The 72,089-nt window shown below is 45.2% G+C and overlaps 1 long non-coding RNA gene across 1 annotated transcript; it reads right to left on the reverse strand.

The window, feature by feature from the left end:
* Positions 1-356: 356 nt before the first annotated feature.
* On the reverse strand, positions 357-10,093 carry LOC135410757 (uncharacterized). Its single transcript, XR_010428857.1, has 2 exons — positions 9,597-10,093; positions 357-776 (listed from the first exon to the last, which is right to left on the reverse strand). It is a non-coding gene; the product is annotated as an uncharacterized LOC135410757 (long non-coding RNA).
* Positions 10,094-72,089: the final 61,996 nt, after the last annotated feature.

Below are 72,089 nucleotides of genomic sequence, written 5' to 3' on the forward strand. Positions count from 1 at the left end.
CACCACTGTTGTATATGTAATCCCCCAACACATTAAGGATACCAAAATACCACTACTGGCCCCAAAATTCTCTTGCTGTCAGTCACTCCTCAGCAGGAATGAGCTGCCATCCCCTTCTCTGGGGCTCATCCAACTGTCCCAGGAATCAGCCTGATTTCCTTTTCTATTAAGGATGTCATAAAAGCAACCTGGTCCCTCACATGAGCTGTGTTTTGGTCCACTGTATAATGGAGTCACTTGGGTCAGGAAAAGGGATTATTCCCCTCTGGAGCAGCTCTGTTGTTTTGACCTTGGTAGATGAAATTATTTATTTTAAAACGAAAGCTAAACAAATAAATAAAAGGCAATGCAAGACCCAAGAACTTGCTCTCGTTTGTTTGTTTGTTCTTGAGGGTCCAAGGCTTTCATTTTTTTGGGTGGGTGGGGGGAGGAAAAGGGTGAATGAACATTTTTTTTTTTTTTAATGGAAACATCTCCTTTGTCAGAAAGCTGAATTTCCTTAAAAGAACTTCTGGAGGAAAAAATTACAGATTATCTGCTTATGCAGCTCTTGCCACCAGAATTCAGCATTTGTTCAGTTCAGAGTAGATTTTATCTCGAGTCAGGACTCCTTGGCAAACATGAGTGAATGCAGCAGCATTCCAGCTTTTCCCACTGTCTGTACTGGCCTTGCCACTTCGGACCAAAATTTCTTCAAACACTCCAAACTGGTATTCCTGTGATCTACTGCTTAGAAGCTGCTCCAAATTTGATTTCCTCCCTGAGGATTCTGACCCCTGTCAAAATCAAACATGGATTTTTCTCTTTAAAAACAACCAATACAATTATTTCTGGGGTTCCCATTTCCTTCCTTACCCTCTTCTGCAGCAAAGCAGGAGGAGATTCAGACCTGAGTGAAAAGATGCTCAGCAGACAGACAGACCCAGCTCTGCACCTGGTCAGGTGAAGGAGCAGCTTTAAGACTCTCTGTTTCATAACAGCCAACTTTATACAACCTTCTTTTGTTCAGAAAAGGGTTGTGACAGCAAAGCCACAGCCCCAACGTGATTAGTTAAGCTGCAGAGTTCCTCTAATAGAACCAACCACCAGGAAAAAAAAGCAAAAGCCACCATCATTAAAAAGAACCTGTTTCTGCCTCCCCACTTATTAACTTAGACCTTTCTCCCCAGAACGCTGTTATTTATTTTCTCAGCTTGTTATATAAAAGCTGTTCCTCTTGGGGAGCACTGCACACACACACACAGATAATCACTAATAAATTGCAAAGCTCTGGATTTCACAAATTAATTCTGGCTTAATCTTGCCAATCATAATCTGCCAACAAGTTCTCAGGTCTAGCCACCACATTTTTGGTCCCACTAAAAGCAGGAATTTTAATACTTATATTGCAATTCCATATAATGAAGACTGATGTTTAAAAAATATTGTCATTGTTAAAAAAATATTTAAAGCAGGCTCAAAAGCTTTTACTTGTAGTATTTCTAAAGGAAATGATTGCTGTTTTTCTTGGGAAATTCAGTTTGCACACCTACCTAGTACATAATTTGTTTTCTATTTTCTTAATACCTATAAATTGTGTTTGACATGTCTTCCTTTATTAAGCTCCTAAATTTGTCCTCGAGTAAATGTGTGCTTGTTTAAAGTAGTTTAACACTGGTTCAAAACCACTGGGGCTGCCAGGGCACAGTTTTGAACTTTATGCTCCCAAGAAATGTGTGGCCTTGACCTTGCCAAAAAACCCTGTTTTATGTTTAAATGGTCACAGATTTAATAATGGGCTGCAAGAAAGACTTGCCATTAACTACCTCCTTTACTTTCCTCCTAGTTAACAAAACACTTATGTGTGCAGTGGCTGCTGTAAGAATTGAATTAGTTATCTAGGATAATCTGCCCACATTAGCAAATGGTGTCCCACTAGGTCAATACAGAAATTAATTGTGGGATTCTTGTCAGATCCACATTGTTTCCTGGCGCAGTTGCGAGCCACTCAATTAGACACCTTTCAAGGCCTTTTGCTGGGCTAAATGTAGCTAATTGCTCCAGTTCTGGACGGGGATGATTCATCTCCCAGATGTCTCGGCCCCCTCGGCAGCGCTGCTCGGCTCATACCGACACACGGACCCGGCCGACAGGACGTTCCTGTGAACAGGATATTTTTGCTCACTCCTCCCTTTTATATGATTAATCCCAAACAAGGAAGGTCTCCTGAATCACGCTCTTGACACGGCAACTCCTTTAGGTCCGCTGGCTTCCCACACACGAGGGCCTGGCCATGAATGCAGCCCCTTTGTCCGCGCTCTCCAGGTGCAGCGCCATTCACACTTGGGCTTGACAGCAGAACATAACAGTTTTTATTTGCTGGTCTCCTCTGTCAAGTATTCTTTTCTCTTCTGCTGCTTCCTCATTTGTCCATATATCAGTGGCAGGGCTGGCCAAATTGAAAATGAATGAAGCACAAAGAAAGACTGTAGTTTCCACAGTGACGGTCTCTGGGAAAGCAGTGCACGGGTTGGTTTTTTTTAGAGAGTCCTCAAAGGTCACTGGTAGCACTTGGAGCTGTGAGTCCCAGAGGAAAAGACCAGGGCATCTGGTCCACTGGTTACCAGCTTTCAAGGAGAAATCCTCATGGGCTGTTGTTTAAAAGCCATGGGGGAAAGGATTAAAAATATAATAACCTTGAAATTTCTTCCCCAGCTCCCTTTGTATACGAGTAGATTCAGGAATACAGCAGTGAGGGAGACAGGGGCAGCTTGGTACCTCAGTCCCCATGGAGCAAGACCAGTGTTGTCCATGGGAGGTGTGTGATTCCAGCCCTGGTGGGTGCCTGCAGAGTGAAACTTAAACTCCTTGGCTCCATAAAACCTTCGCGAGACTCCCTCACTCACCTGCCATTAACCCAAGCAGCCACCGGATGTCTTCATTGCTCCATGCCAACAGCCATGGAACAGCATTTCCCTGGGAGTGGGAAATGAGGTCCCTTAAGGATGGAGACACATGCAATGACACCTGGAAGGTCACAGCTCAGCTGGGCTTTAGCAGGAACGAACGTGCAGTGCTTGGGCATTAGCTCGAGGAACTGACTGTTCCTGGGACCTTCACTTATGAGACAGGTTGTCTGAGTTGTCCATCAGCCAACTGGAATGCCAGGTATCCCCTGCTTGTGCAAGTGTCAAGAGAACACCACAACATCCAGAGAGCATTTGGAATGCTGAGGTCCCTATTCCACGACTGCCCTGATCACTGTCAGGCACTTGCCCTGTCTGCACTTCCCAGCCTGCCTCAACAATTGAGGATATGGCACCACGACCACTGAAAGGAGCTGCAGTGTCCACCTTGGAGAGCTGGTTCTCACCCAGCTCTGCACATCTGCATCCAGCTTCAGAAGGAAAAGGGAGGAAAACAAAGTGGATTTCACTGCTGTATGAAAATACAAACACACAGAGACAGCTGCTGTAAGCCCTGGCTGGAACATGGGGGTAGGCAGAGGCCAGCACTGAGCTGGACAGCACCTCCGTGAACATGCAGAGCAGGAGGACAGCTCACTGCATGGTCCTGGAGCGTGTCTATCAGTGAATTCATTTCTCTTCATCTCTTCTTTTTTTCCTCTTCTAGTAACTCCTCCTTTCATATCTTTCCTTGTCAATCCTCTTTCTCTCTCCTCCTCCATCTCCATTTTAATAATGTTTGTAATTCTCAACACTCCTCATACTGTCATCACTCCTCAGGAGCAGTGCCTAAAAATTCCTCTAGGCATCCTGAACTCTCTGCGAAAGAGGAGAGGAAGTTTCTCTCAGCTGCCTGCTCCTCCTTATCAACATCTGCCTCCATGGCAGCTCACGTTCCAGGGCTGGGCTGGAGATGATTCAGACCAGTCCAGACCAGTTCACTACTACAGGCTGTGGTCCAGCTCTGCTCCCCAGCTTTACTACCTTCCTTCTCAGGACATGTGCTGCCAGCACTTGCCTTAGGCATACCTGGAAATGCCCTTTTCAACCCTGCACCACTCAGGTTTGCCAGGGACACCCTCAGGTAGGAAAGGCTCAAGAGATGTAGCTCAAATACCAACCCCAAAGTAACACACAGTTTCAGTAAAACACGTTTTTGGGATCTCACAAGGCCTCAGCAGAGCACGGAAAGAAATTTATCTTTCTTATCAAAACTCTTCATGTGCTAACAACTGCATATTTGCCTAAGTGCTTTCATATGGCCAGGTCTGTCTGATACAACAGCCATTCAAAGCCCTGCTGACTCAGACCTTTCTTGGAGATTCCACTATCCCTTGGATCAGCTCTGCCTTTGGGGGAGATGTAAACTCCTGCAGCACTGAAAACAACCTACTTAAGGTTTTTCAGCTGTTATTGACTCCCTTGGTAGGTCAACTCCATTCACTCAAAAATTACAGCATCAGCAAAGTCCCCATCACACTTCTAATCTTTCCCATACCATTGTATAAAAGTCACCACGATGGTTTTCTCGGTGCAACAAATTAAATAAGCAACTTGGACGCTTTTCTACAGTTTTCCAATAAATTTTTGCACTTTTAGTGAGGTGGTAAGCCTGCCTTGGGCTAGCAGAGGCACTGCTTTCATTTCTAAATTTCCAGTGACCGCTCTATGGTAACACCTTAAGAGGTCAACTACGTGGTATTTTTAGTCTGAAATAATATTTTTTAATAATAGAATCACTATTTAGTATATTATTGCTCCACTGTTAGTGAACATCAAGTGAAAATAACTTCAACGTGATACTCCTTAACATGGACTGCAACTCCTATTAGCAACATTGATTATATACTATCTCTTAATTTTATTTTATGGCTTTATTTTTTTTAAGTTATTTAACTTGTTCTGACTAATGATCATCTCACGCTTGCTTTCTGTATCACACTGTCAGGTTTTCAGGCGCCTTCTCCTGGTCTCCATTTCAGATGGAAACTTTCAGGAGCTTTTTTAAGCGCTCCAGAAAAGTAAATAATAATTGAGTCTTTTGTTTTGCTTTTAAAGACTAAAGCTAATGAGAAGTAGGTCAAGCTGAACCCTGTTTTCTCAAGCATTATTTCTGAAGTCTGTTAGCACCTTGTATCTCTATTCTTCTCTTAGCCCTGCAGAGTTTACAAGCTCTCTTAGCACATACTCGCATGCCAGTTATGCCAAGCAGACCAACTCAGACAGGACAGACCATTCCCAAATTTGAGCAAGGAGCTCTCTGGGGTAACTATTTAAAAAAAAATAATAAAAAAAAAATTTAAAAAACCCAAACCACAAAAAAACTGAACATCACCCACATCCACTAATTTTTCTTTTTGGCTTATTTCCAGGCTACGTCTTAAGGTTTGAACAGGGACTAGTGCAGAGTACACACACAGAAGTTTATTATTCCACTGCTGCTCAGAGAGTTTAATGCCAGAGAGAGCAAGGCAACATGTGCAAGGGGACAATAGCCCCTTATAGCAAAGTTTTGCAATTCAAGATGAAGAGTAGGTGTTCTGCTGTGCTGACAATTGTAATCCTTGTCCCAACAAGCAGCGCCACAAGTCCCTTTGACACCAGCACGGGAGCTGCACCCACGTGCAGCTGTGACTCGGCTCGTCCCTCCACACCCTGGGTGACACAGCAATGAGTCTCAGCTGCTTCTGTGGAAACCACAAGCTCTTGTGGCTCTGGGGTCAGCAGCTGACCTATGTTACTTCCCTGAGCTACCAGGGCTCTGGAAAGACATGGCTGCTGTCTAATGAATTCCAGTGCAAAGCCACTTCAGCATCCAGGCCCTAAACACAACCTCACCCCATATCACTATTAACCCTTCTAAGCATTCAGAACCTACAAAGGGGCTTTGTGGCTTCGATTTACACCTTTATTTAGATATAAACTTTCCAGCAAAGACCCAAACATGTGTCCCCTTTCATCTCTCCATTTCTCTCTGGCATGTGATTTTCCACCTCCAAAGGTTTCTATGGAAAAGCCAGAAATCACAGCAACCCAAGAGGAAAAGTTATTTCTGATGGCACAGAACCAGGCCAACACCTGAGAGTTATGCCACTGCAGAGAGACCAGCAGTCTTACTGGAATAATCCCTCCTGAGAAACAGAGGAAAGCTTGGAAACCAGTGTTAAGGACACGCTTCACCACGGAACTGGATATTCCACTGGCACGTGAGTACTGAGCCACAGACTGAATCCCTGTTCCCACAGGTGAACTGTGTAAGGTCCAGGTTTGCTTGGAGAAACCACCTGCTGCCCTGAAAAGGCAGCTCATGGCTAGGTCTTCCCTGTGGCCATGAGAAAACCGAGGAAGAGCCCCAGCTTGAGGGATACTTGGATCCCTTTTTGTCCCTGTAACTGAGTGAACGCAGAGAACTGATCTGCAGCTGAAAGCAAGTGTTGGTCTAAAACTTGTCCAAACATCTACTGAGGGCTGAAACTCTGATTTTTTTTGTACAAAATAAATAAAAGCAGGTCTTGCCTCTGTATGGTTTGAAATGGGAGAAGCAGCACCACAGCAAGTTAGAGAACTGCTACCCCGGCCGAAATCTCTAATGGTATTTTCAGTCTGGTGGTAAGAGACAAAGCACGAATTGCTTGAGAACTCTGCCCCAAAGCAAGAAGCACAAAGTAAGGCCACAAAAGTGAGGAAGTTTAAACAGGAGACTATAATCTCACTCCCCAGAGTACAGAAAATGTGCACAGCTAAGGAGGCAGCTGCTGTGCAGGTGCAGGTCACTGGTTTGAATCCAACCCAAGAAGAAGGGACAGGATTGTTGCCCTCTGGCAACAGGCTCCGGTGCCATGAGCTGTCACTGTCAGCCCAGAGCACAGCCAACAGGTAGAACCCACCCCAAAATCTGTCACCCATGGTGATTTCATTTTTACACAGTTAAGCTGATGAGATTCTCAAACAGCAGAACTACAGCGTGAATTATCATATAATGTGTCATTCCCGTGGTTATTATTCCTCCTTGAAGGACATTTTCCTTATTTGTGTCAGCCGAGCTGGCGTTTCTTCTCCATTCTGTTGCAATTCTTGTTTCTTTCATGGAGTGTAATTACATTTCCACAAACGTCATGTCTCCAGAGGGAGCATGCCAGAGAGCTGTTAGCCTAGAACTTGTGCTGCTGCAGGGCCAGATGGAGAGTACATTGAATTTCTGAGGACCAGGAGGTGTCTCATTTTGCCCAATTCCCCCCGTCTCGGGGAAGGCACACGTGCAGACACCGCACAGCCGCTTTACAAAGCTGGCAGCTCATAAGATCACCAAGTTCAGTTCCCTTCCACCACAAGCACCGTGCAACTCACCCACATGATTAGGCTAGAAAAGAGTATTAAATTCCAGGTAGCCGAGGGAGTAGGAAATAGTATGAAAAGAATGAGAACTGCTATTTCCATAGCAGATTGCTCCAGACCTGCTGCTCTCATCTCAAAGACAGGGCTGCACAGAGATTACTTTACATAGCAAGAGTTTTCCCATTCCTGGATTCCTGTGGAACAAACCTGGAATTCTTTTTCATGACAATGTTTTCGCTATCTTCTACCACCTGCCACATTAGTGAGCTACCAGAAATGAAAGCCTAAGTCATCTTAGGCTAAACTTTGTTATTCTTTATTAATGCCCTATAAATCAGCCTTGTTATAAATCAGGGAATGTTCATTAATCAATTCTCAAAAAATATTTTATTTGGCTGAGAGTGTCAAATCGTGAAAGCAACAAAGAAGAAATTAAAACCATGTGCTAGAAGCGGGTTCATGACTGCATGCTTACGTCAACAAAGCCTCCTAACTGCACAAATAATTACCATATATCATGGTAACTTTCATTAAATAAAACCATGCTGAAAACCAGTAGTAGGATCCTTATAAAACACACATGTTTTCTAAGATATTTGTGTACCCAGGACAGCATTTTGCAGTCAGTTAACTGCAAACTGGGGCTGCATGTGTGTAAATGTGGGCAGGGTTTTCCCTGCTGGCTTTCTGTACACAGACATACTAGAAAATATTGCCTGAAAACCCCATTTCTAGTAGTTTGCTCTGTAGACAGAGCAATGTTACCATCCTTTTAAGCCAGACTATGTTGCTGAGTGACAGAAACAGTGGACTAAAGATCAGGGGTGTGTAGACTTCACTCATTAGCCTGTTACTACCCATTATTTAATCTTTGATAAGCCACTTATAGCAAAGTATTTAAACCTGGCTGAGACCAGATCATCAGTTCATTAATTAAGAATACAGTCCCTTGACTACCTGGAATCAACTGGGGTCTGGCTTCCTTGACATAAAGTTAGACAACAGTATCTACATTTAGGAGGAGTCAGGAATAAAAAGCTGTGCCAAGAACACAACAGAAGTAAATCCTCCCAGGAGAAGAAACAAGTTAAACCAGCAAAATAACATATCAGTTCCTTGTGCAAGATAACTCTGCCAATGAGGATTTAGTTGGTGTCACTGCCTGTGCAAGCTCTTTCTAGAGCACTACAAATGTATTTGGGAAAAAAAATAAATCCCATTTGTCACACGCAAAAGTCTAAAGCAGATCTGACCCAAGAGCTGGGACAACAGAAGAACACAGTCATAGAACATAGACAGCAAACCACATGAACCACATGAGCTTCAAACTCCAGCCTGGGCCCATTTGTAGGTCATTTTGTTCTTTTCCCACATTTCTGTTTACTGATATTTATATTACAGCAGTTCCTAGAGGTTCTCAGTGATATCACATTCCTACTGAACTAGGCAACGTAGAAAATAAATACAGCAAAATAAAACATATCGAGAGGATCTCCAAGCAATTAGAAATTAAAGCAGACAACATAGGGAGAAAAGGCTGTATATGTAATGTTACTCATTTTGCTTATCACAAGGTTAAGTCAATGAAAACTGGAGAGAAGCACTGATACAGGGCCAGATTAAAAAATAATAATAATTAAAAAATCAGTTGAAATTTAAGACAAAAACACAACCAAGTGATCCACTTGTGGATCATCCATGGGGCAGCAAGCTGGGGTAACACAACTGGCCACAGAGTGCAATTCTTGCACTGTTCCTCTTGCTGGAGGAACGTCCTAGATATATTCTGGTCACAGCTCTTGTCCCTTCTAGCATTTTCCAGTCACAATAAGTATAAAAATGCAGCCCTGGCCTTTAAGGCTACAGAAAAGACAGAAGCAGGCTCTCACAAAAAGGCTCAGAAGGCAAACAAAAAGAGCAAGCCTTTGTAACACCTCAGCCCTGGAGCCACAAGGGTCATGGGCTCAGCCAAGAGTTTTACTTTAAAATATAGATATACAGGGTTCTGTAATACGTCGAGATAGTGTCAACGGAACAAGCCACACTCTTTTTCCCAAGAGGCACTTTTACCGACAATTTAGGGGAGAAAATAAGGGAACTTGGCAAAAGTTCCGAAGGGCACCACACAATCCAGACAAACCATTCCACAACTGAACCCACCCAGCACATACTGATCACAACACCCAGCCAAAATCCAATCCCTCCGGCTTTAACCTACCCAGAACATCAAGAAGGGAGCAGAGAAAGAGAAGCAGCAGGACAGGAAGAGAGAAGAAGGAGAAGGAGGGCAGACAGGTCATCCAGCTCCCCTGGCACCTGGTGGCAGAGCAGCTCTCCGTGTCCCGACGGCAGGGCCGGCACCGCGTGGGGAGCACATGCCTTCGGTTTGAGCCGCTCCGGTGCCCGCGGACACCCCCCGGGCCCCCCGGGACCCAGCGGCCGCTCCGGGGCTCCAGGGCAGGGCGGGGGGCGGTGTTCCCGCTGTCCCTGCCGGGCTGAGGCTGCTCAGGGGCTCCAGGAGCTGGGGGGGCAGTTTTCCTGCTGCCTTTGAGCGGCAGCTGCTCCCGGGCTGCCCCGTGTGGGCTCCAGGGGCTGCCGTGAGGGACACGGCGGCACCGCAGCGCCCGCAGGGCCGGACCGGCCCTTCCCTACACACACACACACAAACAAACCACCACACGAGGTGGTTCTGACCCAAGAATTACTGATCTGGTGCCTAGCAGCTCCCAAATTACTTCTCCTAGAATATCTTCGTGTTTTGTCAGTCTGATCTTTTGGGGCTGCTGGGGATCCACTGCACTGGAGAACCTGAGGCTGACTCCCGAACGCAGTCAAAATTCCTGCCAAACACACGGCACGGACACCCGGGCACTGCCCCAGCCTCTGTGCTGGCCTGGTTTTGCAAGCTTCTCATATTTAAGTTTTATGCACTAATGGTTATCAAATGGGTGGCTGTTTATTTTATACAGGAAAGCCTCCCCTGTAGAGCTGGTAGTTTAAGTATTTTAAACAAACATTATCTGCAAACACTAAAATGGAACACTTGCCAGGACTTCTATACTCATTCAGATATGTAGGAAAAAATAAATGAAAAGAGGTTAATTTAAGCCTTGGCATTGATGGAGTTTCATCTCTGAACTTTAGCACCTGATGTTTATTAATGAGTTGTGGCCTGAATGTTGGCAGAATCCAAAAACGCTCTGCCAGGATTTTAATCAGAGATAAGCACCAACTGCATCTATAGAATAAACTCCGATTCGCTGCACAAAATTCAGGTTGTGCAAAAGCCTCTCCTGCTCTGCAGAAGGACAACCCGCTCAGTGTTGGGGCAGGACTGAAAGCCCCTGACGTGCAGTGAAAACAAATGCCTGCCCTCTCACAGGCCTGGTGCACATAGCACCCATTTGCTGATGAGCTGCATTGATTCTGTGAAGTGTCCCATGAAATAGGCCTTCAAAGCAGCCAAAAAAAAAAACCCACCCTGAAAGAGGACAACCACTGTGAAAGCTACAGAACCTTCTTTGTGTCGTTTTTCTTCCCTTCGAGCCGAGGTCTTCGCCATGAACGCACACAGCAGGATGGAGGGAAGCCGTGGTTATTCCCCAGATCTTGTGGTCACTTCCCTCGTTCACCTGACTCTGTATTCTGAAATTCCAGAGCCAAATTCACCCCTTTAAATCACTCGGAACTTTACCTCACACCAGGCAGACTATTAAGGCAGCAAGATGCTGGATTAGCACAGCTACAGGTGGCCAATATAGATCTCCATCACAGGGGTGAGAAAAGAAGTCTTTTCTGAAAGTTTCCAGATAAAATAAAAAGCTGGTTCAAAAATAATTAAGTTTAATCTGCATTTCCCTTCTCTGCGTTTTTCACATTTTTTTCTCAATTACCTACAGAGGAGTAGGAAAGGAAAAGGGGGAAAATTCCACAATGAGAAGAGGAAAAAGCCAAATAATAACATCTCTAAGGGATGCTAAAAAGCAGCCCATGTATGTGCAGCCCACTAAGTTTGAGCTTTCTGTCTCTGCTTGTTCATTCACAGATCTGCCATCTGTGCAATTTTCCCCACACACTTCAAGTACACGACCAGAGATGCTGAACTTCACTTTCCCCTCACCCTTATGGAAAATTGGATTTTTAATTAGAGGAAAATGTCTATTTTTCTTGAGCATAGTAATTACAGTTTTCCCCCCGAGTCACAAAGCTCATTTGGGAAAGTTTTACCTGAATGTTTTTGTTTGCCCAAACTGAAAGGGGGGTTAGTGGTGGAAATAAGTGAGGGCAAGGGGGAAGTTTTTTCTGCATTTCTGTTTTGGAATAAAAGGGTGGATTTCCTGAAAATGTTGGGATACAGAGTGTGGTAAAGTCTGCAAATTACACTGAAAAATTACAGAAAATACATAAGTATGTTGATACTTGGTGAACACTTTCCTCCCCAAGCAAGGGGTCGGTCCATGGGATAAGCCAACCCATTCTTCTCCTCCCTGAACTCAGCTGTAACTCTCCACTGACTCAAACAAGGCCACTTCTGTGCTGAAATGCCGGATGGTTTCTAATGCAGACCTTCACTGATTTCACATGAAAGCATCCTGAGGCACAAGGTGAACCAAAATCACCAAGTGCTTTCAGTCCAGGAGCAAGGAATTCAATGGCAGCAACCCCAGTACCTCCAGAGCAATGTACGACTGCGCAGTTGACAAAGAGGGGGAAAGAGGATTCAGTCCAGACCACTTAACCAACAGCCCTAATCTGAATCCAGCTTTTACTGAAGGCTGAAGTACTACACATCCAGCAAGGGCTTGTTTCTGAAAACATGAAATTACTTGCAGGTTGGAAATGCTTCATCACAAACCAGGGCCAGTGCAGGTTTGCAAAATACAGAGACAATTTGCATCTGTTTATCCAAGGGGAGCCCATGCTAGTGTCAACCATCTGATATTCCCAGGTATCAATCTTCCCAGGTACCAGTCAATCAATCAATCTATTACCAGTTCTAGAAAACCCATTCTGAGCCTGAAGCAATGTAGTGTCCTATTCCCTGCTTCTCCCACCACTACCCCAAAAGGGAAAAATCCAACTGGCAAGAAACTTTAAATAAGGATTAAAAGCATGGCAGCCCAGGTATGCTTAGGAAATGTTGCTTTTCTTGTCTCTGGGAAACACTTTTATATTGTTAGTGTTTTATGCTTTAACAAAGAAGTTCATGGTAACAATGAAAAAAGAGCATCATGGAAGTTTTTCAATAAACTGCACTTTGTTTGAAAGGGAAAAAATGGCCACAGACTGTATTATGATGGAAAACGTCCTCCCTATTAAAAAGGAAGCTCAGTTCAGGCAGAAAAAGTCCTCAGAAATGCAGTGAGTTGCATCCGAGCTGCTCCACCGTGCAGGCTGCCAAATCTTACCCATTCCCTTTCCACCTGCACATGGGCTTTGCTTCCTCTTTCCCACTCACCCCTCAGATGTGGAAATAATAAAGGAGAAATGAGACACCGCGATTGTTTTCTAAACCATACCAGCTTCTTCTGAATTTACTGTCAAGATCTATTTTTTGGCAGGAACAACAGGAGAGGTCGGGCTGGAACACAGCTGCAGGTGTGCAGCTCCAACCCACACCGCTGCTTTGTGTGGGGATCAATGGAAACGGGGAGGTTTTAAACTCTGCCTAACAAGCCAGAGGCTCTTTTATCTCTCCTTGAGGGATGTTGGGGGGGAGCTGCTCAGCTGCTGCTCGCTGGGATACATTTGGTCCTGCTGCCTGAGAAGCCTTGTGTTCCTGCTGATCCATACATCTGCTCTGTTCTCCCTCGGTTTGCTTTGCACGTGGTGTTGGAAAAGCAAAGGAGAACAAACTAACCTGAAATCAAACCCAGGTCAGCACTGAAAAGAGACTTGAATAAGGGTTTGATGTTTTCAGTAGAACAAGAGAACAGAGAAGCTCTTTACGCTCAGCAGCAAGAACAGTCCAAGTGGTGTGAGGTATGACAAAGTATTGACACTTTTACTAAAATAGGGCATTGATATGGGACTTGTACTCGGCTGAGGTCTCACTTTAGGCCTTACAGATCCCATTTGGGAGTGGGGCAGAACTTGCACTAAGCATTTGGGATATTTGCTATTTGTTATTAGGAAAAGGAAGGACCTAAAACTCAGCAAAAAGGTAGGAGACAACTCTGCCTGCACTGCTGGGGGGACAGCAGGGATCTAACAAAACCTCATCTCATTTAGCTCCTTTTGTAACCAGAGACATTTATATTTCCTTCCCACAATTCCCACTTAGGCACCAAAACAAGTGACTGTGACACAAGAATCGAGCTTTGGGAGTGGACAGAAAATCCAGCTGAGGTCTCCCAGAAAGCAACATGAACTTCTCCTGCCATATTTTGAGCTGGTGAATGGGACTGAACACTTTAGGAAAAGCAGGATATTTTCTTTATTTGCTTCAACAGGAACACGGGTCAAAAATTCAGCTGTCTTTGTGTCTGTCTAAAAAGCCTGAAATTCAGACTGAAAGCAACCAAGGGCACATCCTGGTGGTGCACACAGCATGGAGTGAGATCTGCCAACCAGAAGGATCCCCTGAGGAAGATATCCAAGGCTCTTTGCAAATCTTACCCAGCATTCTGACTTCAGACTCCAGCTCCAAAAAAAAATCTCAGCCTTAAATCAAAATCACATCCTGGAAATACTCCAAGCAGGTGAACATCAAGCTTCTTTCTAGAAAAGCCAACCTGAAAGCTCTGCCCTAACCATTTGGCCAGTGACTTCAACACAACTACAAGCAGCATTACCCAAAATATAAACTAAATATATAAACTCACGGACTGGACTGTGCTGTGCCTTTGCTACAAGTCCTACCAAATTACCATTTTTGTAAATATTAGAAATATGCTTTTAAGACCTTCTAGTTCCAGTACTCATTGCTATGGCTGAAGAACAAATGTTGACTCTTAGTTATTTAAATAACCCTTGCTCCTGAAGCCTTAATGTCCTCAGAAGCTACCACACCTTTTCTTGGCTGGGGAACCAAGGCACCGACTTGTGATTTGTCCAAGGTCATATAAAAAGATATTAATAGTGGGAATTTATGTCGGGGCCAACATCTGGTGTAGATTATTTACAAATAAGTTTGCTCTCTAAAACAAAAAAATAAAAGTTTTCAAGTTTGTTTACAAAGTTGCTGCATGTTGTTTCCACTATTTTATTAAGAGCACATGGAGCCACGGTTGCAAACAGCAGCATTAAAAATAGCCTAGGATTCACGGTGGGTGAAATTCAAGCTTTTGTTTTGATAAGCATCCAGAAGTCAGGATTAGCCAAACTTCTTTGGTCAGCCAAGAATTTAGAGCAAGGCGTTTATTATGGAAAGCTTGGGTACGAGAAACCTGAAGAGGAGCAAGCCAGAGGCTTCCAGACAGATCCAAGTGCCATGTCAAGGTGGCACGGAATGCCAGGGCTCCACACACAGGACACCTTACAGGTGTGGTGGGAAATCCTCAGCTACACACACTGGAGTCAGAACAGAGCACAGAAATCAGGTCAGAGTAAAGGCAGACATGGTTTCCTTTGGGAGTTGGTTCCCATGGATTGCTGTCAGGCCTTGGTCAGCCTTTGTCCACTTGTAAACCTGACTGCTGTAAACCTAAACTCCACAATCATTGTGGACAGACTGGAATGACTCCACACTGAGGGAGCCCTTGGCTTGCTGGCATTGGTGCCAGCCCTGCTGACAGCATCCCACCAGCCATAAAAATCTTCCCCGTGGACACCGAGGGGTTTGTTCACTTGTACAGAACAGGATGTTACTGAGATCTTGCCACCAGAAGGCAGGAAGAAGAATGAGAAACGTCCAAGCAGCTTGATCTGAAGAATTCAAAGAAGGTCAAAAGTGCTTTATGACAGAGCAGTTGCAAACTGGTTTGCCTGACTGGAGATTTACATCTGGTAATGACACCTTCTGACAAGGGCTGGAACAAAACATTCTAAAAGTCCCCACAATGGGTGGAATGAGAATACCCTGGCCCTGGCAAGAATGCACCGTGTCCTGGACTGAAACAGGACTATGAGCCTAAATAAAGAGGTGTGGTTGGTGGCTGGCTGCTCATCCCTGCTTTTTTGGCTCATCTCAGCCTCAGAGAGAAGCCTTTCTCCCCTTGCAGGCAGGAGCACAGCAGCAGTCTCACACAGGTCCAGAGGAGCAGTTGCTCAAGGTTTTCCCAACAGCAGCAGATCCCATATTCCTCCCCCACAGTACCAGAGTACAGCAGATTTGCAGATGAGGATGTTTGTTAAGGAATTGCCTTTTACATCAGTCCTAAATTTTCCTTGTGAAATACCTTAGTTTGGGGCTGTGTCAGGAAAAGCTGATAAACTGGTGGTCCAACAGTGAGTGATCTCTCAAATGTCCAGCTCTGTTCCACTTCCATTCATGGCAGAGGTGAACTCCCCCCACAAATTCAGCTGACAAAGTTCACTGCTTACACCAGGTTAAGTTACATATTGTCATCTGAAGACACTGGCCAGGTTACAGAAGAACAAAGGAAGTGTACCTAGTATTTAGGAATTCACTAAAAAAATGCAGATTAAAGGAATGAGAGCACATTGGAAAAGAGTAGAGCTCCAGCCACACGGAATCTGCCAAACCCAGGACTACACAGGAAGGAGCTCATAACTGGAGAGCTTTCCTGAGTGTGAGTGGGTGACCTTCACATCATAGCGTTGACTGGATGCTCGCATTTTGATTTTCCATTTGATTTTCAAACAGACAGCAAGGTGAGATGCTCAAATATCGACTTGAAAGGTTAGTAAAACATGGCTTCACCCAAATCTCACTGTGTGCACTTTCTGGAGAAGACTCTTAATTACCTGTCTGCACATCTGTAAGAAATGTGTGAGTTTACCTTGGAACCACAACCCTCTGTTCATAAGCCTGGAACTAAGATGTACTGAAACAGCTTGCTGTGTTTTTAGGACTCTGACTAACATTTAATCCCGTCAGGCTTCTGCAGACCTGGAAATGGTTGGACCTGTTTCTGTCTCAGCCAGGAAGGATTACTGCATTCTTTTTCTGAATTATTTTTACAGAGACTTCAGTTCACCCAAACTAAAGCTGAAGACCTTACAGTGAGCTGAGTATCTGGCACTTTAAAGAACAAGGCAGACTTATGCCCTGCAAAATCACAATACTGACAGCAGACTGCAGCCAGATGCTGTTTGGAAATATCTAATCAACAGGGAAAGCATCCCTCATCATCACCTTCCCTTGCTCCTCTGTACACCCAGATGAATTTAGGACTGAGATTTTCTTTGCCTGGCACAGCTTCTCCTTCTGTGACTTTTCTCCACCCTCTATACATTTCTCCTCCATCAGCACCATCCACGCCACAGCAAATCTTGCTGCTTCCAGGCTTCTCATTTGGTGCAGATCCTGCTTTATCAGGCTGTGGCCAAACCCACACCAGCTTGTGCCCTGTGTGACCAAACTGGTGTAAATCAGCATGGCCTGGAGGGCTCACAGGGTACTCCACCACCTGAACCTGAGGCCACTTGTTTGCAACCAAAAGGGCCTTGGCTGTCAAAACAGGGCCAGGCTTGGAGTTTCAAGTTTTAGGAAGTGTTAACTTTTCAAAACCCAGTGTAACTCAGTTCCCCCTCAGATGATCTGTGGTCTCATGAACAGGCCAATCTGTTCAATACAGTGAGAATAAGGACAAGTGATTTTTTTTTCTTCCCCTGCTCTTTTGCCTCACCACAAATGTCCCCCTGGTTTCTCAAAGCTGCAGGACAAAGTCAAAGAAGAGGCAGCTTAAAGCTCTGTTTATGAGGAGTTTAAATTTGTTGTAAAAGTTGGTTGTGTCCACCTGGCATCATTTAAGCAAACAGGTGAATGTCACTCATTGGAAAATAATGGGCTCGAGTCTCCACTCAGCTCTGATGGATTTACACTGTTGTAACTCTGAACAGCCCCACAGGACGTTTATGCCCTACAAATAAAGAGAAGTAGCTTTTCTTTCAGCAAAATACTGTCTGGTTCACCCTAATGATCAATGTTTCCACTACTGAAAGAAATCCTAGTCCTACTTGGCTAACCCCAGTCCATAATGACTTTGAGACATTCAGCCAACCTTCTGGGAAAAACAATGTTATATACATATTTTGCCAAGGCAGAAATCATAAGCAAAAATATTGGACCAGCTGCCATAAATTAGCACAGCTCCATTGACAGTGGTTGCATAAACTACAAGCTTTGTAATAGGGAAAAAAAAAAAATAATAAGCAAACTTCAGTACTAGTTATAGGAGACAAAACTGATGTTTCAATTAGCATATTATCCTAAATCATTGGTAACAATAGTTGGGATTATTTCAGTTCTTTTTATATTTTTGTTTTAAGAACTCATAAATTCCCATGGTTAATTTGAAAAGTAAGAAGCCCACAGAATATGCACACAAGGAAAAAATAAATCCATTTTTAAGGTTAACAGGCTCTAATTCAGATTTTTGTTACCAGAACAGGACTCTGAAGTGGTGTATGTTGAATTCAGCTTTTGATACGGTTCCTGAAGACTCCAACAGGGGATGTTGGAGAAGACCTGCTCAAATCTACTCAACTGCTGCAAATGCCTCTTCCCAAATGCCCAATTTTGCATAAAAAAAAGGACCCCTCTTCAGATGTGCCCAAAAAGTGCCCATGGACAAGACCTTTGGCTGGTGTCACCCCAAAGAGACTTCAGATGAATTCACACAGTTCAAAACAGTGGTCATCATTTCCCTGTTTGTTTTATCCTCTGATCATACCAACCATAAATAAAATATTAACATTTTATGGTGACCTTTCCTTCCAGTCTTACAGGAGTCAAGATCTGAACGTGTAGTGTTTGGCCACTAAACTTCCCACAAAAAATTTTTTTCCTGATTTTCCTCTTCCATCTTTTTTTCCCTTTTATTCCTCCCCCCCCCCAATTGTGCTTTTTCAATTTAGGTAGTTAAAAAAGTATGAAGATCAACCTGTGGACAGGAGGGAAGAATGTAAAGCCATACAACTGGAGAAAAAAAAAATCAAAAGAGAAAGCACTTGGCTTTCATACATCAATTAAAGAAGAAATTATCTTTAAAAAAAAAATCTCACATTTTGGAAAAAGGAAAGTTATTTTTCAAAACACAGCCTGCACAAGGCCAGCATTCTTTGATTATTTCTAAGAATGAGGCTGTGGCTCAGTGTGGTCACCTTTTAAAACCTCTCCATCACAGAAACACTGTTTTGGGGTGGTTGTTACCCTACCAAGATCACACCAATTTTTTTCCCTGATAAGAACTTGGCAGATCCAAGGCTGGAATTCCAGGGGGCGAATCCCCAGCTGGAATGGCTGGATTTCTCTGCAGGGCAGAGCTGTGCTGGTCTCACCAGCTGATGGCCCAGCCTTGGAGAGCCGAGCTCAGCGCGGTGGGTTCATGACCCGCCTTGCTCTGACACCCCATAAACTCGGGCACTTCAAAGCAGCGGCTTCCACGACCCTTCCAGGTTCTCCACTGTCTCTGCTTACCCCAGGCTAAGCCCCAGCTGTTCCTCATCAAAAAAAGGAAAGAAATAAGCCCCGCTCAGGGCAACCTGAACATCTAACAGGCATTTTTCCACTCTGCTTTGCATATTTGAGTGCTGATTTGCTTATCTCCCAACCAGGGCTAATTAGAAAGTCATTAACCTCTCTGTGAACTTCGTTCACATCATAACCTGGTTCCTATCCCTGCTGACATGCAAAGATGTGAGGAGTACCCAGTTTAAGAGGTGGAATATTAATCATAGGAAACGCTATTACTGGGATACCTTGTCCAAAACCACTGTCCACAGTTACTCCATGGCTGAAAAATCACACTGAAGTCAGAAATTTGCTGGTTTGTGGTCCAGTGAAACAGTTCAAAAACTACATTTATTTGCAACCCTGCTTATCCTGCTCACAGTAAATAAGATTAAATACGTGAACTGATGTTATTCTGTCGATAAAAAACTTGCACACCAATAATTTTGTCTTTTTGTAATAACGTGCTCTGGATTATACCTTTGAAAATATATCCCTTTTTAGTTTGCTCACCTGAAACTACAGGTAGAGGGCACAACAGACAAATCCAAGCCACCAAACTATTCACAAGTGCTCTTGCTGTGGTACCTGAGCCAAAATGCTACTGCAGAAGTTTGATTTTGTACCAGGATACGGCACCTGATGGCTCAGAAGGTCCAAAGATCACAGGGAACGAGCTGCAGGATTGTATCTTCCCATCCCCACTTTCCCAACACAGGCAAGGGCAAAACTGTAGCTAAAGATGACACATAATTCAAACTGAGTTTTGCCCATGATGAGGAAATAAATTGGCATCAGACCCCATAATTCAACCACGTGTATTAACCAATATATATTTAAATATTACACCATAACCTTGCATCTAAGTTCAGTTTTGTTTTCAGATGGCACCTTAAACAGCACCTGGAACACCTGGATCTCTCTTACTGCAGTTCACCAAAGCAGAAAAACTATTCAACCCAATTTTTTTTGGCATAACTCTGCTCACAACAGAGGGGAGGAAGGAGTGAGAGAAAGCCTCTGCTTTATTTGCACAGACACAGACATATTTTGTTGCTCTCTTGCTGCACAACACAGGGATATAAATCCAAACTCAGCAGCCAAGGGTCACTGTTCACACTGTGATTAAGGACACTGGAGGTTCAAGAGAGCAGTGAAGCAGATGTAGGCAGCAGATACAGTAAAAAGCACAAAATTAGGCAGAGGAGTAATGATATGTCTTTTGCACAAATGGTTTCGTTGAGGTGGGTTTTTCGTGGGTTTTAATTTTTTTTTTTAATTATTTTTGGGTCCAAAGCATTTCTTTACAATCCTCCTCTTTCACTTAAGGAGTGTTCCAAAATTTTTATTTATTTATTTTTTAAACTTGATTTATCAAGAGCTGCTGAGCCTGGCAGATTAGTAAGGCAATTCAGCAACTGTCCAGTGTGTGAACTTTTTTGTGCATGCAAATTCTCATGTATAGGTACATTAGTTTACCATTTTAAAATTATTTATATGTATATACATAATTATGCGTATATATAATTTTTAAAACCACAATCTTAGCCTAATTATGCAAGTCCAGTTCTTATAAAAGACCAGAAGACGTGCACCAAAAGCTGCAGAAATCAGAAGACCTGTGTAACCCCCACCGAGTAAAAGAATCATTCCTGTTCAGCCCAAAGTGTTCCAAAACAGTTTTGCTTTAAACCAGAAATCTTAAATTTTGCATTTGATAAAACTTAAGTTTTCCAAAGCAATTCATCTGTACTTACACTTTTCTTCACGAGTTCAAAATTTTATGTACAAATTAAAAAGCCAAGGGGCAGGAAAAAAATCAGGGAAAATCTAGGTTAGACACTTCAGATTCCAAAAATATAGCAATGACAAAGCACTGAAAAAGCTTCAGCATCCCTTCCATCTACACAGTGCTTTCCCCCAAGACTATTTAGCCCTTTGTCCCAACCCTGCAGGGAATGCATCAATTCCAGCAAATCTGGGATTTATGGCAGTTTTTCATTGGTTTTGTTCAACTCACAGAGAACCTTCTGCTGCACAGAAATTGGTCAGTGTGTCCCCATGCACTGGTCCCTGCCCTCCTGGAGTAAAGCTCCCATAAAGTCAGGATGTTTAACCCACAGGTAAGGGTCAAGAAAGGGTTGGAAGAAGCTCATTTTGGAATCAGACTTGGGCTGGGCAAAGACAGAGAAAATTCCAATTCCATGGAAGAGTCAGGAAGCGATGGTGGCATCGATCACAGCTCGGCTTTTAGCTTGTTTGAATTGGGATTTTGGGATGTTGCACCACAGTTTTGTGGAGAGAACCAGCTGGCTGTGCAGTGGAGAACTGACAAGTAGGATAATAGAATAGAATAAAGGAATGGGTTGGGTTGGAAGGGATCTTAAGGAGCATCTGGTTTCCACTCCCCTGCCGTGGGCAGGGACACCTTCCGCTATCCCAGGTTGCTCAGAGCCCCATCCAACCTGGCCTGGAACACTCCCAGGGATGGAGCAGCCACAGCTTCTCTGGGAAACCTCTGCCAGGGCCTCTCCACCCTCACAGGGAAGAATTTCCTCCTGATATCCAATCTAAACCTACTCTTTGACAGTTTGAAGCCACTCCCCCTTGCCCTGTCACTCCAGGCCTTTATAAACAGTCCCTCTCCATATTTCTTGTCGGCTCCATTCAGGCTGCAATTAGGTCACCCCAAAACTGTCTCTTTTCCAGGCTGAGCAAATCCAGTTCTCCCACCCTTTCCTCATAGGAGAGCTGCTCCATCCCTCTAATCTAAGGAGCTAAAAAGAGGCACATTTCCTTTTGCTAGAGAGAAGTTTCACACCCAAATGTGTGACAGATCCCAAATGCAGGCACCTACAGGCTGTTTATCCCAGCACTGCCACCATTACAGCAGAGGACAGTAATTTCTAAATCACATTTTACCTCCAAGGTAGAGAATTCAAAGAAGACAAATGAACTTAAGTATTGCTTAAGTATTGCCTGTAACTCCCACTGGTAATAAAGGAGGCCCAGGGGGCTGGATTAGATGTGGATCAGCTGGATCTGCCCAAAACATACCTGAGGGTGGGCAAGTGGAAATCAGTGACACCAAAAGCACGTGCACCAACTCACAGTTTGCACAGCTCAACACCACAAAAAAGACAGGATGATCCAATAGATCTTTCCAGGTGTGCTGCAAACTCCCCTTCAGACTGCTCTGCACACTGCCCCAGGGTTTGGGTGAGGGTCTGGGCCCCAAAGCAGGAATGTGCCAATAGCAAAGGAAGTTCAAAATGCCATTGGACACAGTCAGAACAGGTTTATTTTTTCCCACTTGGCTGTAAATCCCAAAGCAGGGTGTACAATTCACACGGTGCCTCCTCATCCTGAAAGGGTTCAGGTGGGAATTTGTCCATGGAAACACCAGGAAAAAGGATTTCAGGTGAATTTCCACTTTCTGCCGCTTGCTTTGCCGAGTCTTTTCACAATCCACGAGTTGCTGTTGGGTTTGCCTGCAGACAAGGACCTGGGCTTAATCCCACCTGTCAGCCAAGTGCTGAGAACAGCCTCTCTTCATTATCCTGCTCCAGACCCACTTTGGAGCCTCATGTGGAGGCCATAAATATTCCTGGATTAACATCCAAGAGGCCGGTGGGTCGAATAGAAGCGTGAACACCTGACCCTGAGAATGGGCTGACACAGTCCATGCTTGGGATGGCTTTGTTAGAGCAGTCAGCAGGGTATAGCTGGGAGATGAATAATTGAAGAAACAGCTTCTTTAAATACAGTCCACGGGCAGCATGTGGTGCAACTTTCCCTCTGTTTCCCCCTCCCCAACGAGAATTCTTCATATCAAGCTGCTTTGGTGCTAAGTGCACATATCTAGGAGGCATTTCTCTCCAAAATTTGGATCCAAACACACATCAAAACTAACAGTTCATCCGTCACGGTTGGGAAGCATGTATGACAAGAAAATATTTGCTTTGCTCTGGTTTTGTGTTTGGTTTGCTGACCGCTCATATCAAAAAGCAAGAACAGCTTTTTCATCTTGCTGTAGTTTAGAAACATTTATAGGACAGATGGTCTAAATTTGTGGGTTTTATAAACTTAATGAGAATGTAAAAAAGAAAAAAAAAAAAAAAGGCCCATATGGGTGCAATATTTTCTGGGGCTTCTTGGAGCTGGCCAAGAAGTAGCCCACTGCAGAGAGGAGGAACAGTTCCCATTGGGAACTCATTCCAAGGTTTACAAATGGCTGAGAAGAGCGACTGCCACAGGCTTTCTTCACCTCAGTGGAAGTTTCACTTGCACTGTGTGGTATAGGGAAAACATACATTTATTCTTCCCAGCAAGCAACTGTTCCTTAAACTCTGCCTTTACCTCCCAAACGAGCTGGCTGCAGGAGCTCAGCAGAAGGCCCAAGTGCCTCTCCATCCTCTGTCCTGAGCTCTTGCTCTTGGGGCTGCTTGCTGGGCCCACTAAAGATGTTTAGCTATCAGTTCCTCTAAGATGATGATATTATTTTATTCCTACACAGTTTTCTCGTTCTTCAGCCACCACCACTTGACCAGAACAGTGACAATGCCATCCTGAGGCCGGGGAGCAGGACAGGATCTTGGGAGATCTGTATGGAGGCCCTGGGCCTGCTCCGGGCTCTGGCACAACCTCTGGGCAGCTGCACAGGAGCAAGTCCAAACATGGCTTTTATCCTCAATTGGGCCTCCAAAGAGAGCCCCTGTGAGCAGCACAGGAAGGGAGGAGAGTCCTCAGGGACATGTAGCCCAGTATCCCATCTCTTTCTCCAGGCATATCCTCCAAGAGCTAGTGTATGGAAGTCTACCTCCAAGTGGATAGAGCAGCATCCAGAGGAAAATCAATGTGTGAGGTCAACTGAGTGCCTTATTTCCTCACCACAAAACAATTAATAAGAAGCACCAACTTCTCAGGCTTTTCCTACCAGTCAGGCTCTCCATCTGAAAACTTAATCCCAGCTGAAACACTTCCAAATTGAAATAAAGGTTGAAGATGTTTTCATGAAGCAGCATCCTTAGCATAAGACTGACTAAGAATCTCCTGTTAGGCAGAAATCCTCCTCCATGCAGCTCCTCAGTCTAAATAAATGAAGTTAAAAGATCAGCTTCCAGTCCTCCCTCATGTGAGCTATTAAAATATTAATGAACAAAGCATAATCCACCCTAACAGGCTCCATTAACTTAAGACCTCAATTTTCTCCTTGGACAGTCTTCTTCCAATGAAACACACCAGGAGGCACAAACCCCAAATTATTATTATCAGCGAAATATTTCAGTGTGTCATTTTAAAGTTGATGCATAAAAACAGCATTAAGAAAAAACAGGCAGCAATTCTCTCAAAATGGTTGTCTAAGCCCCTTTGCAATCTTAGGGTGCACCGTTTTATTTCACACCCAGGTCCTGCTTCCAAAATTCGCTTCAGGATTCTGATTTCTTATTTTATTCTCTTTAAAAATGTGACAGCTCAGACCACAGCCAGGTGTGCAGTTCCTGGTATAGGAACTGTGCAGTACTTTGGGGAAGTCTTGAACAAATTTTAGCCCACTAATTTCATCAGGACTTTAAATGAGCAAGGCTTCAGCCTGTGCAGGCCTGGCTTTACCTCAGCCACATTTCAGGCTCTCTTTTACCAAGCAGCTGAACTGGAACATGCTGAAATCTCACTTATTAACAGGCAGGAGCAAAAGCAGCACAGGGCAGTGTTATTCCCTAGTCTGACCTCCCAGGATTCCTTTGCACATTATCAGTTCGAGGCAGGACTGTTGGATGTACAAAGGTGGTTATTCCCAAATATAAGTCTCTCTAGACAGGATCCAACCAAATCCAGCTCTGCTGGGAGCAGAGGGAGCCTGTGATTACACAAAATCACCTTTCCATGCAAAGCAGAACTGAGCCTGTTCCCCCCCCACCTCCCTACCCACCCCCACCCCCAATAACTGAAGTGCTCAATCAACAAACATCCAGCAAATATTTGGACAAACAGCCAAGGACTTCTCAGAACATCAAATGATTATTAAATCTTAAACTGTACTTTCCAAAAATAATTTTCTGCTGCTGTTGTTTGTTTGTTTGAAAGGAAGGGTAGTAAAATCCACAGATGTGTACAGCCATAAACCTTTAGATGAGACTCAATTTCCTTGATGTCCAACGATAAAATCCACTAATAAATGTGTACAGATGCAAAGGCCTATTTGTTGTCCTGTCAAGTCAGGCCATGTGGAACAAAAAACCTAAAAGCAACCAGGAGAGGAACTAATGATGTAGGCTCGCCTCTGCCAAGATGCACTTACTGCAGTTCCTGTGACATTTAAGGAACATAATGATGGGACATTCCTTTTTAACTTTATTGTTTTGTCAAAAGCGGGGTTTTACAGCTGAAGATCATGTTCCCAAGATAGTCAATTAGGTTATGCAGATTTACACACACACTGGGATCTCCTTTGTGCAGCATGATGAGTTCCTTTGCTAACAATCACTCCCATTCCATGGCAAACATGGGGCTGGTGTCAAGATCTCCCATAGAGAGCAGGATTTCTTCTTTTTTTTTTTTTTTTAAATTTTAAATGCTTTCCATGAAAAAGCTCTTTAGATCTCCTGGTGCATCAAGACAGGCTTTCCTTTTTTTTTTTAATCTCCAGATAATTATTTCTGAATGTGCAAATACAGTTTTGAAGGGGGAGGAGGGGGGAAAACCCCACTCTCTGGAGTAACCAAACACCAGATTTCCGCAGTATGAAAGCCATTTTAAGGCACTGTGGTGTGCTCCGTGGTTAGCCCTGCTTCTACTTAATTAGGGACCGAAGTTATAAGTCCACAGCTGCAGGAGAGCAGTAAATAGCTATTGCTGACTTCCTTATTGCCAATGTGTACATCGTGATTGCAGGGTGAGGAGCAGGGATCTTTTCCTAAACGCTGCCTTGTGCGGCGACGGGGCTTTGATGTCATAAAAACGCTGTTACAGATTTTAAAAGTCTTAATTGTGGTGCGGCGTGGTGCTGTCAGCTCCCCTTCCGGGGGCAGCACCAACCCTTGCCGTGAGATCTCGGGGTTGCAGGACGCTCGTTTGCAGGTTTCCTAATGAAGCCTCCGTGTGCCGTATCCTCAGCTCCCGAAATGCAGCCTCTCCTCGCTGATTGCCAGCCCCTGAGCCCTCGTATAGGACATGGTCTCCATGCTGGGGAGGGAGAGGAGAGGGGGGGAAAGAAAGGAAGAATATCCCCCCCTGCTCCGTGTTGTTCTGATGAACAGCATCTGCTTGCTCGCTGTTATGACACCCGCCCTCCAAACACCCTGAACCCCCTGAATTCAGGGCCTCTGGGATGGTGTTCTGAGATAACCCTCTGCCTTCCACTGATCCTTGCTTCCACAGCCAGATAAACCCTCCCACCTCAGCACATTCTGGCTTTGTGCATGGACTCTCCAGCCTCTCTGTTCTACCTGCATTCTTCAGGTCACCCAAAATTGAATGCCTTCTAAGTTCTTAATATCTTTTAATACCTCATCTTGCTTCTATGGCTGCTGTTGCCATTTCAGTAACACCTTTTTTTTTTTCAACCACTTCTTAGTCTTTTTGAGCCTCCCCATGGCAAGCAAATTCTCCTTGCTGCCCCATAAATGGTGGAAATCTGGCTGAAAAAGCCTCAAATCAAAACAAGCAAAGCTTGGCAGAGCAAAGATTTGTGTCAGACTCATCTGGTGTCACCAAAAACACTTCTGTGCACCACCCAGTGCTAAGCCCTGCCCCTGCTACAAGGAAAAGGTCCCAGATTCTTCCCCTACTGCCAGCAATCCATTCAGGGATCAAACATCACCTGCAAACAGGCTGCTGACCTCAGGTGGTCTTTTCTAGACATCCTTGGAACAGAAACAAAGAACAGTGCTAGAAATCCCAGAGTGGGGATTTGTATCTAAAGAGATGGGATTTGTGCAGTGTCCCTGGTAAACACCAGCACTCTGGAACTTGTCTTGATGAATGGGGTTGTCTGATGGCAACACAATGGGGGCTGATGATGAAACAGTGACAAATGGATTTCCTCCCTGGCTGGACACAGCTATTATTTGCCATCTGCACAGTATGTGCCTCGTGGAGGCATATTTTGCAACATGAACACTGAGTTCAGGCGAAAAAAAAATAAATAAAAGCCCTGTCTGACAAAGGCAGCTCCCAGAGCAAGAAGCAACTGGATTAAAGGCAGAGAAGAGGACAACAGCTGTCTCCAAGGGAGTCATAGACCTCAAAGAATGACCCAGGGAAAAAAAAAAAAGATGGTTTTAGTGTTTAGTTTATACACCTGCATTTACCAAGTAAACAAAGCACCTGAAATCAGCCTTGATAGCTCAGTCTTTGGATAAGGGGGTGGGTGTATCACCTGTGACAAGGAGGGCACGAAAAAAGCAGGCCAGGATAAAGGAGAAGAGTTAAGACAAGTTTAATTGACTTAGCAGTAGGAAGCAACAAAGAGAAAGATTTGTGAAGCCATTATAAATTTGCAAGGAGAGTAGGGGAAAATAGACAAATTAGTCACAGAGGAGAAGAAAACATCTTGCCAAGAACTGAACTGCCAAGTCATTTCACAGTGACACCCAACCCATTGGGTTGTGCTGCCATTCCAGCTGAGTTTGTTGGGTGTCTGGGCCCCCAGGCAGCTCTTCTGTTAAGCTACAAATGTCACCACCAGAGCTGCCTCTGGGTGGGAATTCCCAGCTGGGAGCAGCTCGAGATCCCTGCAGGAACACACACATCTCCCAGTCCAATTAGAAAGGCAGAGTTTGAACTGCTGTTCTTAAAGAGCACACTGAGAACGAGCTGAGAGAGCAGAGCAACCATCCCCATCCTTTCCCCTTCACTCTTCGCTGTCCTGAAGGGATTAAACAATGGCAAGAACACAGTGGGATGAGTTAGAGATTAGAGGTAAATTTTAAAAACCCAGTTAGTCACTTGGCACACAGTAAAATCCAGTTCCCCTGAAAAGACCCCTTGGATATCACTGATAATATAGGAGGTGTTCTAATGCTACACCAGTAAACACAGCACAGTGCAACAAACCCCTAAACAGACCAAAGGTCTCAGGATCAAGTATATTAGGAGCTGCTTGGGAATAAATGAAAATAAATAAAAAAACCCACAAAGAAACTCCAAGAAACACCACCAAACCAACCTATTTAAATAAGTAAATAAATAGTTTCTGTTCATTGACTGTTTTTATGTTGCATATCCAGCATCACTACATACACCCACCCCAAGGCTCTTGCTGGCATCCTGTTTTTTGTTGACCTATTTAGAAGTTCACCAGAGAAAACATGTTCTGTCAATAAGTGCTCTTGACTCAGAGCACGAATCATCACAGGTTTCATGCTTTAAGTAAGACTGAATTTCCTCTCGTTTCTAAAACCAGATAGTTCCTGCTTCTGCCACAGCTTCTGTGTGTCACCCACTGGCCGCTTGCTTTGTGTTCTAAGACTTCTGTATATTTATAAACCAAGGCTTATAGTGTTTTCCAATATAGTGTCTCACTTCTCTCTTGAGTTTATAAAGCTCTGGAGTGCAGGAGCCAGGCTCAATTCCAGAAATGCAGCACCAAGCACGAGGGGCCACCATATCAGCTGGAGTGCAGAGCAACAAATAACCCTTGAGAACAAATCAACCAAGTCTCCCCTATCCTGGTATGTGTTTTAAAGCCCATAGTCCAGGCACAAGTTCTGTTTACATTAGATGTGAGTGGGCACTTATATACCCACCTACAGGCATGGACTTGTGGATACCCCCAAATTACTGCCTGACTCAGGAGGTAACATTTCTGGAAATAATGATTCAGTGCCATGGGGTGGCTGGATGAATCTGCTCCCTCCCATCCAACCCAGCACAGACACCAGTAACCTCAGGTCTGTGGTATTTCTCTCTTTGGAAACATGCAAAAATGTTGGGAGTGTTCAAATATCTTTAAACTGTGTAGCAGATCTTATCTGCTGTGCTGCATGCAGCACCCAATGCTGGCAGGCTACCTGGAAATACCATTCCCTCAGATTTAACTACCAAGCTCAGATAAAAGTGTCTGTTTGGTTCCCCCTACCCTCCAAAAAACAATTACAAATCAGTAAGATCTACAGACAGTTCTTCATTAGCTTAAGCTTTAAGACATTACAGTAGCTTGGGTGCTTCCTAAAACAGGCCACATTAATCTAATCTCTCAAAGAACAATGATTTTTAAAACCTATTTATGATTCAAATTAATTCCTCCAATAAGCTTTCTTTTACCTTAGACAGTGCAGGAGCACAAATCCCATTTGTGACCTGGATTCCTGGCGTGTCCACAGCACAACATCTATTTTGCAAAGGACTGGAGGAGGAAAAATAAAAAGAAAAAAGAAACAGCCTAACTCCTTGAAGCAAACACACCCCAAAAATCCATTCTTTTAGGAAGAACACAGTAACATCTGTCCAGTTCTAATAAATAAGATTTAGGATAAGAATGCAGCTTAAGAAGCAAAAAAAACTTGTTGTAGTCCCACCTGGGATGAATTTGGTTTAGCAGCCCACTTATCTGTACGTAAAAGTTAAATAATCCCCCTTAAACAGCAGGTTATCAAGCAGAAATCAGCAACACCTGCTATATTTGTACAATAACAATAACAAGCTGGGATGCCATTCATTTATGGGAAGGAGAATGCCAACTTGGCCAAGGTTTGTTTTGGCCGCCGGTAAATCTGTGTCTAATAGGGGAGTGATGCATTTCATGGAAAATAAGCTGCACCTGGATTTGAGTCATACCTTGTCCCCTTGAAAACCTGTCATATCCTCCTACTTAAATGTCTCTGATACAATAAACACATGAGCATAAACAAGGCCCCAACTCTTTTGCCCTGTCTCCCTCTTCATTCCAGACAGGAAACATAAAACAGCTAGCAGCCCAAGATGCATGAAACCGTTTCTAAAGCTACTTTGGGCCATTTGTTTAATGTCATCCAGGATCTCTTTTGTGCACTGGACAATTTTCCTACCATGTGGTTGCTTATTGTGTTACCTGCTGCTGCCTTTCCATGCTGGAAGAGCCACATAATAGAAAGTGGAGCCAGCCTGGTCTTCACAGAGGGCGCCTGATCCTGCACCACTGAGGTAAAATAGGAGCTTCAAAAGGGACACGTGGTGCAGGTGGACTCATAACATGGAGATGTGTTAATATTTTTGCAGTGAAAGATATGGGGGAAATTGTATATGGACTGGAATACGTATCATGTGGGAGATGTGACAATTATTACTCTCCATGACTTGTAAAATATCTTCTATCTTCACTTCAGCAGCATCAGCAGGTCCCAGCATGAGTGAAGCACATGTGGGTGACAGTGACAGCTTTGGAGGGGCTGTTGAGTCAGGCAGCAAAAAGGCCACTGTGAGTGATCCAGCCCCATAACCAGCCTGGCCAGACAGGGACTGGAAGGGTGGGAATGGGGCAGGGCAGCGTCTTGGCTGATGTGAGGAACTCCCAACACCTGCAAACTTGGACAAGTCACGTCACTGCTCCCCAGCTCACGCTGCAACGGGGAGAGCAAGACACTGGCACTCCCCTGCCAAGACAAAGGAATGTCAGCAATGCTATCCCAAGTTTCTCCACTCATGTACATATTTGATCCATGGAAACCCCTTGCTTTTGAAAGGCCCCATTCCTCCAGCAGTCAGCAAACCCCTCAGGTTTGCTACAACTATAAGGACTGTTGATATATAAAAATTCTTGCTACTATTTAAGGTTTTCAGTGTTTTATTGGCATAACTCGGCCAATTTTCCCCTCTTTGCCTGTCACATGTCACACTGCAAGGCAGGTGCAAGGCTTGCAGAATTTCAAACTTTCACATTTCACATATTTTTCCCTTCCTTTATACGTTGACTTTTCCATATAGGATCTACGCACGTCGACACACCTGAAAGTGGGTAACTAGATCCCTTTTCCACATTTAATGAGTGCTTCCCTCATTATTCTCCTTCCTGTAGGGCCACACAGGTAGATATAAAAGGGAAAATTAAAATGACTCAAAGTCACTTCTGTAATGCCCAGACCACCCATGTCATTAGTGCTGCTCCTCCAGCAAACGCCCCGTTTCAAGGGGTTCTGTGTCACTCCCAATAATTTCGGAGCAAGACAGACCATAAAACCTCCTGGACCTCCGAGCAGACTCCACTGTGGCACTCCAATAATTCAGCCTAAATACAGCAGCTCACCAACAAATCACAAACTCAGAGCTTCCCACCCACCCCAAGGATTTTCCTTCACCTTTCTGGCTCGTTCCTTCCTCAAACTCCTCGGTCCCTTCCGAAGCACACGGGTGGAAAGAACCGCGAGACCGAAACAGTTCACTGAGTGTTTCTGAGAAGAGGTTGCCTGGGCTGGGGTGGTGAGTGTGTGCCTGGCTGCTGAAGTAATGTCAGGGCAACCAGGGAGAACGTGGTGACCTGGAAAAAAGCCTAACCCTCGGGAAGGGAATGTGGGTAGTGATAACAGGGTTATACAAGGGACAGAAAGGGAAGCGGAGGGTCAATCTGCTGATTCTGCACGTCCAGGCAAGTAGGATGGGAAGCAAAAAAGGAGGAACTGAGGGCATCAATATATAATCAAAATTATAGGTTAGCTGGCATAACATATGATGGAAAAACTCATATGACTGGAAAATTAACATGGCACATATTCAGGAAGAGCAAGCAAGGGGAAAAGAAAGTCTGTTCAGAAACACAGAGTAAATTGCTGGAAGAGTGGATAAAACAGCAAGAAAAATGGTAATAACCATGGATGCAGTTCACTAAATACTAAATTTGGAAGGTGATGTTGAAAAGGCTTTTTGTCCCCCCTGAAAGATGACCCAAAGGGGGATTTAAGGCATCCTGATATCTTTTGTAACATCTGCTGTACCACCACCCTTCCAAGAGCACAGAAAAGAGCCCAGGGAAGGCAACAAGGGCAAACAGAGACAGCTTGATCTTGTTCAGCAAGGAGGAGCCAAAAGCAAAAGGCACTTTTAGTGAGGCTAAGTAACAGCAAAGAAACCAGAGCAAGAGGAAAGATCATAGACAGTACTGAAGTCACCAAAGTTTGCTCAGGCTGCCACGATTCACACCGGTACTGCTGTGTGTCTACGTGCAAATATGAACACAGCCACGCTCCACTGGGTTTTGGAAGCACAGAGCAGTGTCCCAGAGGAGCTATGACCTGGGCAAAGCTGTGGCATCCAGTTCTGACTGACTCTACATTTTCCTCATGTCCTAATGGGAAAAGAACAAAAAGTTACCAGTGCATTACTATAATTAAATTTTCATCCACAAATTAATTCCAAGAGGTGAACGATGAGTTCTGTCTAAATAATGTCTCAGAGGCATCTGGAGCAGTGCCTGCCCTTAGTAGTAAAGCTCTTTCAATAAAACCTCTCTACTCAGTGGCACTGAGTCACTCCCAGCAGCAGAAGTTCACTTGCAGTGTCACATGTCCCCACTGGTGACCATTCCATGCTTTGGAGGCACGGCACTGATGGAGAAGCTCCTGAAATTGTGCTCAGAAGTGGCACATTCAGTGCCATTTCTAACTGCTCAGAGGATAAGTCTGATGCCTTTACTCAAATTATCTCCAGGACCCTTCTCCTTTGCAAGAACTCTGCCACCAGCTGCAATTAGTTTCACCTGGTGAGTCACCTTTCTAAGACAAGAAGCACAAAACAATCAAACAAAAACAGAGAGTGTCCTCTCCTATTAGGACAGGCTGAGAGAGTTGGGGTTCCTCAGCCTGGAGAAGAAAAGGCTCTGGGGAGACCTTACGGCACCTGCCAGGACCTGAAAGGGCTCCAAGAGAGCTGGAGAGGGACTTTGGACAAGGGCCTGGAGTGATGGGACAAGGGGGGATGGATTCAAACTGACAGAGTAAGTTTAGATTGGATATTGGGAAGAAACTCTCCCCTGTGAGGGTGGTGATGCCCTGGCACAGGTTGCCCAGAGAAGCTGTGGATGCCTCATCCCTGGAAGTGTTCAAGGCCAGGCTGGATGGAGCTCTGAGCAACCTGGGCTAGTAAAAGGTGTCCCTGCCCACAGCAGGGGGGTGGAACAAGATGATCTTTAAGGTGCCTCCCAACCCAAACCATTCTATGATTCAAAGGCCAAGCAGGTTGAATTTGTGACCCACAAATACACTGTCCTGCTGTTTGTAATATCACGACCTGAATTCCTGCAGCAGATCCATAGCACAGGTTGTTGGGATATCCCTGTCCCCTAATCCATTTGCAGCAGTTACAGAAAAGATCATAGAAGGTGTTTGGCAGAGCAGACAGCAAAGGGGGATCCTTTAGAGGGTAAATCACAGTAAATGATTTGATCTGAGCTGTCTTAACTCTTCCACCTTCTGTGCAACATCCTTGTCACAGAGACCACATCAAGTGCCCCTATGTCTGGGATAACGAGGAAAAGCTGGTTATATGACTATAGTTCCACTCAAATATTCCACAAAGGTGAGCTCTTTTTAAACCTTTCCCCTCACAGAATCCTCTTCTGCACCTTTTATACTCTTGCCACAGCAAAACCTCCTACTTCGGAGGCACATTTATACACATGATTCCCTGACACAGCTGAAAAGCTGCTCTAAAAAAATTTGGCCCTCATTGTTTTTTGATGGACTGCCTTTTCAATTATTTTTCTTGCCCGTAGCATCCATCTTAATCCTCTAACAGCTGCTTAAATGGTCAAAAATAACAATAATAATAATAAAAAAGGACGGGGTGATTTTTGCGATCTTCTGTAGGGCTGGTTGGAAAGTGCTTTATTTTTCCTGGGCAAAACTTCAATGGAAACACAAAATAGTTTTCATCTCGATTTTTCAAAGGAAAAATTTCAATGTTTTGGCTGCAACCCAAGTACCAAAATATTTCAACCAAAACCCAAAATATTTCCATTAGGAAATGCTACTGCACGGTGTCCTGGGAGATGGAATCTCATATTCTCATTTCCCTTTATGCCCCATGATACAGCTGATTTCCCTTTTTCCAGATGAAAGCTGCTGCATCACCGCAGTTGCATTTCCTAATTCCTGGTGGGACAAACACCAGGGAAACGAATGGGGATCTGAGGCTACAGAATACCAACCAATTCCTGCACCACCCCTTCAGCTTATCCACATGGAAACATTTTGGGTTTCAAGAAAGGTTTCAAGCAAAAAGGTTTCCCTGGAAAGCAAACGCTTTTTCAAGGTAAGCTTTAATTGAAAACCTGTGATTTCTGTCAGCAGGCAGTTTCAGGACAGCTATTGTGTTTCAGGTGGTTGAACAGATCCTGCTGTTGAGCATTATCCCAGATTCCCATCCAGTCTGACTGCTCCAGACTCTCAAAGCTTCTAGAAGAACTGGGCACTTCATTTCTCTGAGGTTCTGAAATGAACATCGTGATCCTGCAGGGTTTGTAACATCCAACCTTTGGACAGGGCAGTGCCAGGAGATCTGGGCAGGTGAGGGGCACTGAGTCAGTGCCTTTGGGAGTTGGTGACTAAATGGCTTTTTGATTCAAGGAAACAGCAGCCTTGCTGGACCTTGTGCCAGCAGAACTCAGAGCATCCCGGGATTGCTTTTGGATGTAAAAGAACTTTCCACCTCTGAAGAGCCTCTGGCCTCTTCCTGCCACTGCAGGGCAGGTTACAAGGGGGGTGATCCCCAAAGAAGGAAGGGGAACAAACATTTATGGAACAGTAGGAAAACCAGCCAGTGTAACCTCGGGCATCCAAGAGCTGCAAGAGGAAAAGCCCTCTGTGAGCTGGTAATTTTAGTGCTACAAAACTTTCCTTGAAGCCCAGCTTAGATCCCTTCCTAAGGACAGGGAGCTGAGAGGACTAGCAGACCCTTTACTGAACTCATGGGTGCATGGAATTTGAGCATCTCTCCTTGAAGTTCTGTCCACCACAGAGACTTTTTGTCTGCAGGCTCAGCTGCTTCCATTAAGTTGCCACATCCCACGGTTTGCTCTGCTTTGCCTTTCCAACCAAAATGCCTCGTTACGGTTCTGGGCCTCACCAAGTGATGCACAACAAAATCTTCTTCCTGAATCTGGTAATCAAATCAGCTTGACCAGCCAGTCCTCTGCAAGAAGAGGATTTTAAGTACCACGTCCAAGCACTGGCCGACCTCCAGTGTCACGTCTCCAGCTGGGAAAAATCTGGTGCCTCAGAGGAAAGCAAACAATAAATCCCTCCCAAGACCTGCAGGCTGAAACCCTGAAACACAAGATTTGGTTACAGCTTTCCCTTTCAAAAGGGTTAGGAACGCACTGAAAGCAGGAAGGATCTTCCTGTTGTCCCTGAGAAGGGAATGGAGGCTCCCACATCCCAGAGAATTTCTCTCCATGGAGGATGACAGCACTGGTATCCTGGCAGTTTTTATTCTGTTGCGTGGAGATAGTTGGGGCTGTTTGGGATGCTGGGGAAAGGGCAGGGAAGTGGGATCTCATCCACCTGCTCCTCCACAAGGACAGGAGTACCTGCAGGCCTATTTCAGAGCAGCCTCAGCCAGATCTCTCCAGGACCTTGGGTTTTCAGTGCCTTGGAGTTCTGTCTGCAAGGAACTGAGTCAAGTTTGCACTCTCAGTCTAAGGGTTAGGGTTAGGGTTAGGTCCTAAGTGCTGATAAAACAATTTTTTAAGGTTTTTTTTTCTTTTCTTAATTTGTTCCAGGCCTGAGTTACATCACTGTTATGAAACTTCACCTTCACCCCAGGCTGAAATAGTCTGACTTTGACCTGCTATTAGACCTCATTCTGCATGTCAACAAACCAGAACCATCCCAGCAGCCTTTCACATGTAAATATCTACAGGATGCTCAGGGCACTTCAGCTTTAACAGCTAAAAAGTTTATATCTTCACTATAGTGGAAACTGATTACCTCACATAGCTGACACTTTTAATTAGAAAAAGCAAAGAAATATAATATTTTAGCATTATTTTCACAGAGCACACTCTTCCCACCTCCAGCAGGTGGTTTCTAATATTATAGAACTATTAAACTATTTATTGAAAAGGAATACTTGGATTTCCAGTCAGACTGGTTTAAGGTTGAGCAGGGCTGGCACAAAGGGGGTAAAGACAAAGAAAGGAGCCAAGTTCAGACAACAGTGCAGCATTTCCCCCAGCCAGAATATGCAAAGGCCAGTGATAACATCACTGAGTGTTCCCATTCCCATACACTTCTGAGGGCCTGCTCTGTTTCTGCCTGTTGCCCCTATTACTCACTCTACTTCTGCTATTTCTTCCTCTAATAGAGCAATAAACATTTCTTTAACTCGCTACCAAAGTAGTTCCTTATGCACCAGTTTAAATACTGTGGCAAACGCTCAGGAGGAGCGTGTACACATCCAAATGATATTAATGCACAACCTAGAAATTAAATACAATCTGTGGGGTGAGATTCTGCAGTTTATTGGTAGCTTCAGCCTCGGAGAGCTTACGTATCTGCAGTTGCCCAGCTGTACTTCTCTGACCATCTCTCCCATGGGACCAGGTTCTGGAGGTGCAGTCTAGTCCAATATGCCATGGAAAGCAAGATAATCCCCCATTATGCTTCAGGCAGGGTAGCCTTGAGCCAGGCACACGAGCTTTTTGCCTGGATTCCTTTGCAGGAAGCAGATTGCTGAAGCTCTGCAGAGCTTGGGGACTAAACATTTTGACCCTCCTCCTGCCAGAGAGAAGGATCTTGGCCCAGCTCGGACGGGACAGAGGCTCTTGGTGGCCACTCAAGGAGCAACCCAAGGCTTTCCATGACAGTCACCACGTGTGTGCCAACAGCCCCAGGCACGTGGTGAGGCGCCGTGTGCTCCAACACCTCGCTGAATCAGGGCCATGGTAAATGCATTCTTCTCATAGAAACATTTTTCCATGGACCTGATCCAAAGCCCACTGAGGTCAGCGAGAGTCTTTCACTTCAATAGGATTTGGATCAGACCCTGTGAGCTTTTCCAACTAAAACCAGCGCTGGAATTTGTGCATGCCCGTGCATTGAAACAATTTGAGTCCAGTTCATCATAAACCCTAAACTCAAATACTGCTCAGCTCTGGGAAAGTTGGGAACACAAGCTGGATCTTTACTTTGCTTTCAAAGGCCAATTCAAGAAAGGTTCTGACTCCAATGAGCATAAGCCTTCAGAACATTCATACCTGAATCAGGGTCTAAACTTAAAAACCAGCTGGAATATCTCTGAGGAGGAGAGTTTCATCGGATCTTTCATACAGCACTGCAGGATAAGTGTAAAAATAGTAATTAAAGACCAGCTGAAGAGGCATCTGCTGAGGTATGCATCTTCCTACAAAGATAAGAATCCTATTTCCTAACAGCCATATAAATCCATAAAGACTTATCTACGATTTCACTGATAGATCAGCGCTGGAAAAAAGAGAGCAATCATAAAAGCATTCCACCTGTATTGCTGGCAGATGGCTTATAAATGTCACACAGACTTAGCCCTACTACTGGCTCATACAAGAGGTATTAAATAAACTGCTGAACATCTGCTGGTAAATACACAGCAAACAAGAATGCAACTCGGAGCCAAACATCTGGCGAGTGTGGGCCACATCTCTGCTCATAAACCAAGCAATGTTTTCTGCTAATCATTAACAGAGTTATTGATTTTAGAAGTGTATCACACAGCTATAATTTTGTCAGAGAGTAGACCACATAAGTTGTTCTTTTTCTGGTTGTTTCATTTTGTCTTATTCCAAAAGTCCGTAAATTGACGAGCGGGACAAAAATTATAATTGACATCATCTGTGGGAAATATTTCATAAAACAACAGGCCCAGATGTAGGATTAAAGCCATGTGGTAGTAAAATACCACACTGAAAAAAGTCCAGGTTCCATGATTTCTTACGAAAACAGATGTGCTATTACTCCACTCTACTTGTTTTTCAATGCTTTTTACTCCAAATAATTCTCTCTTTTTTTCCCTCTCTTCTTTTTTTTTTTTTTTTTCCACAATTGCACTGGGGAGAGATCATAAATTGATTGCAGATGGCAACTTGTACTTCAAAATCCTAACTGTCACAATCTTTGAAATAAAAATAAATGAAACATTTTGTGAAATTATATTGAGCTGTGTTAAAAGTAATGAAGATTATACAAACATATGTCTTTTTGTCATTTATACAGCACCTTTCAGGCATGGCAACCAGATCTATTAGACAATACTTCCCTCCCTGGGAAGTAGTTATTTTTCCAAGTGCAGGATGTACTGAAATGTAGAAGGTAATGTATAGCCTGAGCACTCCTTTATCCAAGCCTCAAGATGGTGGGAGCCTCCTGCAACACAGAGCCAGGAATGCACATCCCTGATTCTCTCACATCCAAAGAGGCAACATGGAAACAGGGCAGGATGGTTCCGTGCATCCTGCTTTGCACATCATTTCACAGCAGTACATTCCTGACAAACATATTGTATAAGGGATCTGGGAAAGACAGAGGCTTGTCTGGTTTGAATCCCAATTTGTCAGTGCTGTGCAGAATGGCAAACAACTGTATTTCTTCCTAAATGACTTACTAACATATGGAGCCCGTTATGATGCCACTAATTACAATTCATTAAGCTCTGAATTTACGCAGTTTCACAATGCAGTCAGAGATCCTCCATTTTTCAGCTATCGGAGATTTCGTGAGACATAATAAAATAAAGGGTTTAATAGAGTCCCATCCTGTCACTGCAATGCCTTCATGCAGAAGCTGTGTCTGAGAGAGCTGACGGGGCTTGATGCAGATTAAAAAGAGATTGATTGTTGTAGGGATTCCCAAAGACAGAAACAGAAGGAAAACCCCAGATACTCGTGTGGATGTTCATCCCCCAGTGTACTTTGGGGGAAGCTGTGAAGGAAATGGGAATATTGCTCAGTTGAAGTGTAGCCCCTTTCTTGACTCACATAAAGGAAGGCTAAACCAACAGTAGTGGGTAACAGGAAGGGCCAGAATGGAGAAGTTTTGGGGACCACAAAAACCATTAAAAAACCCAGAAAACTTGAGCAGGAGCTGAGTCAACGCCCACAATAAGATGTGGGAGCACTCAGAGAAATAGCACTATTTCTTCTAGTAAATCTTTATATCCAAGAGAGTTAACAGGAATGCCTCCATTATTCCCTCTCCCAGGCAAACCCTGCAGAGATTCACAGTCTTTGCCATCTGGCTCGGAAAACTCCACATCCTTGCTGTGAAATCTTTGCTCATGATGCAGCTCTTGGAGCATCCCTTCTTCAGTAGCAGCAACACTCGGGCAACTGTTCCCACAGCAATCCAGAATTCCTTCTGCCAGGAATGCCAGGAGTAGCCAGCCTCGGTTGAAGATGCGGGATGTGCCCTGTATCTGATGTGATGGACCAGAGTTTTTGGAGAGCGGAGTGGTGGGTGAGGGAGAAGGGGTGGGACTGACCCGCTGCTCACTTGGCTGCAATAAAGGCTTTCGAGCAACACGGGGAAGGCTTGGAGAAAGTTCACACCAGGGTCATTTGCCTTTGGTAACAGAGGAGTCCCACAAAGCCTGGTACTCCAGCAGGAACTCCCAGCTCCAGTAAAGCCCCCGTGGAGGGACAGCAGTTTAACACTCAGCCTTCCTCCCTGAAGAGACAAGGCTCAGATCCTCCCTCAGGAAAAGCCATTCCCCGCACCGCCTGTGGGCTCAAGCCTTGTATGCTGGATGTGGGGATTTCAGGCTAAAGGACCAAACCAGAAGCTCCTGGAGGAAGATCACAAGGGCTTTGCAGGCCAGGTAAGCAGAGGGACTGTGGTAGGACCTTTGTATGGACACACCCTTACATGTGTATCTCTCTATCCAACCTGTCCCTCACCTCCCAGTTTACTGGGGAATGACACTCTGGATTGCAAGGAGCATCCCTGCACACCTCAAATAAGAGAAGGATTTCTCTGAGTGCCCCTGAACACTTTGCTCTAACCCATCGTGGGTTCTGCCTTATGCCTCCTCCACTCTCACTTTTCTCCAAGGAGGCTTTGCTTAACTCAACTCACTGCAAAAATGACCAGAATATTTACTGAATGTATTAAGTTTTGGGGTCAGCAAGGAATCCTGAACACATTATTACTGCTTCTCCTGTAGATAGGTTGCGATTCAAAACAGACAACCCATTCTTTCTCAATTTCCAATTATTTCAGTCTCACTATCAACGTTCAGAAGGCATCTCCTCATCTGAAATGTATTTTCCAAGTTAAAAAAAAAAAGATATTAAGAAAACACACATTTAGTACAATGCAGTGCCCAGATCAAACAAAATAAAGGGGGTGCCTTTCTGAATATATTTCTAAATCCATGTCCTCCTTAAGGATGAGACCTGTCATTCTTAACTTTCAGCAGTTTCCAAGTCTGAAGAAACAGTCAAAGAGTTTTTCTCTTACCTAATTTTCAAAAATCTCCCTTCTCCAATGAGACTTGAGTAAGTCCCATAAAATCTGAAGCAGGGACATGATACTATGAAAATCAGACTGAAACAGCATTTCCCTGGCTGGGGGGTTTTGTTGGGGGTTTGGGGGTGTTTTTTTCAGTGTGCTTTGGGCATTGTACAAGTTTTTCTTGTTCAGTCAGCGATATCACCTTGGTACCACCTGAGAACCTGCACAGCCACTGAGCTGCACCCACCACAGCAGCCCAAGGAGGCAAATCAGAGTAGACCAGAGACTGTGAAACCACACATCATTCAGGAGGTGAGGACAAGAGCAGAGAGAAAATGATCCATATGAACACGCAGCCAAGCAGAGGAAAAGCCTAAATTAAGATCTTGATCAGCTGACTCCTGGCCCAGTTTTCTATGAGACAACTCCAAGAACTACCTCATGTTTTCCCATAATGAAAATGTTGCCCAAAGGAAGGTCTTGCAGTGCTGCACACTGAGTCAGACACAGCCCAGAGGAATGTCACATTTACTGATTTAGCTGGAGCATCCAGGGACTTGGAGGCTGTACTGACCTTCTTTATCACAGCAGTTTTAGCCTTTCAAAACCTGCTGCTGTTCCTGAAAGAGCCAACAACTTTCCCCATCCTTCCAGTCTTACACACTGGAAAAACAGAGGCTGTGGTTTAGAGAGATTGAAAAGGTCAAAGAAAGAGAAGAACAGTAAAAAAGGATGAAAATGGAAGTTTGCTCCTAAATCAAGATGTGACCTTCACTTGAAAAAGGCTGTATTTTTAAAGTTTCCATTCATTTTCAGGGGTTTCCTTGTAGCACATAAAAAGCCTAGAAATACATTCATTTTTCAAACCAAACTTCAGAACAAGTTTCTGAGCTCACATTAGATGGGGAAACGTGGTCAGCAGGTTACTGCTGTACCCACAACTCAAGACCTTGCCTCATTGCTGCTCCTTTGCTCCACAGCAAGGAAGGAGTGAGAAGAGGGAACCCGCAGGGCACGGCAATCAAGATTTTTGTTTCATCATCAGTGAGCCTGCTGGCACTCCTGACCCAAGCCAAAACCACCCCACTGAGCTGCCTGAAAAAAGGGGTGGTCGGTGCTAGAAGAGGATTTCAAACATTTGAGATGGATGAAAGGAAGCCCGTGGCCATTAGCACTGTTGGAGACACAATTGTTATTATTAACACCATCTGCAACATGGACATTTGGGGCTTTGATGAAGGAAGGATGGAGCTGGAGACCACCAGCAGCAGCCTGGAGTGGGTGGAGCGGGGAGGAAACGAACCACAGTAGCAGCAGCCACAGAATTTGGGATCAATAGCGAGGAGGACGGATCGGAGCAGGATGTTGTTCGCCGAGCAGCCATAACGTGCTCTCGGGCATCTGAAGCTCTACGCACACACTTTACTCAGAACAAGGGCAAACAGCGATTCTTTGAGATCTCTTTCTGCTGTGAATTAAGTGCAGCCATTGTCACAAATCACTGGGATCGGTGGCTCTCAGCAGCTGGTCAGAAGTCTCAACAGCAATCAGCAGGAGAAAGTGACGTTCGCACAACGTGCACCGACAAAACATCCTCAACAGCCCGGGACCAACCGAGGGGGGAAGAAAACCAAAACAAGACTTAACGCTGCACATACAATTCACACCAAGGTTAGACTGCACACAAAGGAGCACACGAACACCATGGCTCGTGTTCCAGGCCTTTGGAGCTCTTTTTTGTGGCACGGCGGCCCCTGAACGGCTCCCAGAGACGTGCGTTTGCCCCAGACTACACGAGCCGCTGCTGGCAGCACGATGTCAGCTGCCAGACACTCCCATCTCCTCCCCCTCCCAATGGCAGCATTAAAAGCATTACCTCTGGAAAAGGGTTAATTAGGGCTGACTCCACCTTTCCCATCCTGTTGCCTCAGCGACAGCCACAAGATGAGGGCACTGAGATATCAGCCACAGCTTCCCACAAGTCGCATGAAAAGCCACAGCAAACCTCAGCCCTTCAAGCCTGTGGGAAGGCAGATGACCTGACTGATAAGGCAGCTGATAACACTTGATGTTTGCAGGCTGGTGGACCTTTTGCTGCCAGAGTCAGGCCTGGACAGGCCTTTCCACTGAAAGAGCAGCATCTTAGAACTTTGCTGCAATAGATGGTAAAAAGCTCTATTAGCATCTTTTCTTCAGAACTGGCTCCTTAGGGAAGGAAAAAGACCTGTTTGGAAAGGCAGCAGGTAGCAGTCAGCAGCAGAGAACCTATTGTTTATATTTATATTATTATTTATATTATTGTTTATGCTTCACTTTGTCAGTCGCTGTGTCATGAGATCTTTCTGCTGCTTTTTAAAGTGACAGCTTTACTTGTGACTGTCTGTAGCACTTGGTATTGAGGTGGTTTGTCTCACCTTGCTGTTCTCATTCTGCTTAGACCATGGATGATAGGCTGAACTGCACAAGTCTTGGCACAAAACCTTCACTGGACCAAAGAGCCAAAGATAAACAAGAGGCCTGTACAAATAAGGTTTTGGCCTTGCATGTCAAAGCCCAGGGCTAGAAATGACCATGTAGCAAAGAAAAAATCAGGAATTATAATTTTTTACATATGAGAGGGGAAAAAAAGGCATAATGACTCAGTTTTGACATAGAACAAAACTTCTGTCGTTGGCAGAGGACCCGTGTCATTTGTCAAAGAAGTAATTTGTCTTCTTGTGTAACAACAGACACTAATGGGAAGCACACTCATTGCTCCATCCCTGGATTGCTGGCCACCAGAAATGGATTTGAATACAACCACCAGCATCTCCCAGTTCCACTCAGAGCCAAATCACCTGGGCTGAGCCCTCGCTGTCTCTCCTCTCCACCAAACATACTTTCTCACATGTGGACCCAGGATCACCACTTAAAACTTTATTTTCTGGCAAATCAAATCCAGTTAAGTGTCAGAGCCCTTGGGGCTGTTCCTGGGCTCATTTCTTTCATTAGCTCTCAAGAAACACAAAAGCCCTTGAAGCCATGCACTGGATGTCCTGCCAAGAGTCCCTTGGGTCTGAAAGCCTCAGGCCCCTCTCAGAGGAAAATTCCCATCAGTGCCATTGCCCCAGTTGTCCCTGAACCCAACAGGACACTTCACAATTTAAATACCATCAGCAAAGGTTAACCAAACCTAGTTCACCATACAGAAAGAGGCAGGGAGCCACACAAAGTGGGTAGTTTCTTGGAAGTAACTGGAAGAAATCATTTTTCCCCCTCTCTTGGGCCTGATACACAGCCAGCCTCTAGGAAGGGTCCAGGAACTCAGGTGTCTAAATGCTCAGGAAAGGAACCAGGGCTTTTCTGGAGTTCCCTTTTCCCAATTCTGGGCTGTTCAGCAGCACTGAGTCTATCAGCAGTAGCTCCATGGGATCTGCTGGCCTACTGCACATTCCTTTTCAAGCAGCAACTTGTATTTCACCACTAATAGGATATCAAACAACAGGAAACGCTCACTCGCTGGTGGGTATCCCACATCCTGGCCAAATTTTATCAGCTCCATTAGTTTTCATTTCCTAGCAGAGCACAGCACAATTTACCAGTTCACATGGTCAGGCTGGTCAGCCTGACTCTATCTCAAGAACATTTAAAGTGAAACTTAGCCAGTTGCTGACAATTACCCACATGGAGATTCAAGCACGTCACAGGATGGGTAAGCTTGGAAGGGACCACAGGGGGTCCTTTAACCTCCCTGTGTCCAGGATTGACCAAACCTGCTGGCACAACAAACAGGTCAGTGTTAGAAGACAGAAACAAGAAGCAAAAGAAAGTTTAATTCTGGTTTTTGAGAGATTCTCCTTATACTTGCAGTTATTCACTCCACTCACCAAACTAATTAATAAAAGCAACTAAAAAGTCTATTTCTGGTTAACCAGCTGAGAACACTCCTGACCAGACCTTTGATTAGCATTTTACACCCCTTTCTCTTTAGCACAGGTCTGTTTTCCAATGATAATCTGGATAACCATCTTTAGTTTGCTGGCAAGCATTAGAAGTCCATTTCTTTTGGTCTCCCCACCTATGTCAAGACTCCCATGACAAAATATCATAATTGCTCCCGTTATGCCATGCTAACTGTAGACCTGGACCACCTATAAAGCCAAGGAAGAGCACAAACAGCTGAAGAATGGCCCAGGTTGGCCCAGTGTAACTCCAGCTGTATCAGGATCCTGTCAGTGTAACATTCCTCCTCCCTGGAACGCAGCTCCTGGGAGGCCTCCAGTGCCTGCAAAAAGTATCAGCCTTAAGTATTATTTGCAGTTTCCATGCACCATTGAAAATTTGAACAGGCAGCTGGAGGAGCCTCTGGAGATGTTTCCTCTCTGGAGTTCTGTCTTGTTCTAAAATGGTGGCCAACCTGATCAGCTTGCTTATTTATCATCCCTCTGAAAAGTCAGGAGATTTTAATTGATCTGGATATTTCCAAAACCAAAAGGACTTACACAAACTCACATTGCCAAATCTGTCTATTTATAGTTTTGGATCAAAGCACTAAAAAACTGCAGCATCCAAACCAGCCTCATCCATAAAGTTCAGCAGGAGATTCATGGAGTAATGATCACAATAACAATGAGTGTTTTAATCAATACTCTCATTTGGAGCGAGCCCTGGTCTTCCACAACTTGTCAGCTCAAGGTGTTTGTAAAGTGGCCTCTGACTGTGACCTGTGAACAGCTCTATACCCAGAAGCACTTTGCAAACATTCATCAGGCACTTAGATCCTGGCAGCCTTGGGAATGCTGCATTTCCTTACTGGAGCAGTTTGCTGCTGGGTGCAGCAAAACTTTGTGCTGTGGGAACTAGAAGAGGCACCTTCAGCTTTTCATCTGCTGGCCACTCTCTCACCTCAGCCAAAGGAAAGCTGGAATGACATCCAGGGTGACATGGGGGAGTTTATGTGCAGTACTTTCCTCAGAGGTATTACTTGGAGACAATCCTTTGGTGCCTTAAGAGCTGCTTTTCCCAAAATCATAAAGCTGCAAGGTCCATCTGCCCTCCAGTGTTCAGGCACTGCTTTGCTAAAACAGCAGCACAGGTCCCCAGATGACAGATGCTGCTCATCTGAAAGGAAGATTCCTTCAAGGATGCATTCAGCCAGGAGAACATGCCTTTGCATCCTGAGGTCCAGAATGTGGAGCTCTCTCTCCCATCCTGGCTGTCTAAAATCCTTTCCAAGAATTACATTTTTGTGATTGATTGTTTTGCAATGATTTTTATTCCCTTTGGGGCAGGAAGGTTTTGTGGGTTTCCTTTTCTGTTTAAAAGCAAAAAAACCCCACTGTTGATTACTTATTTTTGTTATACTGCTTATTTTTGTTATCTTCTTGCCAGGGTCTCCCTTCAGCAGAGTGAACTCTCTAGAGTTTCTATTCCACCTCTGAATTTCTTTTACCATTTTAAGAGCACTTGGAAGAGCACAACACTGAAGCAGAGATGGCATCGTTAAAAGTAAACATTGGCCAAGATACAGCACAAATACCATCCTGTGGCATCCACTCTAAATATAGGCTATGGTTTGAGATTGGTTTACCTTTTAATGAGATCCACAATATTAGTAAAAAAGTGGCAGAACAACATGTGATACCCTTAGTTTGTGAGTAAGGGATTGCCTCTTGAATGCTAACTATCTGGCACTGGCTCAAAATTAACTTTTAGGCACGGTCTGGATTCTCCAGATCCCAGTCCTCCCAAGCCAAAAGGTAGCATTAATCAATTAATCAATTTATTAAGCTGGTGACAGCTCCTCTGCATGCTGTCCTGCACTAGCAGTGGCTTTTCCCAAGAGGAACACCAAGCTGGTGTTTAATGTCCACTTCCCCCTCTGTCCTGAGGTTTGGCAACTGGGGAGGCAGCAGAAGGCACAACAGTGCTTTAACCCCACATATGGGTTGATAATGAGAATTTTAAGCACAGAAGCGATTTAGGAATGCTAGTGCTGGGGGACTGGGGAGAAATAAATCACTCCATCTTCTGTTTCTAATGTATTCCTGAAATGCAACCCATCCTAGAGTCCTGCCTCTGGCAGCACCTCAGGGTGCACTGCAGATCTCAGCAGTTTTTGAAAGAAGGCTTTCTGCCTTCTTTGCTGGTTCAGGTACAACTTTCAGAGCCATGTGGAGAACCAGACATGCCAACCCCCAAGGTAACCCTTCCAGGAACCATCTCCCCTCTTGCTTTATGCAGATCAGAACATTTGTGCCCCAGGTGCAACAGGGGCCGACAGCCCCGTGGTATCTGCTTAGTCCCTTGCAACAAATCCAAAAGAAAAACACAAGAGGTGTCCACGATGCCTTTCCTTTCCCATGGGATGGCCTCCAGAAATACAGGTCTTCTGCTCCCCTGCACTAAGGCTCATCCTCTCAGTGCAAACACTCCATAATTTACAAGGGCAGAGGTAGAAATCAAACCTTTTCTGTTTATGTGCATAACTAACCATCAGTTTGACTTCTGGCTGTGTGTGAAATCTTGCTGCTTTCCTGACCCCAGTCAACACAAAATAAAATTTCTGCAGAGAAATTGCTATTCACAGCAAAACAGGAGTTGCCACCTAAGACTCTCTGTTGGACTAAACAGCCAGTCCATTATTTTCTTCCTCATAGCTATTCCTTATGCATTTCAGCTGCTCTGCTAGATGACTCTTCAGGGATTAGGGAGCAATGTTTCATTTGTCACTGATCCTTAGCAAAATACAGCAAAAGTATCTACAATATAACAGAAGGGGTGCTGTCATTGTTCCAAGCATATTATATTTTAGACTAGCTGAAGAACCTTTTGGGAGCCAGAATGCTGAATCACACATAAAATGTTACATTCTCTTATCCATTAAGCCACATTTATGCAGAAATGCATTCCCTGTTTTACTCTGGGGTTTGCTCATCTGTAAAGAAAGGGACTTTATTCTCAACTGGGGGGTAGGATCAGCTAAGAATCTCATAATATTTTTCTTCCCATTCCAGTTGGCCAGGCCACTGAGTGCCTCAGTTCCATGAGCTACAGCATTAGGTAAAGCTATACTGAGCAGCACCCACTCCCTCCCATCGCGTGGCACTAACTGCATGGAAAAACTCAAAATGGGATTATTTGCCTTCTTCCCCTCCCAGGGGGTTACAGTCTCATCTGGTTTCAGCAGCAAGGCTTTGTTAATAAAATGCTACTGCAGCAGAAGAGAGAGAATGGAGGGGGGGGGAGGAAAATTACCCAGTAGTTCAGATCACCATCTTCCCTCCTTGATCTGGTCACAGCCAGGTTCCCATCCCAGCTCCTGCCACTCACCCAGCACAGCTCTGCAAAGCATCACCATGTCAAATGGAGTTCAGGTACGTGCTCATCCTGGCCCAAGTCCCAAAACTCATTTAAAAAAAAAAAAAAATCAGGTGCTTTCTCACAGTCTCTGATTAAGCAGCATATTTTTTGAAAATTATTCCAGCAGGAACAGCCATTCCATCATTAGGCCGCTGGTCTTTTGAAAATCTGCTCTGAGTAACTTAAAATCTAATTATCAGTGGTATTTAAATCATTGTCATTAAGGGAACCAAAGATGTTTTCTGTAAAGATTCAAGTTCTGCCTCCAGATTTGTTTCATCAAGCAGAGGATGTCAAGATCTCCACAAAAGCAGATCATGGAAAGGGGAAAAAAAAAAATAAATCAAGTCCCATACTGAGCTGCAGAACATCAGAAAACACTTAGAGATGTTAAGGCTCAAATAATTATCTAGCAAAAGCTTTTACATAATTTGTGTCATCACACTTAGACAAATCTAAGAAAAACTTCAAGGGCCTCGGATATTTCAGATACATTTGCCAGAGTGTTGGAACCCGGTTAAAACTCACAGGGAAGAAGAGAATAAGTGGTCCAGTCACCAAGCCAAGGCAAACTCCACTAGGGGAAAAAAGGCTTTAGTGCAGAGTAGAAAATGACCAGAGCAGGACAGACACTCTCCCCTGTGCTGCCAGAGATCGTCCCTGCGTTTCAAACCTAATGGGAATTCTTGGCCAGAACAACAAATGGGAAACTTTGGCATTAGCCTCATGCTATGGTGGAGACATCTGCATTTGACAAACACAGGAGGAATTCCCACTAACAGCCTTCACTGCAGTTCACATCCACAAGGGCTCCTGCAGATGTTGATCCCGTTGGAATGGAAGTCAAGGTGGGAGCTTGGCCGCTGGCTTTGGCAGTGCAGGATCAGGTCAGTGGGACCAGTGCAGGGTTTGAAGCTGTCCATGTCCTTAAGTGCCTGGGTAGATGAAAGCCAGCCAGGGCCAGCACTGCCACCTCTAATTAGCCTGAGCAGTACCATTCCATAGGAATCATCCACCCTGCAAGCAGCAGAGCCTATGGATCACTTCTGTCTCAAACCAGCCCTTTTAAGTGGCAAATCGTCTGCGTGCTGAGGAGACAATTTCATCCTCACACTGGGTTTGGTTTGGTAGCAAGACATCCACTCAGAGACCTTTATGTGGCAGGGGGAGCCACTAAATCACTTCATTTGTCTGTGGCAGGCTTGGAGCCATTCTCCCCATCAAATTCCCAACTGGAGCTGAAAAAACAGTCTTTGGCTATTGCAGTTATTAAAGCTGAGGGACAAATGTGCACCTTCCTTTGCAAGAATAGGTGTTCATTTTGTTTCCCAGAATTGGGGAAGAACTGTACCTGCTCAAATCTGTTCAGTCTCAGAAGTTCAGGGGATGTGCTCAAAATGGAAACCTTCATTCTCCTCCCAGATTGCCATGGTCTGACACAAAGCCCGAGTCATTAGGGACACAGCTCTTTAAGGAACAAGGAAACAATTTGGTAAAAGAGCCCTTCTACTGCAAAAGATACTGGAGCTGGACCTGTCCAGGCCACTCAGTAGTGTTTTCTGCATTTTTCTCACAGTGATACCAGAGTTCCTACTCAAAGGCAAACCCCACTCACTTTATTGCAGTTCTAATCAGCAGGAATGTGCTCGGTTCTCTGCCCAGCATGAGCTGTCTCTCCCCACATCTGCTGCTGCTCCCAGCCCCCAGTGAAAGAGAGAAAAAAGGAAAAATACTTTATTAAAGAAAACAAACCCAAAGCTGTGCAACTGCTGTTTTAGCCCCACTGGAGAAGCTTTTGTCTAGTTTTACAGGGCCTAACATGTGTTCGATCAAGATCAATTTCTGAGGAGATCGAGATGGAAAACAATCAGGTGTTATCAACAGAATCGCTGGAGCAACATCAAAGCCTTGCCTGAGTGCATGAGCCTTGATGCACCCCAGCTGCTCCACACAGAGCCCAAGGAAAAACTCCAGGATCTGACAGAGGTTGCAAGACACCTTGTAAAGATGGAGAAAATTAGCCAAGCAGGTGCCTGGTGTGGAATGTTTCTAGAAACTCCTCCTTCAGCACCACAGCATGTAAAAGCAGTAAGGGGAAAAAAAAACAACATTAAAATTTTTTAAAAATACAGATGCATTCTGTAACAAATACTTTTTTAAAAAACTAAAATAGCCACAGACAAGAATTCTGGAGATGGTTTGTCCCACAGCTGTTTGTTGGGAAGCACTGCCCACAGAGCCTGGTTCTGAGCACTGCCGGACATGGGATTGTGTAGCTGGTGGAGAGGAAACACGAATCTGCCACAAGGACTCAGAAGAAATTTGTACAAATTGCCTCTATTTATGAACTAGGACTTTGTGCAGAGGTCACAGGCCCTGCTAATGACATACAGCCACAATTAACACAGCCCTGACAGTTGTCAAGTTCTAAGAGTCTGTTTGACAACCTGGTCGTGCTGCCACCTCCAAACAGTCCACGTTGCCTCAGGGTTTTACCTCGAGGGCAGGAACACTGAGGCATCAGGCAGCTCTAAAACCTGTCTCAAGGCTTGGTGGCCAGATGGAGAAAAACACACACTTTTAGTTCACATCATTCTTGGGCACGTGAAGTTTTTGGGCGGAAAAGGTTAAATGTGATTTGAGGTTCTGCTGATAGCCCAGGAGATCCATCCCTAAGCATGGAGGGAGACTTCCAACCAATGCAAAAGGCCCACTTGCTGATAACACATCCTTTGGAGCTCAGCAACACATCTCCCTGGGCCATGTGTCTCCCATCTGAGCAGCTCAGGCTCCACAGCACACATGTAATCAGTTCCAGCAGGGACATTTCCTGTCTCCCCACAAGCTGCATTAACCCCTTCTTTCTTTCTCTCTCCTGTTCAGAGGATCTTCAAGCACAGATACTTCTCCCAGGCATCGCTGCACACCCCACAAACATCAGTATGTTCCCACCATTTTGAACACTCTAGTGTCACTCAGGGCTCGTGTGGCACAAGTTTAAGCCCAGTTTAACTTTATATATTTAGGCAGCTAGAGATGTCTGACCCGTGACTAAGTGGACTAGAAAAGGATCTCTCCTGTGAATCACTTCACTACTAGATATACTCCTTCTTAAAGATGACCTTCTTTTTCTGCATTTATATCCAAGTAGGTTAAACCAGGTCATATTCTTTGAGTTAGTATCCCTTTTTCTCTAGGATAAATCCCTGATAACAGAACTAGCCCACCTTAGTCAGAAACTCTACCCTTCACCCACATCTGCTTGATCTTTCTAGGGCCCAGTACTTCTGCAAAGTTTGCAAGACAAGCAAGCAGTGAAGTAGGCATCCACTTCCTGGGATAACTAGCCAAAAACCAAAGAGGGGCATAATCACCTCTCTGCTCCCAAGGCACGTGTTACAGCTGGGATCGCTGTGGAGCTGGTCCAGCCAAATCACCCAGTGAATTCCCAGGACAGGTATCCTAATGCAGCAGTGCCTCACCTTTCCCCGAAGTCAGCATATCCTCTGAGCCCCTCTGCCTTCAGGACTGATATCAACAAGCTGTGCCACTCACTCTGACCTCTCCATGACCACAATTCCTTCCTATTCTTACTATCCACTCTTCCCAACATGTATTTGCCAGATTTTCCCCAAGCCGACAGGATATCCAGAACTGGTAATCAACTCCAGCTGAGGTGCCTCCTGCCTCCCAAAGCCTTCCTCGGCTACCCTGGTATTTGTCCTGGGGTTTATGCACATTCCGAGGCGGCACAAACCCCGTGACGCACCCCGGCATCTCCAGCAGCTCTGCAGCCGTGCCCACCATCCCAGGGCCTAAAATAACCACAGCTTTGCTTACACTGGATCCTGATCCTTCACCAAGGGCTTGGCTCTGCCCAGCAGGCAGACAGAGAGGCTCAGCTGGGCACAGAGATGGGCTTGTGGTCGAGGCTCCTGGTCTGGGAGCTGACACAGCTGGGACTGGCCCCTGCTCCCCTGCCATGGCTCTCCATGACCTTGAGCAAGTTGCTAGTTCCTCTGGGCTTTTTCACCCTTCCTGTAGGCACTCAACAGGAATTTAAGCCAAAATGGGACTTTTAAGTTGCACTTCAACCACAGCTCCCAACTTTTAAGCTGGCATTAACTTGGGTGGATTCTGTGGCCTACACAACATAACTTAGACGTGTAGCATTACAGCTATGAGGGAATCTGCCTCAGAGGACAGGACCGGAGTTCCAAATTAAATTTAAAAATTGTGTGGTAAAAAACAGTATCAGAGAAAATTCAGTAAGTGCAACATTTTTACACTGAAGTGGGAATACTCATTTATGGCTCGAAGGAGAGGTAAGGACTGTGCAGAAGTGCTGGCTGCATGGAGGGAACCAGACTTTTGAATAAATAAAGCTGTAACCATCATCCTGGAACACACAACCAGGAGTAAAAACTGGGAGGCATATGAAGTGCCCACTTCATTCAGCTTTTGCAAGACCTCAGCTGAATAATTATGCCCTGATTTGGGCCATTTAGAGAAATTCCAGAGAAGAGTCATGGGAACGGTCTGGAGCTCAGAAATCATGAGCTGCCAAAAAAGACGGAGAAAATGGGGTTGCTTAGAGAGAAGAGAAATGGGCTGCTGAAAAAAGGGGAAAGAATTAATCCATGGTGGTCAGAACAAATAGAAATATGATTAAGTTACACATATTCAGGAAAACATTGGAAGTAAAGGAGTAGTGAAGAACAGGAATGTTTTTCTTGGACAGATCGTCCATTAGGAGAATTAAGGACAGGTTAAAAGGAAATCTCTGAGGAGTGACAGAGTTTGGTTTGATCCTGCTCACAGTCAGAGGATGCCCTAGAAGAACTGCATCCCTCTCAGCTGCATTTTTTAATTATTCTTTTATTTCTGAAGAGATGGTGACCTACAGAGTCCACAGCATGGAAATATTCATAAAATGAGTGTACCTGAAAACTCCCAGGGATTGGCTTTTCATCAGCTCTGCTTCCAGACCCTCAGTTTTGAGGAAGAGTTTCACCACGAGCACGTTCAAGAAAGGTGTTTGGTTGCTACATTACACCTTCCACCCAGTTACTCCAAACTAATATTATAATCTAATAATATTTCTAAATGTTGAGAAAACAGATTTTACCTTTCAATCAAGTTGGATACAGAGCATGAGATGACTGGAGACATCCATTGCATCCACAGGTGTGCCCAGCACCTTTATTTGTAAAGGTCACATTCAGTGTTTTGCTTTAGTGACTCCAGGGCAATGAACGCTGCAGAAATTTGAGTTGCATTCAGAACTGGCTGATGAATCCATAGGATTAGTGATTTTGTAACACCTTTAATAGAAGTTTTTCAGGAAAATTCAAGTCCTGTAATACAGAGGTTGGATATTTTCCTCATGTTGCCAATTCCAAGTCAAAAAAACCCAAAAGACAACACTTAGCTGGATCCAAAGAGCCAAGTCTGAACAAAGAGCTTGACATTTTTTTTACCAGGGTAGTCATTCATCTGAATATGTAAAAACTCTTGCTAAGCTTTAATACCTAATAAGTCCCCTAGGTGTTAATTCTGAAGGATAAATACATAAATAACCACATCACAGTCACTAAATTAATGGTGGAGAGACACATCTCCATACTTACAGGCAGGGAAGTTTTTTTCCAAGCACCAAACCCAACACCTACTCTCATTTAGTAAGTGAACCAAGAGGGACTAATGTCATTAATTGTGCACTGCTAAACTGCAAGTCCAGGGTCATGGAATAAAACCTTCCAAGGCAGGCACGTTATGGAGGCAGAGAACCGGGCAACATTTTCAAGTTGTGCTGTGCAAACCAATCCTACAATTAGAGATGGGCATGGGGTGTAGAGACTTGGATCAGGACTCCTTCCCTCAGTATTGAAGTTCAGACAAGCTTGAATATTTGGGGATCATTTTTATCCACGTGATTTTTCATTGCCCCTATCTTTAGCTCCCAGAAGGTGAAGAGAGCAGCAGCTGTTTCTGGGTCTAACTATATGACTTAGTCCCCTGAAATAGAGGAAAACGTTTTGGAAAGGGCAGTGCAGGGCTGTGTCTGCTCAGCTGTAAAATGCCTCTAGCCATTTATATGGGTTATACACAAATATTTACTGGGTTTTCAACCAAAAACAAATATTTACTATTCTAAGTGCAGTAGCACTTGGCAAACGCACCAGTCTGCAAATACAGAGCATCTTCCTAAGGGAATACATCCTCAGCCACCAGTTAAGGAGGGCAAAAGAAAAACCTCTCCTGTGGAGACAAGCTGAGAGAGTTGGGCTTGTTCACTCTGGAGAGACCTTCCAGTACCTAAAGGGGCTCCAAGAGAGCTGGAGAGGGACTTGGGACAAGGGCCTGGAGTGATGGGACAAGGGGGAATGGCTTTAAAGTGAGAAAGGGTAGGTTTAGATTAGATATTAGCAAGAAATGCTTCATGATGAGGGTGGCGAGGCCCTGGCACAGGTTGCTCAGAGGAGCTGTGGATACCTCAGCCCTGGCAGTGTTCAAGGACAGGTTGGATGGGGCTTGGAGCCTGGGCTAGTGGAAGGTGTCCCTGCCCATGGCAGGAGGTTTGAAATGAGTTGATCTTTAAGGTCCTTTCCAGTCCAAACCATCCTGTGATTTCATGAATAAAGGATCATTTCTATAATTTCATTTCCATCCCTGAATGTCAACCAACTCAAACAGAATAAGATCTGTTTAGTGCACTCTGAAATGCAACGGTGACCGCATGTCATCAACTGATGGAAAGTTTTGCTTTCCCCCTCTCTTCTCCATGACAGAAGGTGCAGAGCCCACAGCAGTGACTTCCAACACATCAATATATTGGAGAGAAAACACCCACATATTTCAATAACACACAGCTCCAAAATTTCAGTTAAAATGGCAAGTGCTGTGAGCCTTAATTGACCACGGCAGATTTGGAAAGCTGGAGCACGACAACAGTCAGACTGAACCAAAAATGTTAAGCAGACTTTTTTTTGTTCTAGCTAAGATTTCAAAATAGAGGGAAAATTTGAGAGCTCCTCCTTTTATAACATTTAAAAATAAGTTTTGCTTATGGACAACTAAAGTATTGATTTCTACTCTGGACTACTTCTTAATAATGTCTTCAATAAACAGTAAGGTTTAATTCAAAGTTATCAGTTTTCCATAAGTAATGGTGCCCAAAATTAAAGGTTATAAAGAATTAACTTCCTATACATCTTCATAGTCATGAAGTAGGTGAGAAAGTAAATAGTGTTCAGCAACATTTTCTGAGGACTCCTTGAACATCTTAGTCCTTATATTTTGGGACACAGTGAGATTTTCAGGCTTTGAAAGCCTCCATTAAGCCCTTTAGAGGAGCTCCCCAAGTATGTCTGAGACAACCCTGAATGAAGGCACGTACCAACATCAATAATCAAGCTTCTTTGCAGTTGCTGTGCCCACAGCACACCATCCACCACCACCAGGAATGGAATTGGGCATTAGGGGTTTGAGGTTAGACAGCCACAGATTTCTTCCTTCATCTCACCAGAGAAATCTCCAGAAACCTGGACAGAGGGAGAAGGGGAGGGAGTTGCTCACTTTGAATCATTTGTTACCATAAACCTGATGACTTGGACTCCAGCTTGGGACAAGTGTGTCATGAGACCTGTTGAAAAAAGGTCTGTCTCAAATAGACACACACCCATCTGGATGGTCCTTCTGGTTTTGTCTTCAGTTTAGGTTTGGTTTGGCTGTCTTGGAGCTTGTTATTTCACTTTGCAAACAAAGCTGCCAACTGTGGACAGTGGGTGTGTCTTGTTGACATCTTGTGGTCCACAGAATGTGTCCATTTTGCTGATTGTCAGGGCAATATGATTAAGACCTTAAAATCAAGGGAGATTTTAGCCAGCAACATGTGTCGAACAGCAGCAGTATTTGTTGAAGAGCAGCAATTAAGCCTCATTTCAAGAGCCAAGCATGACCACCTCCATCACTCTTCCTCAACACAACCTCCCCTCAGTCCCCAGCTGTATGATTTGTCTGGGCCCTCCTTCACCAACCATTATTAGGCTCAGCTCCAGCCAGATATCACTGACAGAGAAAGAACAGCAACCACATTGAGCTAAATCAAAGGTCCTCCCAGCCCAGCACCATGTCCAGCCACGGCCAGGAAACAGCTGTTTAGGAACAGAAACAAAGTAAGGGAATTATCCTTCTTGTGGTCCAGTCTCCCAGCAATCAGCAGTTTAAGGAAATCTTTCCTGATTTCCAGAAGTAGACTGTTCCCACAGGATTATGTGCATCCAAGGCTTGGTGTTCCCTCCCAGCCAACTGGCAGAGGTTGGACCTTCAATCTGTCAACCCCGAAACGCTGCAGAACAGGCCAAGTTCTGTGCCAATAAAGGAATCAGCCACATGTCACCAGCTTGAAAGCTGTTAACATTATATAAGTACTTTGGAGCCCTATCTCAAAATGAAAGCATCCCAGGGCCCAGTTCTCATGTACACAGAGGATCTCTAAATCATAGAAGCAATAAGGAAAAGATTAGAAGCAATCCTGAATTTTATTTGGCTGCCCCCAAGGAGCCTTAGCCCAAGTTAGAAAGAGGTTTTATTATGAATTTAAAAGCTAAGAGATAACCCCTCAACATTAATCTCCTTTTAAGCACCACACATTGGCCACAGTACTAAGAAAACCAAGTATCAGATGTGAATATGTAAAAGAAATTAAATTAAAGTGTTGCAACTCAGTGTCCACATAGCTGAAGTGATTTACAGCAGCCATGAATTCAGCCAAGCACTGATATGAAGAGTAGCACACACAGTAAGATGATATTGTGTGGTTTAATATTTATTAATCTTTTCAGGGATTATTTCAGTATAAATGACTTCAATGGCTCAGAAAATCCCTGCCAAAATAGTGTAACATATATCACACACCACACAGAGAGAAAGGTACCAAAGTATGGGATACTCTTACTAAAATCACAAAATATTTTAAGTAAGAAGGGACCTCTGGAAGTCATCCACTCCAACCTCCAGTTCAGAGCAGGTGTAATTAGACCAGGCTGCTCTCAGGGACTTGTCTAGTTGAGTCCTGAACATTTCCAAAGCCAGAAATTCCACAAAATTTAAGTCATGATGTTAGAAAAACCATTCCTTTTAAGTTGCAACTGTCAAACACCATTACTCCCCCATTACAACGTGCACTTGAAATTTACTACTTCCCACCATTCCTGTTTCTTATTGCTGTTCTGCTGAGACCCCAAAAAACTATTGGATGAAGAAATTCTTTGCAGAGGCCTCCCTCAGCTTCTGGAGCTGATATGAAAGGGGAAAAAGGACAGGTTCCTACCACACCATTCCTCACTTGAGCCAAAGCATTGGTTAGGAAAAGCACGAAACGAGACAGTACGTGTACATACATTTCCAGCGAAGGATTCAGAACTTCCTAATGGATTGCAGGTCTTGGGATACAGCACCATTGCTCTGGAGGGGCACAGGAAGAGGCAGGCAACAGCTACAAGATAGCCTGAAACTGGACTCCAGCCCACCCAGAGCCTGCAGGGCTCCCAAATCACCCCCTATACAGGACTGCCACGTGGGATCAAGACCATTGTGTGACAAATGTCCTCCTGGAAAGGATTGTGTCTGCAGGGTTGGCTTCTGTGAGGAGCCCCTGGAAGCTTTCCCCATGTCCAACAGAGCCAATGCCAGCTGGCTCCAAGGCAGACCCACCACCGGCCAAGGCCGAGACCGTGAGGGACGGTGGCAGCGCCTCTGGGATAACAGATTTAGGAACAGGGAGAAATACCAGGGAGGTCCATGGGGGAGCAGAGACCCAACTTCAGCCCATGGAGGACCCCATTCCCGAGCAGGAGGCTGTGACTCTGTTGGAAGCAGACTCTTGGCAGGACCTGTGGACCTATGGAGAGAGGAGCTCATGCTGGAGCAGGATTGTGACCTCTGTGGGGATCCACGCTGGAGGAGTCTGATCCCAAAGAGCTGCAGCTTATGGGAAGGACTCCCATGGGAGACAGTTCTCCACAAACTTCTTCAGTGTGAGGAATTCCACACTGTAAGTTCCTTAGACCTCCACTGAGACCTTGCTACCTGACCAACAGTCCTTTTTCTTCCAGGCAGAAATCTCCAGCTCTAATAAGAAGCCTGCAGGACTCAGTCTTAACAAAACACAACATTATTGTGATGAAAGCAAAACCAAAAAACCAAAGTCCATCAAGAAATCCTGGTCACTCCAGAACTCCAGACCAGCCAGGAAGTGATACGCTTTGGATAATCAGCTTCCCTGCTAAAACATCAGGGAACAGAATAACTTCAAAAAGTGCTGGGTTGGATGAACAATTTCTACCTTCTTGTCCTGCCCAAACCACAGTGTTTCAAAAAGGAGGGATTAATTGCATCAGGCATCACTCAGAGCAGGCAAAACATGACTAGTATTTTCACTGTCCTAGACATTTGACTGCCCAGCATAATTCCTAACACTCCTTAGACTGTGCTCCTCATCACTCTGCATTCCCCACTGGTGGGGAGGGATGGCTGAACACCAGTACCCAGCAGCAATTAAGTGGAACAAAGAGAAGGAAGATGCTATAGCTTTAAATTGCCTCCTCTAGTTTCCTCAAGCTCACACCTCTCATCCTTATAATGAAAGGAAGGATAACTATAATGCAGCAACCAAAAATTAATTTAGCAACTTATTACAGCATTGCTACAAAAAGTCAAGTGAGGGAGATGTATCAGTTCGGTGTGTGAAAGGCAGGGAAACATTCTGGTGCCTCCCCAAACACAGAGACAGGGGAGGATACTGAGTTCCCATCACTACTTTGATTAATGAAATGATCAGAGGGAAGGGACTTTACAAAGCAAATCAGAGATTTTTCTGGCCAATAACAGTGGCCATCACTTTGCACATGATTATGACAAGCCATGGTAAATGCTCCAGGAGTTAAGTGGATCTTAACTAGTCTTGGTGACTAAAGAGAAATGAAGTTTTACGTCCTCGAGCAAAGGATTTCAAGCTGTTCCTTCCGGTCAATAACAGCTTGTCTCAGCATCTGTCTCAGTGCTTCAAAGTGCAACAGAAATGAAGGTCAGGCATTAGCCACTTGCAGCCTCATCTGGACCAATAAATGTCTGCAGATTATGGTGAACCTGCTTAAAAAGCATGTCTAAGTGATGTCACCCTTCCCCTGAACCTGCAGTACCCCGGGATTTACAACATCCTCCTTGTACTGAAAATCAAAGCACCAGGGCTTGTTCTGATAAAAGCTTTGACTTCACAGACATTACCCCAACAACATGCCATGGGCTTAACAAAAGGCTCAAATATCAGGCTGCATCACGAGGCTCAGCCTTATGTTTTGTCCCTCCCCAGCAGCAGGCAGAGGGCACACACAGCCCTGCAGGGCAGGTTGGCAGGCTCACCACGGCTCTGCAGGGCTTGGCAGGTACTTGCTCACACAGATATACATCAAATAAAGCCATTCAGTGCCCATCATCTCTACCAAGGGTTTTGTAGGCTGTGGTGTTATCCTAAACAAGCCTTTGCACTTTCAGAGCCAGCACAGATCCCACAGGACACACTCACCATGCTGAATTGCCTGCTGATGCTGCATCACTTCCACAAGTTGCCTGAAGTGGATCTCATCTGCCAGCCATTTGTAGACAGGTAACAGCAAATGGGTAAATCAAGTCCCCAGACCTTCAAAGGAGAATTTTCTTGAGGAAAAAGGATCTCTCACCCAGCCCAGCTCAGCAGGGTTTGGTTTCACTCTTCACTGCTGCCTTCCAGCTGCACCAGGCAGTGCAGCCAGTTTGCCAGGCCTCGTTCCTCTGCCTTCAGGGACTCCCTGCAGGACCAGGGCTGTAGCCACATTGCCAAGTCTTTCATTCTTACTCCTTGCTCTCAGTATTCTCTCCTTTTCCAAAGGGAAAAAGTTCTGAGAAATCAGGAAACCTTGTGCGGAGCAGCTGAGCTCCATTCCTCGCTGCTTCCCCACACTATTTCCTCTTCCTCAGGAGGCACCTTCACAGCAGCAGCTTTCATCCAGGCACTGTTCCTCAATTTAACATCATCACCCTATAAAAAGGCTCTACCTCAAGCTCTGAACTGCTACAGCTCACTCTTATAGAGCAGTATATTCCCAATTCAGCATTTCCTCAGCTTACAGCTCTCCATAAAAGCAGCACCAACATACTCCTTTCAAAAACCAGCCTTTCCCTACAAGCCCAGCTCCTTCCTTGCTCCAAAACCTCGTGCAGGTGTGGCCAACTGAGCAGGGCTGGCCACAGCTGAAAAGGTGCAAACACCTCCCACGTCCTGCCAGTGACTACAGGGGATTTGCTTTCAGATTTCACAAACTCAGCTGCAACAAAGAGAAGGAAAAGAAAATGTCTCTTTGGGTATGCTTTAGGCAGCCTTCTGATTGACAAGAATCAACGTTATTGGTAGGATGTTCTTTGTTGGAAATTGAAGAGTTCCTTTATTTAACAGCAGCAAAGAATCAAGAACAAACATAAGCAGTTGAGGGACAATTAAGTAGTGATGAACAAGGTGTTTTCAAGTCCACGGGACTGGGCTGAAGTTGCCTGTTTTAGCACTTAATTAAAGGAGTATCTTCCTGTCCTTGCAATGGGAACTGTTAATATGGCATTTACAGACCAGATGGAGAAATACTGGGTTCCCTGTTTATTGTGCCAAGGGTTTTGATGGGTGGCATCAGAGGGGGCTGATCCATGAGCTGCAGGCCTGCCAGTGCTGCTCCTCGTCTGCGCATGCTGTATCCTGAGGGTTCTGGGATGCTGACAGCAAGGAATTGTTCAAGCTGTTCTGCCTCCTTCCAGGACGTTTGCTCACACCAAAAAGGTTTGGAAAAGGTTTTGTCACTCACAGGATCCTTGCACAGACAAGAGGAGTGGCAAAGTCATGGCAGGCTGCCCTAAAATCTCTTCCCAGTTGCCGGGTGCCCCAAGCCTGCAGCTCCTATCCCACTCAACACCAGCAGTGAAGGGAATGCCTGTGACTTTGAGGGATTATTTTCTGCTGGTGGGTAAAACAGGAAGGCAGAACTGTAATATATATTTAATTATGACACTCAAACCCAAGGCTAACTGGAGTTTGTGGAAGTCTTTCAGTTGACTTTACTTGGCAATGAATCAGGCTCATCCTTAGAAGAGTTCCTCGTTTCCCCCTCCGATCCCACAGCACTAGAATCATGTGTTGGAAAATCTGTGGTAATACCTCTACCCTAACAGGATGAATTTGTGCTGCCAATCAAGAAATGTAAATGATGAAAGATGACAGAAGAAACTAGACTTTCTGTATCCTCCATAACACAGATCCTCTCCGTAGCTTTCTGCCCTCTTTCTGGCGGAGCACAGACTTTCTCCTATAGCTGCTTTTTGCCAAAAAGTAGCTCAAACTGGCTCATCAGTGCCTAAAGCAGGACAACATCAATAACTATTTGTGTGACTTTCGAAACTTAGGCTTTTAGGAGTCATGGCAACCCAAATGGTACCTGTGAATACCATCTTCCCAAACCCAAGCAAGGAAAACATTTAAGGTTTTCGGTTTGCACAAACAACCTTCCGTCATCCTGGCAACTCTGTTCCATCTGGAACATCCTGTCTTCATGTTTCAGAAAATACAGAATGAGGGAGGACAGGAAATATTGAGTTCACCAATGGATTTTTGAAAGTTCTTTGCGTCAGAATGGAAATAATTTTCCTTCCCACTCGTTTTTGCCCCCTCTCCCACCACGTGCGAGACTATTTTCCCTCTTGTTGCACTTTGTGTTTGACCTTCTGGTGAAACTCAGGAAACGTCATCCAGCTAATTCTGAGCACCTGCACAGCTGCAGGTGTGAGGGGAAACACCTAATTCAGTGGGTCAAGGAATTCTATGGCGATTTACAATATTAAGAGCCAGAAAAAGCAGCCTGTGCTCGTTGTTAATGCAGTGGTGGAGGGACACGTCCGAAACGCTGCTCGTGGTAGTAATGGTGGTTATATCTGCTGAGTTTTTGAGGAGGTCATCTGGACTTTCACAACTGTCTGGTCTGCCTGTTCAGCGAAGTTTGTTCTCTCTTCTGAAATCTTCCACTTTTCTGCTCCGATCTGGAGCAAGGCAGTGCTCGGTCCGTGCCCCCCGAGGACGCGGGGACAGGCTGCCCCGCCCTCGGCAGGGCTGACCACACACACAACGGGCTGCCTATGGGACGTTTGCAGGGCTTTTGCTGTTTAACTTTTAAACTGGACTCATATGAGACTCTCCCCAGCCAGACACCTCATTAAAGCTGACAGATTTACAACCCCCAGCTTACAGTTTCTGGACTGTGGGTGGCCTTGGCCTTGGCCAACTTGCGAAATTTTGCATGCCACCATTTGTAGAGTAGGCAGGAGACTCCTCCTTACCTCCCATACACAGCCTTGCTGCTCCGAATAAAGCACTAATATTTCAGAGAGGACCTGCCTGTTATGACATGCCCCTCCACTGATCCTAACAATGGAACCCCAACCACAGCTGGGGCTCCTAATTAAAAATAAATTAGGGCTGCTGTTGTAAAAACAAATAAATAACACTCATAACTGCAGGAGAATTCTGTCAGCGCAGATGATGGGCAGGGCTGTCACGGTATTTATTTACTGGGTTTCTAGAACTTTGCTGTTGACCTTTTACCTTCTAGAAACAGCCATGCTACAGAAACCTCCCTGAAGAACAGCCTGTGTCTCTCCAGGCAAACAGCTGAGAAGCCTCTGGAGAGCTGCTAGTGAGATATATGCACTGTCTGTCAGTGCTGAAGGAGTCAATTCAAGCCCACGACTCAAACAAATGCACTTTAAGAGCATCTAATGTTTATATTGGCTTTGTGTCTGCAATGCTATTTTGAGAATGGTCTGCCTAAGGCATTTTTCTCATTTCCAGACTGAAAGGTACTTTAATGGGGCCATGCCTGCCATGGTTTAGTTGCTGCATTGGGCTCCTTGCCGAGGCTTCCACCTGCCTGTTTCATGGCAGAGCTTTCCAGCGGGTACCTGGGCTCGGAGGACTCTGCGGCGACGGTGCCGCGTGGTATCGAGGGCTGCAGCCACCCCCTGTCCCCAGGCTGGGAGCAATCAGAGCAAGGCAGAGCAGGGAAAGAGTAAGAAAAAGCAATATTTAGACAGTAAACCTTCCAAGCATTCAGGAGAGAATGGCTTGCAGATGTATATGTTTAAATGACATTTACACTCCCATTGTTTCCTTTAACTTGGTGCTCATCTTACTCTGGGCTTCTTCGGGAGGAAAAAAGCAATACTGCTGAGAGCTGTGTTCTCTTGGTGAGAAATAACACCCTTCCCCTTCCCTCTCAGATGTCCTGAATACTAAGGGGAAAAAAAATCAGCATTTTGGAATTGTGTGTTTAGGGGTGAGGTCTCTCTTATGTACATGAGCTTAGTCTCATGGGTCGTTTTCAGCCAGAAAATGTACCCAGTACAGGGGTTCAGAGCAGAGCTGCCACAACATTTTAAAAGACTCATTCCAAGGCTCCAGATGGAAGGAGAAAAAGTAAGGAAGCCTCGGCACGACTTAACATTCAGGTCCATTTTCCCCTCGGCAAAGATATATAAGTGAACCAAACCCTCCGTTATTTCTTTTGTAAACTGAGAGTCCAAGATTTCTACAGTCTTTCCTTGCTCTGTAATCTTGGGATACTTTGCCCAATCCACAGATGTGCCTGTGTCTACTTGGGTACACTCTATCTTCAGAAATTGTAATAAACATGATAATTAAACCAGCCTAGTTAGGCTGCAGTGTTTGTACCTGCACACTGAATATGAGTGTGAGAGGACACAGGCTCTAAGTCCTGCACGTGATTCCCTCACTAGCAAAATCAGTCCAAAATTCTTTGATTTATATCAAAGAATCATTTTCCTTAGATTGTACCTTCTTAAAAAGCAGACTGCCACACTTGCTGCCCCAGGTTAGGCAATGAAAAATAGCATCTCACAGCTCTGGTAGTCAGGGGACAAGGTAGAAGGAATTAACTTCTGGAATGGTTGGCTGGTTTGTTTGGAGTGCTTCTCTGGGTATGGGGACATGGCAGGGAATGTAAGTCACATCACCTTGAGAGAGGGCCAAGCATCTGGAATAATTTCCAGAAATAATTTGGATATCATGCAGCCACTCAAAGTCCAGTCTACCACTCACCCAAATCATGGACTACAGAGACTTTTGCAGGCTTTGCATTTGATAACATCTCCACGGAAAAATTCTATTTAATTTACCCAGTGGTCTCTTCCCAGATGCAATGATACCTTGGCATCCCACACTGCAACATCTCTATTTTTGATTTGCTGTCTTGGAAACTGCTCCTGTGGTTCAACCACACTTTTTTTTTTTTTTCTAAACTTCCTATGATTGACATACAATCTGAGCTTGGCTAGAGCAAAGGGACATGGTGCATGACACATCATCAAGAGAAAACCTGCCCAGACAAGGAATTTTGTATGGACTTGGTTTGACTGGTAAAGGAGGAGATGGGAATCAAAACATTTGATGTGCAGAGAAACAGCCCTGTGAGATTAATGTGGAGGATAAATCAGATGTCTACTGGAATTGGAGAAGTCCTACTGGTGTCCTTTGCAGCTCCTTGGGCCTTTGCTGAAGTGACAATCTGCACACCAAGCACAGCTGGCACCTCAAGGGGCACCTTGGTGCTCCCCTGCCCATGAGTTGCAGCACAGAATCCTGCTCAGGCTCCAGCTGAAGAGCACGAAATGAGGGGCTGAGGGATCTCATCCCACAGGGATATGTGGGATTTGGTTATCCTGGGATGGAGGGCAAGTCTGCTGATATTTCTAATAACTCCTTGTGCGGTTTGCTCCTCTTGGGGCCACATTCAAATCATTGCACAAATATGTCACAGAAATTCAGAAGTGCTCATTCAGTGCATGCTGGTGTGAGGTTACAAATCAAAGTATGAGCATGGCCTCCTTCCATAGCTGAGGAGTCTGATCTGGTTTTTTATTGCACTAATTCAGAATCAGGATCATGCCATGTGGCCCTGAATTACACAGTGCCAGAGAGGGAAGAGTTGTGCCCTCTGAACCCAGCAGCCCCAACCAGGACTCTTCAGAACTGCTTTTATCGTATGGGGGTTTTTTCAGCTGCCTTTGCATTTGCACTTGCAGAACAGCAAGTACCTGACAGTCAGAGAAAGCAGTAATTCCCTAGGAATCATTTAAGTTAAACCATTCTTGTGAAGAATTTTCATAGGTGTGTAATTAATAAGCATCAGGAGTGAAAGATCAAATGGATTCACTGCAGATCAGCATTTGTGAACTGCTAAAAGTACAACAGGCAACACAACTGTGCAACTCAGCACAAAACCAGCCCCACTTGGATTCAGTTTGCAAATACCAAATGTTATTTTTCACCAAAGCCTCCTTCTTGTTCCTTTTTTTTCTTTTTAAACTAAACTGTCAGTCACTACAGGACTGAATGGAAGTGATCAAACTGCAGTCACTGGAAAGACTTCTGTACATGTTGGATTGGGTTCTACTGGAGTAGCTTGAAGCAAATGTTTATATATACTTCCAGTGAGTTTATTTTCTTAGGGTGAATGAAAATAGAAACTTCTGGGAGCGGGGGATGGAGAAAATCAGCTTTCCACAGAAACCACAACTGAGAAGAATTTGATAACAGCTCAGAATAAGGAGCACTATGATATTTAAGTTACTCATCTTCCTTCAGAAACTGCTCACACCTTATGTACTTAGAACTGGTTACCCACAGGTTGCCTTCATGTGAGCATTCTGAAATACTGATTCTAACAGAGGCATTTTGATGTTTTAACAGCATTTTGGGAAACCAGGTCTGAGCTATTTTAGGCAGAAGTCAAAGCCACTTCATTTCCAACGCCTCAAGAAATAACAGAGCAGGCAATTATTTCCCTCTCCCCCTTATAGCACGTATGAAATTAGCAATATCACCCAATCACATGTCCAAGCCACAAAACCACTTTCTAAATAGGTTCAATCCTGAGCCAAGCCTGCAAACATCCTAGAAGAAAGGAAGCTCAAGAGGAGTCATGCTGTGTCCAGCACCTTGCCTGGTATCAAGAATTCCATCACCTCCATACAGAAAACAGGCATGTTGAACAATGAAGAGTAAAAGGTAAGCTCTGGAAGGCTTCAAGGCTTGAAACTACCCCAAAGAATTATTTTTCCCATTGAAAAATAAGCACTGATTACATTCTTATTGTTCTGAAGGAAAACATTGATTGCCACCAAATTCTCACCAGGAAAAAAAATTACTTTTTTGGATGTCAGCCTCCATCTTGGTGAGTAAATCAACCCCTTCTGTGGCTGAAGGTGAATAGCTCTGGGTGTCTCACAGCATCTGCATTGCTAAAACCTGCTTTTCTTGCCAGACTTCATCACTCATGAAGCAGGGCAGTATCAGAGCAGCCCCTGCAGTGTAATTCAGAACCATTCAGGTCCTGGAGGAGAGAATAAAACAGGAGAGGCTTGGAACTATGAGTCCCATGGGACAATGCCACAAAACAGATGCAGAGATTTATTTCTGTTTTAACAAAATCCCATTTTCTGATGGGGAAGGATTTGGTCTGGATTGTCTTTTCTGGCCTCATTTATTGTTTTAGTACAAAGCTACAGGAGGGATTGCATTAATTTGTTTTAATACCAGAAGCAAAAGGCAAAGTGCTATTGGTCTAACTTCATTTCATGTGTTTAAGAACACTTTTTGTATTGTCAATAAAGTATCCAGTCTTGATTTGTGCCAAGCTCATAAGAAAACTGCAGACCAACAACACTTCTGTTTGGAAATGGGGTCAAAGGTGGAAATGATTGGCATGAAAAGACACATCAACGAAATCAAGACCATGACTTGAAAAGCAAAATAATAAGTTAACAGCCCTGAAACCACAGCTCTCCATGACTTGTGCACAGTGTGTGGAAGGACAGAGCGGGTTTGACTAAACTGCCTCGCTCTGCCAAAGAGTTATTTCTCGTGAAAACTCCTCTGAGCTTTTCAACCCACAAAAACCCTTCCATTATATTATCTTTTCATTCGGATTTGGAACCGAGACAAACAACAGCTTGTCAGGATTTCTTCAAGATGGGAATTCTGAGGAAAGCTGCTGAGCTCTTTTTGTCAGCTGTCACGGAAGATAAATGATTGTCTAAGCAGAGGTATGCCAGGCCTTCCTCCTGGGTGCTTGGCTGGGATCAGCTGGAGGATTGTCCTCCTACCAGACACTGCCACAAAGCACCTTTGTGACTTCTGCTGGACAGCTCCAGAGGGCTGCAGAGGAGAGAGGCAAAGGTGCAGGTCACAGCCTTTGTAATTGGTTCATTTCTTTTATAGTAAACAATATGCTTTCCCAGTTCCTTATTTATTAACAGCTGCAGAAGCTGCTTGTCTCTCTGTACTCCCCTGCCTGAACATCCTGAGGAGTCAGCACGTACTTCTCACAGATTTTCGTCCTGGATTATCTGCAACACTTTGTGTAGAGGTTTCCTTTGTTAAAAAGCACGGGGAAGGTTTGATCAGTCCATGCTGTGCATCCCTAACCAGATGCTTTTTCATTGGGATTCAGTGAAGGAGAACCATTCCCAGAATCTCCACACAGCAGACTGTATCTGTCAGGGTCCCCTCCACCTCACCCTGTGCCTGCCTTACACACTGACAGTTCCACAGCTGGAATAGGAAATTCATCTGTGTTAAAATAAAGGAGCAAAAGGACACCAAAATCACTTGAGCTTTGGGGGTGGTTCAGCTCCAGGAACCACTGTGCTGGAATTCCAGGGTATTAACCTGCCCCCTGATCAGCATTCCCTCCAGCTGAGATGAGGACCATTTCTGTTTATACAGGGCACAGGGAAAAGGTCTAGGAAAACACAGGCTTGGCCAAAACTGGATGTGCAGAAAGGGTCTTCCTTACTCAGCTTCCCCCAGCTAAAGATATCCCCCAAGGTCAGCAAGCTGACTACCTTCATATCCACACTGGGGACCTTCCTTAGACCTTCCTCCCTTCTTGCAAATGATTCTTCCTTCCCTCATGGACAAACCCTTTCCTGAGGTTGTTTTTCAGTTGTGGAACAAGCAATGAGATTTCCTTGTTTAACTGTCAAAAACTAATCTCATCTGCACAGCCCCCCTGTCCATCTCCTCCAAAGCCCCCAGGCAGGACCTCACCACCTCATTTCTGTGGTGCCTCGAGGAGAAGCTGAGGTTCCACGTGCAAAGCAGGATGTACATGTGGGAGGAGCAAAGCCTGGCACCAGGATATCCAGGTGATGTCCTGGATAACACAGTGATACTCTGGACAGCACAACTGTTCTCCTCAACCCTCCCTCTCTACCTTTCCCTCACAGCCCCATCCCTTCCAAAGGGCAGAGTCCAAACACAGCTGCTGGATCTGTCCTCAGGCCAAGAGGCTCCTTCTGCCACAGCAGCTTTACATGGATCGGATTTGGGCATTCCCAAAATAATGTCATCTCATCTTGGCCTCTCTTCCTGACACTGCCCAAGTGCTGTTTCTGTGGAACTCACAAGGAATCCCAGCACCAACTCATCCCTCAGAACCAGGAATCCAGGCCCTTCCAGCATCCAGCCTGGAAACTGCCTTTCTACTAGAGACTGACCCAGCTTCAGAAATAACTTCTGGTCTCTGCTGTAAGTCCCAGGACTATTTTTCGAAGGATTCTTTCCTTTACACACCCACTTGCATGCTGAGAACCTAATGTTCCTTCCTATCAAAATCTGGGCTGGGCTCACAGCCTTCCAAATAAATTATTTCCAAGCTCCTATTAATCATTTATTTTTCATCTCTACTGTGAAGATTATCCCTCCCTGGTACTTTGAACCTGGATGACACGGAAATTTTGAATAGATTTAATTTCATTTTTGCTCAGTGATGTCCCACCCGTGGCTGGTAAGAAGTGGGCGAGTTTTTCCAAAGTGAAATCTTTAACACACTTATTTCAATTTTCACATACTCTGATGATGCCATTTTCCCAGGCAGAAGGCTCCTGAGTATTTATCCTTCAGTCACAGATGTCCCAGCCATTTCCATGGAACACACATTCTAGCAGGACAATGTCCTGGCATAACCAGTGACACTGATTAGATTTCACTATTTTTTGTTAGCTCTTCATGGTGACCTAAATAGCTCCAAGCCAAAGATTTCACATGAAAAATGCAGGATATACTTCACATAACCCTGTGAAAACATGATCCCATCCCACCAAAGAACAGTATCACATGTTTCACAAGATGCTCCACCCTTACCAGGTTTTGACAGCCTTGTGGCAGATGCTCCCAGATGCAAGAAAGGAGGGAAATTTGGCTTTTTCTCTTTCTCTTCTCTCCTCTCCTCTCCTCTCCTCTCCTCTCCTCTCCTCTCCTCTCCTCTCCTCTCCTCTCCTCTCCTCTCCTCTCCTCTCCTCTCCTCTCCTCTCCTCTCCTCTCCTCTCCTCTCCTCTCCTCTCCTCTCCTCTCCTCTCCTCTCCTCTCCTCTCCTCTCCTCTCCTCTCCTCTCCTCTCCTCTCCTCTCCTCTCTCTCCTCTCCTCTCCTCTCCTCTCCTCTCCTCTCCTCTCCTCTCCTCTCCTCTCCTCTCCTCTCCTCTCCTCTCCTCTCCTCTCCTCTCCTCTCCTCTCCTCTCCTCTCCTCTCCTCTCCTCTCCTCTCCTCTCCTCTCCTCTCCTCTCCTCTCCTCTCCTCTCCTCTCCTCTCCTCTCCTCTCCTCTCCTCTCCTCTCCTCTCCTCTCCTCTCCTCTCCTCTCCTCTCCTCTCCTCTCCTCTCCTCTCCTCTCCTCTCCTCTCCTCTCCTCTCCTCTCCTCTCCTCTCCTCTCCTCTCCTCTCCTCTCCTCTCCTCTCCTCTCCTCTCCTCTCCTCTCCTCTCCTCTCCTCTCCTCTCCTCTCCTCTCCTCTCCTCTCCTCTCCTCTCCTCTCCTCTCCTCTCCTCTCCTCTCCTCTCCTCTCCTCTCCTCTCCTCTCCTCTCCTCTCCTCTCCTCTCCTCTCCTCTCCTCTCCTCTCCTCTCCTCTCCTCTCCTCTCCTCTCCTCTCCTCTCCTCTCCTCTCCTCTCCTCTCCTCTCCTCTCCTCTCCTCTCCTCTCCTCTTCCTCTCCTCTCCTCTCCTCTCCTCTCCTCTCCTCTCCTCTCCTCTCCTCTCCTCTCCTCTCCTCTCCTCTCCTCTCCTCTCCTCTCCTCTCCTCTCCTCTCCTCTCCTCTCCTCCTCCTCTCCTCTCCTCTCCTCTCCTCTCCTCTCCTCTCCTCTCCTCTCCTCTCCTCTCCTCTCCTCTCCTCTCCTCTCCTCTCCTCTCCTCTCCTCTCCTCTCCTCTCCTCTCCTCTCCTCTCCTCTCCTCTCCTCTCCTCTCCTCTCCTCTCCTCTCCTCTCCTCTCCTCTCCTCTCCTCTCCTCTCCTCTCCTCTCCTCTCCTCTCCTCTCCTCTCCTCTCCTCTCCTCTCCTCTCCTCTCCTCTCCTCTCCTCTCCTCTCCTCTCCTCTCCTCTCCTCTCCTCTCCTCTCCTCTCCTCTCCTCTCCTCTCCTCTCCTCTCCTCTCCTCTCCTCTCTCCTCTCCTCTCCTCTCCTCTCCTCTCCTCTCCTCTCCTCTCCTCTCCTCTCCTCTCCTCTCCTCTCCTCTCCTCTCCTCTCCTCTCCTCTCCTCTCCTCTCCTCTCCTCTCCTCTCCTCTCCTCTCCTCTCCTCTCCTCTCCTCTCCTCTCCTCTCCTCTCCTCTCCTCTCCTCTCCTCTCCTCTCCTCTCCTCTCCTCTCCTCTCCTCTCCTCTCCTCTCCTCTCCTCTCCTCTCCTCTCCTCTCCTCTCCTCTCCTCTCCTCTCCTCTCCTCTCCTCTCCTCTCCTCTCCTCTCCTCTCCTCTCCTCTCCTCTCCTCTCCTCTCCTCTCCTCTCCTCTCCTCTCCTCTCCTCTCCTCTCCTCTCCTCTCCTCTCTTCTCTTCTCTTCTCTTTTCTTGCCTTTGCCATTCAGTGTTTTGTGAGTTAATTTTTTTGCCCTGATCTTTGTCAGAGGCTATAGACAGATAATTATCCAATTTGCATTTAGTGCCTGCTGTCCCTTACTTACAGTCTCAAGATCACTGAAAGTGTGAGTTTTCTGCCCAAGAAGAAACTCCAAATGCTTTGGGCCACATCCACTTCCCTTCTGCCAGCAATTGGCTCTGAATTCTTACATTGTTATCTCCACAGACTAAACTACACCTCTAGGACATTTCTAACAGGAAAATATTCAGCTCCTCTATTTTAGCTTCACCACAGTCACAGGGGCATGGCCTGATCTCCACAGCAGCACTCCCTGCAGAGGCTCTTTGCAACAGATAACCCCTCCATGCCAACACACAAACCCACATCCTGGACTCCTGGTGGATTGCTTCCCCACAGCCTTCCCATTCCTGCAGCCAGCTCTGGGCTGCATCTGCTCCTCACTAGTCCCTGCTGGCCTTCCCTGCGAGTGGGAGGTGGCAGGAGGGGCAGCTGCTCAGGTAGCCCCGGGGCTCCTGCTGCTGTCAGCACAGATGCCACGAGCCTGTCGGGCCCCCCAGCAGAGACTGGCACAGCCAGGGGCAAATGAAAAATCATCTCGCCCCTCCCAGGCTCCCTGAGAGTCTTCTCAAGGCAATCCAGATGCTGGCACAGCCCTGCATGGTTCCCCAGGAGCCAGTTATCATCTCCACATGGTGCCTCGGTGCCAAATGCCCATCCCTTGCCAGGCCTGCAGGAGCAGATTGTTCCACAAGCACGAGCTCTGCAACCCACACCCCGCTCCGACACTGCAGCTGCAGCCACAGCCAGAGGTCACAGGGTGTTGTGGACAACCACCTTCCCCAGGGATCCGTCTCATTCCTGGAATCACTGTCACAGCATCTCTTCAGTCAGGTCAAGGCAGTTGAGGATGGCCAGCCTGAACAGGAGGGCACAATTTCAGAGCCTGGAGAAAAGATGAGGAGATGCTCTAGAGGGCACTTGGTCCCACTCAGTTGTTGTGAAATGGCTTCTCTCCCAGAGCACAGAGCTGGAGCACAAATCTACCCAAAACATCACAAAATCCCACAAATCACTGCCTGGTTCCTGAGCAACCTCCTCTGAAATAGATCCCACTTGGAAGCTGAGCTGCTCTGAGCAGGAGATTAGACCAGATGACTTCCAGAAGTCGCCCTGCAGTCGATCTTATTCCATGGTCTAAACAAATAGGGGTTAAGCTGCAACTCTCATCTCTGTTTTTTTCTCCCAAGCAAATGCACCATTCTAGAATTATCAACAGTTCAAAGATAAGCACCAGCTTGGAAAAGACACCCACTCCTGGGGGGGACAGTGCTGCTTCCACAGGACAATTCTACCTACATTTGGACAAGCAGATACAAACCCACCTGCCTTTGCTCCGAGAGCTGGGCCCAATTACAGCCTCTCTGAGCAGTTACACAGAACATGGTCAGGGTACAGCACGAAGAACATGCCCCTGCTGACACACCTTTTG

The sequence above is a fragment of the Pseudopipra pipra genome, chromosome 3 (genome assembly GCF_036250125.1).
Source record: "Pseudopipra pipra isolate bDixPip1 chromosome 3, bDixPip1.hap1, whole genome shotgun sequence".
NCBI classification, from domain to species: Eukaryota; Metazoa; Chordata; class Aves; order Passeriformes; family Pipridae; genus Pseudopipra; species Pseudopipra pipra.